Source organism: Miniopterus natalensis, chromosome 10 (assembly GCF_054644295.1).
Source record: "Miniopterus natalensis isolate mMinNat1 chromosome 10, mMinNat1.hap1, whole genome shotgun sequence".
Lineage (NCBI taxonomy): Eukaryota > Metazoa > Chordata > Mammalia > Chiroptera > Miniopteridae > Miniopterus > Miniopterus natalensis.
In genome coordinates this window covers 70,761,752-70,822,699 of record NC_142090.1, presented here as the reverse complement: position 1 = coordinate 70,822,699, position 60,948 = coordinate 70,761,752, and the positions used below count along the sequence as shown (strand labels likewise).

The 60,948-nt window shown below is 38.1% G+C and overlaps 1 long non-coding RNA gene across 1 annotated transcript; it reads right to left on the bottom strand.

Annotated features, from left to right (window-relative positions):
- Positions 1-8,559: 8,559 nt before the first annotated feature.
- Positions 8,560-53,109, bottom strand: LOC107540334 (uncharacterized). Its single transcript, XR_001603498.2, has 5 exons — positions 53,047-53,109; positions 35,794-35,920; positions 22,857-22,909; positions 11,772-11,816; positions 8,560-10,576 (listed from the first exon to the last, which is right to left on the bottom strand). It is a non-coding gene; the product is annotated as an uncharacterized LOC107540334 (long non-coding RNA).
- Between the last annotated feature and the right edge of the window lie 7,839 nt (positions 53,110-60,948).

The following is a 60,948-nucleotide window of genomic DNA, read 5'->3' as shown; positions in this document are numbered from 1 at the left end:
CACTAAGGCATTGAGTTTCATCTTATACTCCCAGTTCCCTCCCTCTGAAAACTCTCTCTAACCAGTGCCGGATAGTTGATGGCTTCACTGGTTTTCCTCTGAACAATTTCCATTAGGTTTCCCTGTAAAACGTGGTGGGATCTGTGTCAATGTTCCAACTGCAGGTGGCACTGACTGACTTAATTTTTCAGGTCTGTTCTTGGTTACTCTTTCTTAACCTGGGAGTGAACAGAACACTGCACATCATGAATCATGTTGAAGGAAAAGCCTGAAGAATAGTTCCTTCAGGCGGGAAACCATTTCCTCTTTTTACCTATTGTGCTCCTAGGAGTTCAGCCAGGACCGCATCCGTTTAGTTTGTTTGATAGATCTTAGTGTCCAGCGCGACGTAAACGTGGAGACATTTGATAAGTGCTGTATCGTGATAGCTGAGGCTGTCATTGTCATTATTAGGCTTCATAAAGGCCTTTTCAAAAAGTGATTTGATGGTGCAACTTCATGGCAAGGTATATTTTGTTTCTAGGTTTCTTTTAATAGAAAGCTTGAAGGAACTGCATTTGTTTAAACCTCCAGGGAATCATAGGAAGGAATCGTAGGGCCCATGTAGTCCATGTACTTTATGTTACACAGGAAGAATCTGAAGAATGGAGAGGTTTGACTTGTTCAATATAAAGAGTGTAGTTGGTTCCAGATCTAGGGGGGAAAAAACTGGTTTTCTGATCCCAAACACAGAGAAATTTCTACCATACCAAAGCAAGAAGTTACTTTTGCTATTACAAAATGGTAATTCATAATTCTTATTCAAAATTGTGTCCTGAAGTCATGCTTTAGAACTCAAAATGGGATACCAAGAACACCGAGAACAGCTTGATATATCCCTTCCCAGTTTGGAGATGCTGATAGAGCGGGTGGGCTCATCCTATTTTAGTAAGCATTTATTGAATAATAATAAAATCCAGAGTTAATAGAATACAACCTAATTAAGTCTAGCTGGGTAGCCAATTTCGACCTCAGCTGACTAAGGAAACTGGAAGAATTTAAGTGAATAGAACTTCAGAGTCTGTGTTACTATTGGCTTTGGAGAATTAAAAAAAAAAAAATTAGAGACTTACCTCCCTGGTGAGATGGCCAGTGTTGAAAGCAAACCTCCTTTAGAGTGACTCAGGTATCAATTTCTGTTGGGGTTCAGGGAAACGACTGGGGATTTTACAATACATAATATCGTATGTATTCTGACACTGATGATTTTCATTGGCTGAGGCAAATTGATGTAGTCTAAGATGAAAATCCTATCCATCCCAAAGTAGGCCTGATGCAAAATGCAGCTACCACAACAAACCTCAAAAGACGTTTGTTCATTTGGTTAATTTTGTGGCCAAATGTTTTATTTCATAATTCTGGAAGTCAACCAATTCCCTGTTCCCTCGCTACATTTCAACACTGAATAAATACAGTGCCGGACTTGGCCCACCGCGAACGACCTGCTATCACTCACGCAGGCCAAGCCGCAAGGTCTGAATTGACTTTGCCCTCCTTCTGGATTGCGGTGGGGAAAATAAATGCACACAGTGACTTATGTCTGTTTCTTCAGGTGACTTTCACCTTGGCTGACTTGATTTGTGCTGAGGGGACCACAGAGAGACCTTCATCTGCTTTCCAGCAACCAAAGGTCAAGCTATTTTCATGCTTCTCTGTCTCATTTTCCTTCCTTCTGGGGTTGATCCTGTTCTTTCAGTCCTTATATTATTGTCACACCTTTTTTTTTTTACATATATTTTTATTGATTTCAGAGAGAGGAAGGGAGAGGGGGAGAGAGAAACATCAATGATGAGAGAGTCATTGATCTGCTTCCTCCTGTACGCCCCCCACTGGGGATGGAGCCCGCAACCCGGGCATGTGTCCGGATGGGGAATCGAACCGCGAATTCAACGGCGATCTCCTGGATCCCAGGTCGCTGCTCAACTACTTTGACACGCCAGCCGGGCATCACACCTTTTTAAAAAAACTATTTTCACTTTGTGATTGATGGCAGGCCCTTTTTAAGTATAGTATAAACCTATTTGGTTCTTTTACAAAAGAAGAATTCTCATGCAGAGTCTTCTCTTTGCCCCTGGCCCCAGCCACGCTGAAGGACTTGCTACTCTCCGCAGGTCTGAGGCGTCTCCATCGCCTTAGGCTTCTGCGTAGGCGGCTTCATTTGCCTAAAATATTCATTCTTTCCTTCTGTGCCTGGCTGATCTCCAGTACCCTTCGAGAGTTAGCTTCGCTATCGGTGCCTCCAGAAAACCTCCCCTGGCCCATTCAGTCTGCGTGAGGTGCCCCTCCACTGTAACCTGGGCTCATCAATCTACTCCATACACCATGGTGTCGCCCCATGTAGCCACCACCACCTCATAAGCCAACGTAGAGCAAGCACTGGCTGCTCTTTCTTTCTATCGCCCATGCCAAGCATAGGGCCTGACACACAGTAGGTACAAAACACACGATGACTGAAAACATGGATGGGCATTTGGAAGAAGAAATCGGCTTGCTGGAGTGTTAATTACAAACATACATTTTATAGCAAATAGTTATACGATATAGATGGAAGAAAGTGCGATTTGAAATCACAAAACATGAGGCATGACCTAGATATGAATCCTGGCTCTGCCTCATTTCAGTTCGTACCTCTGTAAAACAGATCCCTAATGGTGAAAACAATTCTTAGAGACAGGTTACTTTTTTTTTTTTTTTTCATTGTAAGAGACAGTGAAGTGGCTTGGTGGTTTCCAGTTAACTAAACAACTATATATATTGAGCCTTTAATTTGCACTTGTCACAGTACGCAATATATAGCACTCTCAAAAATAATTCAGAGCTGAGCTGACATATAAATGTTCAAATAAATAAATGTTCCAACTTGGACAAAACCAGTCTGGCCAAGACCACAAGTTCATATGCTAATGTGTGTAAGGAAAGTACCAACTCAGGATGCTTAGGGGGAGGAGTGTTGCAAGAAAGGGATTTTACAGCTTCAGGGCTGAGGACAACAAAGAATAATAAAATTTGATAAGTGAGTGGGTCCTTAAAGCCACCCATCTTCTTTGATTTAGAACAAGTTTGGTTGAGGTTTGGTGAATCAAAGAATTCACAGTCCTGCCTGGAATTCAGAATTCTCAGTCTGGTACTTTTTCCACCGTAACATCTGACCTCGTATATGAAAGGTTGAAGCTAAGGCCAGAAGTGACAGGCGCATGCAAGGCCAAGCGTAGAGTAGTGACAGGCACATGCAAGGCCAAGTGTAGAGTAGTCACAGGCGCATGCAAGGCCAAGCGTAGAAAGAAAATGTAGCGGAGTCGAGGCCCCAGGAGCACATGTAGACTCAACGCTCCAGCTAGACGCACTAGACAAAATTCATAGCTATTTCAAATGCTACATGAAGTAAATATCTGCTTTTATTTTTCCCTCCCAGCATCATTGATAAGAAAACTCCATTTTTCCTCAATGGATTGTTTCTTCCAGACTCAGCCCTTGTAACTTAAATGGAGCCTCTCCATCTAGGAGCACCTTGTTGCCATTCTGCATATTTCTAGATTTAGTGCCTCAGCCTCTTAGATATTTGTAGAGTAAACATTACAAAGTGGATACAAGAATATTCTATCTAACCTTTTGTAATTCTGAGATCTGACTTGGTGATCTCTTCTATAGTAGTGTATTCATGCTGTATTTCATTTACGTGCTTATTGAAGCATTTTTCCACCTCTCACATTGTGAACCTTTGCCTTTACCTGACAAGATCATCTCTAAAATATTTAAACTTTATTTCCAACTCCCCATAAATGCAGTTTTCATCACTAGGCTTCTGCTAGAACCTGTTTCACCCAACTTCATAAGGTCCACACTCCATATTGTCAATGGTAACACTATGATTTTCCTCTTTTTCAGGTGTGTTTTTGAACCCTGCCTCTGTTTCCAGAAGAGAGCCGGCTCTGCCGATACACACCTTGGGTTTGGATGCCGGCTGTACCACATGACCTTGGGAAAGCTACTTCCCGCCTGACAATTTATAGCTACCTCATATGACTGTTGTAGGAATAGACTGATATAGACATCGTATGTAATGCATTTATTAGAGTTCATGGTACTTAGTAAGCACTATAAACATTAGACATTATTATTATCATTGTTATTCTTGTTCCAAAGCAGTCACCCTGGGTACTCTTTTCCATATATTTATTCCACTTTTGTTTAAGTTGTTAAAATTATAAAGCTACTTTCAATATTTTGAGGAATAAAAACAGGTAATTTTTACTCTAAGATACAAACTGACTATTGCCTTTACCGGCCACTTAGTGAGAAAATAATATTTCTCTCTATTAACTCTAAGCAAGTTAGATGGATGATAGACAGATGATAGATAGATAGATAGATGATAGACAGATGATAGCTATATGATAGATAGATATAGATAGATGATAGATGTTGGTGTGTCTATCTCTACTCTCTACTACTACATTTCACCCTCTGTCTTAACAAAGGACTGAGAGCTTGTACATCTTATTATTTCCAGCTCTTATAGCATATGACCTGGCACATAGAAAGAAGATAGGGAGGGACGAAGCTAGGGATGAGACACTAAAGAATTACCTCATAGTATTTCCAATTTTTTTGCACTCTGAAGTCAAGAAAGCACTTTAAAGTGGTGCATATGTGTGTGTGCACGTATTTCTCCTTTTTATCAAAATGTTAAGAAACTGTCCAACTTTCTTTTTCATTAAACTGTAACGTGTCCAATATTTAAATGAATGTGCCTATTGATGCTTTTTAAAAGAGTATATCAAAAGAGATATTGCTTTGTTATATACTTTGTGCAAATACATTTCATTCATTCAACATAAACTTACTGATCACCTACTGTGGGGTAAGCAATATGCTAGATGCTGGGAATAGTATGATCTCTGCTCTCCTGTAGATTATAGACTGATGCAGCAGAATGACTATAGGTAGATAAACAGTGACATGACAGCAAGTGTGTGATTCAGCGCAGTTGTAATCAGCATAGATCCTGAGGATAAGGTAACTAACATGACTGGAAACGGAATGGTTGTCCTAACGCTATCTCTCGGTTCTCTTTGCTAGAACAGAATGCGCTCATTTATAAACTTTAAAAAATTAATATTAATTTTGTTCTCTCACATCTTAGCTTTTGAAGACCACTCAGGCGTGCTCTCCCTGCCTTCCCTTTACAGGTGCCCATGTTTACTTTTTTAACTCAACTCCTTAACTTCTGCCTCTATCACTTCTTGACTCCCAAAGTGGACAGTAAGGGCATCGCCATAGGAGAAGGCAAGAGTGGGGTCATGACAAAATTATTGGGGTACAAGCTCATATATCTTCTAGTGCTATGACGGAAACTCAACTCAAACTTGTTTAGGCAAGAAAGGTGATATATCACCCCTCACTACCAAACTGTAATGATGAGGAATACGCCGTCCATTGGGTACTACTCCGGCCAGGGGATTTAACTACTCACAGGATTCTCTCACCGTCTCACATGCCTCCTATTTCCACGTCCATTCCATTCCTCCATACAGACTTCCTTCACACTGTTGAAACAGTGGCTACGGGTAGCTTAAAGGCTATTATGATACTAGTAGACAATAGAGGTCCTTCTATTGGTTTCCACTTGAAAAACTCTTTAGAAAAATTTCGATTAACCAGAGGTGATCTGGAACAATGAAATGTGACCAGAAGTGTAGGCTCTATAAGAAAATGCTGGCTTTTGTCCAACCATGCTGTGGCGGGAGGAAGGGAGAAAATATTTGAGAAGAGGAATGAGCAGTGGGGCAAAGAGGCAGTCATACATGCATGCTGGTTTCCAACAAATGCTAATTGAGTTCCTACTGTGTGTCAAGCACTGAACTTGTTGTCACAGTGTGGTGGGGGAGAAAAATATTATTCAAATAATCTATAAATGAGCCCTCTCAATGGAGGACAGGAGCAGGTATCCTATTCCAAGTGAATTCCACTCTCCGGAAACTTCCTGAACCTGACCACAGCCAGCTCCATCAGCCTGGGATCAGTCAGGAAAACAAAGCCACTGTAACTATTCCAAAAATAAAAGGTTTCATTGAAGTTTTACAGCAACCCCAGTGGTGATATGGGACAGAGGGAGTTGGAGGGGGAGAAAGCTTTATTTTCTACATTTTATAAATGCAAAAACTAAAGCTAAGAGAGGTTCCACAGCTGAAGTAACAGTGGAACTGTGGTTCAAATCCAAATCTCTCACCAGAGAACCCGGTTTCTGACCTGCATGCAACATTGCCCTTCTATGCCATTCCTTTTTTGATACACACAGTTGTGAAATTTTCAGTAAATAAGACCCCTGGACAGCAGTCAGGCAGCATGGGTGAAACTCAATGTACCCGCAAGGGCCTGTCATCTCCTTCTACATGGTTGCTAAGGTGTAGCTGAGGAAATGTAATATAAATAAGTAGAAAGAGCCTGGTGGCATGGGGATTAGGTGAAGCAACTGTTCATTTCTGGAAGTCTGTGTGAAAAATAATGCCAAAATCAAAATCCAAAAGCGTTGGGTGGAGTGAGCCCAGTCTCTGGATAGTTGGCTGTACAAACTCAAAAGCTCCAAGCCTCCTGGCCAAGTGCAGTGTGATTGGCAGCTCGCAGAGATGGCTGCGATGGAAATAGCAGGCATGCGGATCAGGGCTGAGGTGAGCGAACAGAAATGCCTGGGTCCCTGGAGGAAGAGTGTGAGGAGAGAGAAATGACATTTTGGCATTCAGGGAAGTTTCTGGATTCAGTATATCATGTTGAATAAAAGATAATGTGCACTTGGCAATAGAAATGAAACTTAATGACTCATTTGTTGAGATAAATCTGACTCCTCTTGAAAGAGATTTTTGTCTCAGGTTGCAGACTTGAGTAATTATGTTTGTCTAGAAGCAACTTATTTAATTATAAATCAGAGCGGGGATGGATCTGAATACTAGCAAAAGGGAAAAGGGAAGGAATAATAATTAAAAGGTTTCAGAATAGCATAATATACTTAGGCACAGGTAGTAAATTGCTAACGTGTGAACGTAACAGTTTATAAACGTGTGATATATGGCCTTGCTGGTTAGTTTCTATTTTATCTAAGTTGGTGTTCTCACCAGTAAATTATCTACCAGCCGATTCCAAAATGGAAAAAAAAGCACACAAACACAGGCTATCACTCCCATGAAAACAGGCTTTAACCTGGAACCTCCAACATGTGGTAGCAGAGACTGCAAACGTGTAGGAGAGTCGGATGGGAGCAGAGGCACCTGATTATCAAGTTCTAGTCCCTTCTGTTTAATCTGCTATCAGAAATGTCTACGGACCCATGTGAAAGTAACTTTGAAATGAGGAAGTTAGGATGGGAAAGGCCTTGCATAGTACAAACTTGGGTTCAGATAGACATATAAGGACATGTTACAGGAAAGCAAAAGAGAGTGAAATTGAGTAAGAGAGAGAGAGAGAGAGAGAGAGGAAGAGAGGGAGAGAGAGGCAGAGAATAAAAGCTTATTGTATTTACTCATATTTTTGCTTATTATGCTCTTTCTTCCTGAAAGTCTAAGGTTCTTTTTTATATTGTTTCCTTTCTGAATAGAGAAATTCCTTTAGCCGCTCTTTGAGGGTAGGTCTCCTGGGACAAATCCTCTTAGTTTATCTTTCTCTCAATTTCCCCTTCGTTCCTGAAAGACACATTCACTAGCTATAGGACTGGATTGACAATTCTTTTTGTTTGTTTGTTTGTTTGCTTATCTTTATTGTTAAAAGTATTTCAGAATTTCTCCTTTCAGCCTCCATGGGTTCTGATAAGAAATCTTCTGGTCTTCTGTTTCTCTCCTATATATGAGGTGTTGTATTTCTCTAACAGCTTTCAAGACTTCTTCTTTAATTTTCAGGACTTTAATTTTGAGGTGCTTTGGCATGGATTTCTTCGGGACTCATTCAGTGTCCTAAATCTGTAGGTTTATATCTCTTATCAAAGTTGGGGTGTTTTCAGCCATTATTTCTTTGAGTATTTTTTCATCCCTCTTTCACGCCTCCTTCTAGGACTCCAATGACACGAATATTAGATGTCTTGGTATAATCTCCTAGGTCCTTGAGATTGTTTTCATTTATGTTTCATTTATTTGACCTCCGCTGCTCAGACAGTGATTTCAGTGGTAGCTATTCTTTCCTTTGTCCCTTCCATTCTGCCCTTGAGTCCATCCACTGGCCTTTTCATTTTGGTTCTTGTACTTTTCAGTTCTGAAATTTCCATTTGATTCTTTATATATCTGTTTCTTTGATGAGGCTTTCTAATTTTTTCATTTGTTTCAAATATGTTTTTAGTTGCTCACTGAAGTATGTTTTTGATGGCTCTTTTAAGATATTTGTCAGACAGTTCTAGCATCTAGGTCATCTTGGTGTTACTATCTTTTGCTTGCCTCTTTTCATTCAGAATGAGATCTTCCTGGTTCTTGGTATGATGGGTGATTTTCTATTGCAACCAGGACACTTTTTTCTTTTTACCATTTTCTGAGGGTTTTATAACTTTTTCTGACACTGCTCTGTCAGTAGAAGGCAGAGCACCACATCATTATTGTTAGCTGGTGGCTAAAGTCCACATTCCCCATTCATCCTTCATTTACACAAGAAGGGAAACTCCTCATTACTGCTGGGTGGATTAGCCATTGTGAAAATCCTGAATTTCCACTAGGGCTCCTCTGATACCACCTAGTGGAAAGGGGATGGAATGCCTTATTACTTATGGGGGGAGTGGAAGTCCAGGCTTTCTACTTGGTCTCCACTGACACTGAGACTTAAAATGAGAGCACTGGCCAGCAGGGACAAAAGTCCTAGCTTTCTACTCGACTTTCTCTGACATCATCACAGTGGGGGTGTTGAGGTATCTCATTCCAAACCCATGAAGGTGAATTCTCAGCTCCCCACTTAGCTTTTAAGGGTGAGGGTTAGGGTGACACTACAGAATTATATGTGGTATTTGGCTTGAGTAGAGTTATTTTCTTTTTATTTAATTTTCAATTATAGTAGAGATACAAGATTATATTCGCTTCAAGGGTAGAGTGAGTATCATCTAAATGTTTTCTGTCTTGGGGTACTATAGAATTTTAACATTTAAAAAAACTTTAAGAATCATATGTTCCAATTCTTTCATTTTACATATAAGGCCCAGAGAAAATTAAATACATTGTCTATTATCATAATTTCTAGTTAGTATCAGACATTGGATTAAAACTTAAGCCTTGAATTTGCACTTTATGGTTCTTTCTTCTTTACTAGGCACATTGTACACCCACAATTAATTCAGGAGATAAAAGAGAACCATCCTAAGTATTTAAAAGTATTTTGCTTTTTTAGACAACTATGAGCTTGTAAATTTAATTGTCCAAGCATAAATGTTTCACTTTATCAATGTAAATATGATATTATTGCAAAAGCTTATGGAGTTACAATTTCAAAAACAATTGGTGTATTCACATGACCTAATCATTAGAATTTTTTCTTTTCTTTTCTTTTCTTTTACAGATTTCACCAACATTTTCCCTAACATTTGCTCCTAAAACACTTTACTGTTTGAAGTTCAACAGGAAATATGTCACTATAAGAAATCCTACCTTTTCAAAGCTGTGCCTTAAAATTAGCTCATTTTTCATAGTTTTTGCCAATTTTAGCTGATTTACAATTTTCATTTTAACATGAAAATCTTCATTTTAATATTTTAACATAATAGTTAAGTACATAATAGCATAATAATTTAATGTGCTATTAATATAATAATTTATTGAGTGTCACTGGGCCAAGTACTAAAAATTATTAAAACCTAATCGAGTCTTTTAAATGTTTATAGCTTGTGGCATGACATAGATTTGCAAATGTGCAAAATTACAATCAAGACTGTGTTGTGAGAACACTATATATCATTCTAATACAGAAGATGAAGGGTAACAAAATACTAACTTCCTTTGAACTTCTACATTCAAGCACAAGGCATGTAAAAATACTCCACAGTTAGAAAAGCTCAGGAATCTTGTTTCTAAATTTAAAATTTACCATGGAAGAGAAGAGGGGATGATTTCCTTAAATTTGCACATAAGAAAGAAATGCAGTCACACAGCGCTGAAAAAAAGTTACTTAATGTTAATCTACTTTGATAAAGATTTATATTCCTCTATGAAACCAGATGGTAAAGATTATATATTTTGATATAAAATGGGTAAATATGCCATGATGGAAAGAAAGGATTATGGAGAGAACTTTGATCTACGGAGGTGCTAGAAACAATTAAAGATATGAAAGAAGTAAGTATCACCAGTCCCAGATGGAGTTCCTGTGAATTCAACTAAGTGTTCCAAGACTGTTTGACAATTCCTCTAGCAGATGTTTTTAATCTTGGATTGAAAGCCCATGCGTTACCTGGACGCATGGAAAAGGCTACTTTGGAAGTGATGGCAGGAAAAGCATCAGACCTGGACTCTGGTTCTTCATTTTTATTGATCTTTCTGACTTCAGTGTCTATCAACCAGCAACCGCTCTTTGGTGATTATCTCTGTAGGAGGCATAAGAAAGGACATGGGTCACTTGAGATCATCTGAAGGATATGCAAGAAGGAAATCAAACACGGTTATATATTTTCTAAAAGTATCCAACAATGAAGTTTTACACTAGAACAAGCAAAGTTAAAAAAAATGTAGATTAGATTATTTTAATAGGGGTAGACTTGGAGGTAGTATGTCATGCATCTAAATGGCAGAACAGAGGACATCTCATCCTGACATGTCCAAATATTCTGGAATTTAAGTTGGGAGACGAATGGAAAATTACTATCAGGAAAAAAAAATCTTGGCATGACCCTAAATGGTGAGACATCTATTATTGCAGCCTGGAATTTAGACGTAATCTAAGAGTCAAAGAAAAAAATGATTTTTAGGTTCAATGATATCTGATTATTAGACATCAAACAGCAAATAATTAGTCATTTAATTCCTTACTATTGAGTCATTTGAAAAGAAGTGTATTTCCAAAGATATGGGACATGTTCAGTAGACATTTCATTCACACTACTGAAGTTTTTTGTTAGCATCTTCCAAATCTCACTTGGAAAACATCAAATCTGTTCTTAGCTGAATGTGCAAAATCCAAAAAGAGGATTTCCACGGGCACAACCTACAGACTGACAAGGCAAACGTGAAACTTCAAAATTGTTAAAATCGCATTCCTTTGCTTTCGATAGGTAATAATAGAGTTACTAAATAAATTACAATAAAAATTAATTTGCCAAGAATCTCTTTCTCCCCCTCCTTCCTTCCCCCACCACCCTGTCTCTCTCCTGCTTTCCTATTCTCCTTCTCACTCACTTTTTTATTCCAGACACTTCCATTTAGAGGCCTAGAGAAATAAATATTTCAGAGAGGAATTCCATGCTTTCTTTGGAGGGAAAATTCCCCAAGAGTTCAATAACGCTCTATAGAAACAGTTAGTGGTGGGAGGCCTTTCCTACTAAATTTAAAACAATATTATCAGGCATGCCAATTAAAATCCTTGTGGGATTGGGTGTGGTGGTAGAAGCAGCTTCAGGTCACTGCCGAACACAGAGAAAGTGTTCAAAGCAAACCTCTAAAAGAAATTGGGTCTTTTTTCCTCCCATTTTAATAGAAAGGATGGTTCATTCTTATATCTACTCTTTTGTTGATATAACCTTAAAATTTTGGCAACATGTCTCAGAAAACTGACCACATCCCTACCTTTTATTCCATGAAAGATGGGGAAATGCTGATCTGGGTAAGTTTCTGAGGAGACAGAGAGAAGGTTCGTGAACCTTAGCATTATTATAGTTCTTAAAGCAGGATTGTTCCAAGAACAAGTTTGGATAGAGGGAGAGCACAATGATTTTCCACGTTAGAACTCTATTTTCTAAGTTTTTGTATGACTGACCACCCAGAATAATAAATTATTGTTATAGTATAAATGGGTGGCATTCAAATATTTATGGATCAGTATAATTTAATAACAGGTCTAGTAAAATAATTTGCTATATAAAGAAAAAGAGAAAATCTATTGTATTTCTATAATTTAAGCCATACTTATTTTTACATTTCTACAACCAGTACGTATATTTTTATAATTGATGTGTACCTTTGAGGTGAGACTTTTAAAAAGGTAAATCAATGATGCCTTTTCATGTAACCCTAGTTTTTAAAAAGTACATTATTTGCTATAAAACGACATTGTTTAATTTTCTATGGATTTTTATTACTCTGTCTTTAATACCTGTAACAAAAAAGACTACATGAAAATAAAATGGTAGCTATTACATGATTAAATTTGGAAGACTCTCATATAACACACACAGAAACATAATTATGTCATCTTCTTCAGACATCAAAGGGCTACTACCCAAAGCCTTAGATTATAAAAGTACACCCTGGGCCAGTGTGTTAGTCTATTTGGGGTGCTATAACAGAATGCCATAAACTGAGTGGCTTATAAACAAGAGAAATTTATTTCTCACACGTCCAGAGGTGGGAAAGTCCAAGATCAAGGCACCTGCAGATTCGGTGTCTGGCGAGGGGGGGCTTCCTGGTTCCCAGATGGCTGCCTTCTCACTTAACCTCACATGGTGAAAAGAGGCAAGAAAGCTCTCGGGGGGGGGTCTTTTTTTATAAAGGCACTAATCCCATTCACAAGGGCTCAGCCCTCATGATCTAATCACCTCCCAAAGGCCCCACCTCCAAATGCCATCACATTAGGTGTTAGGATCTAACATGAATTTTGGAGGGACACAAACATCCAGTCTATAGAAGCCAGTGAGAAGCTGAATTAGTATTTTGGATCACACCTAGGCCAAGTCTAAGGAGGAGCTTATCTTCAAATTATGTTGTGCTGTCTCATCCCAATGTTTCCTTCAACCTTGATATCAAGGTACTTGCAGAGAATATTTAAGGTAGGATGAGATAGTTACTCATATAGCCCACTGGACAGATTTTTCCACAGAGACAAAATTGGAATCAGGAAGGAGAGGTGGGAAGGGAGAGGTAACGGGATTCATACCTTACTTTTTATGGGCGGGAGGTCATCACTAAGCATGGGAATTTTCAGAGTTCGTAATTGCCTCTCTGAGGGACTCAGATACTCTAATCAACAGGTGAGTCAGTGGTAAATAGCTGCTTGAGGATATCTTCATGTCTGGAATTTTCCCTCTGCCCTTGGTAATTCCACCACTGTCATATTGGGGTACCCAAGTGTATACTTAACAGATTGATTATATCTCGACCCAAGGTTTTACAGGTAAAGTCCCTAATTTGGACTTAGTCTAACAAATACATACTTAACATAATTATTGATTTACAGTCTTATATTGGATTTTGATATACATGGGAGAAAATGGACAAATAAAGCATATTCATTTTTAAAGCGTGTGAGACTAGATACTGGACTCTTAGACTGAAGTTCTGTGGAGTAAGGGGTTGTCCAGGGCCAGGAAGAAGACATTTAAACTCCCCAGCAGCTTTGGAAAATTATTCATGAAGTTGCTCTTTACCCTAAAAATCTAGTCAATATTTATTGCTATTAAAAAGGAATTACAGTTCCTAAAAGAACCAAACTCCTTTAACTTCCTGAATCTTTTTGTTTGTTTTTTGAGACCTATCACACTGTGCTTATAAGTTGGGTAAGCCTCAACAATTGGACTGAAGACTCCTTACTATGCAGGTGAATTTGGATACGGCTTTAAGACACCAGTACGCGTGCCAAGGAAGTACAGAATAAACTGCCCTTAAAGACTTTTAGAGTAGAAAACAAAGCCTATTATCCAAACTATTGAAATTAGAAAAGGAGAAGCATCATGAACACAAATGCATGAAAATAACTGAATTGTGCCCTCAGCCATCTTAAATTTATGTAGAAACCCCAAAGTGAAGAGGTTCACTGCCAATGCCAGCACCCTCCCCCTTTGGAATCAACTGTACATAGAAAATCCGCCAGCTGGGGGGCGGGGGGGGGGGGGGAGTGGCGGGAGAGAACAATTTGGGCGGACAGAAGAAACGCTTTCGCTTGCTTGTTCCTTTTTAAAGTTCTGTATCGGTTTCTTTAATGAAATCACGCACATGTAAGTAGAGTCCTGCACCTGCTAACGGCAGCCTGCGTTCTGCAAACCTGAGCGGACCTCGCGGTTGCGCGGCTGTTAGGAGCGCGCTCCCACAGGCGCGGGGGCAGAGCCCGCTGCTTCGGGCCGCAGGCCTGTGCTGAACACTGGGGGCAACTGTAACATAATACAAGTATTTCTGTATCTAAATAGATCTAAACATAGAAAAGGTACAGTAAAAATATGGTGTAAAAGATAAAAAAATGATCCCCCTGTTCAGGGCGCTTAGAGGAACGGAGCCTGCAGGCCTGGAAGTTGCTCTGGGTGAGTCCTGAGTGTGCGGTGAGTGTGTGCGGCCCCGGGCGTTACGGGCACTGCTGGACTTTATAAACACTGCGCATGCAGGCTACACTAAATTTACAAAACAACAGGGACAAATCAAGCACAAGAGAGAATTATGCATTCAGGACACATGGTTAATAGACGTGTGAGGCTGCTACCAGCATAACATGGCATGCTGTTTCCCTGGGAAAAAAAAAATTTCATAAGTAGAAAAGAATACACTCTAAAATGATGATCAGAAGCATAATATAAATACATAAACTGGCAACAGTGATCATAATTGAGTATTATGTACTGAACATAATTGCACGTATTATAATTTAATACAACTGGCCGTGCAGTAGGTTTGTTTATACCATGTGGGTCATGGTTTTGCTACATTATGACAGCTACGACTCACTAGGTGACAGGAACTTCTCCACTCTTATAATCGAATGGGACCGCCATCGTATTTGTGGTTTGTTGTTGACCGAAACGTCCTTGCTCGGCACATGACTGTACAATACACCCACCTACATGCACACACAGATAGAAACCTCAAATTAAAGGCTCTTTATGAGTCTATTTTCCATTGACTCATCCTAATCTTTACCCATCTGAGGTGACCTTTTCATCTCTACCTCCTCTCCCCAGACTGCAAGCCTTGATTCAGATACAGTTCAGGTCTCTGAGCTTTTCAGTGGAGATGCAACTCCTGTCGGCCAAGTCCTGAAGCACTTGACAATGGAATACTCCTGCCTAAATGTCACTCCCCTCAGTTCAACTGCAGGTATTTAGTTAGGTCATAACCGCTCTCAAACATGTACCAAAGGTAGTTGTTTGACTTTCAAAGATACAATGTTGAAAATATAACAGTTCTTTAGAACCTGGCCCAGTCTTGAGTGAGAAAAGTATACCTGGTTCTTAATACTTTTTCTAGCACCTGACAGAAGAGACACATAATCCAGCCTTTTCTAAATTACCTCTTCAGGATTTCACAGAGACAATGGAAACTTTTCAACATTGTACCTCATGAAGTTGTAACCCGGCTGATAAATCTGTTTATTTCCCTCCAAGTATGCCATGCTTTTCATAACAGGGACATTTTCTAAGTGTGCAAATGAATGGCAACACTCCCATTTGAATCTCAGTCTTCATGCTCTCTCTGCAAAAAAAAATTTGTGAATTTTCAACTTCTGTTTTTCCATCGCTGCAAGCTAACCATGAGACCTAGCTTGAAGGCAGTTTGGGCCATTTTTTTCCTAATGCACTTACTTTGATAGCTAAAAACGACCTCAGAGAATGATGAATACCTCGTGGGGGTCGATGACATAAATCTGCTCCAGTGTGCCCGATGCAAGTCAGAAGGAATGTTACAGCTATATTGCTGTGGAAACCTGGTAACACTGAGCAGACCACACTAGATATAAAATCTTCAAAAAGCATAACTACTTAACCTGGACTTGAATTTATGTTTAATGAACTTGTTACCAACAAAATGCAGTGAACTCTTTTCTCTAGAGCTTGCATAATGTGTTACAATACTACCAAGAAGAAAACCCCTCTCCAAAAGTTTCAAATATGCTAACAAAAAGGAATGAATGACTTTCTGATGCTTTTTATTTCTTGGGTCCCTTAAGCATGTTTTAAATTCTACTTGAGGGAAGGGTTGTGCCATGAGGGAGGGGGGTGATGGGGAAGGCTGGTATCAAATATATGTCATTTAACTGTGTGTCTACACAGGACACTGAAATAAAATAATGTTTTGGTCAAAACGTTTGTGGGGGCAGTCTTTAAGGTGGTTGAAAGAATGATTTTATGGGAGCCTTGTATACATAAATCAACTAATAAAAAGTCAATTCAATGCTCCAACCTGACAGACTAAATAAATTACGAATTAGGAACATTTATGGTTATGGTGACACAGGTTGCTTATCTTAGTGGTTAAGAATGTGACCTCCAGAGCTAAGTCATGGGGGTCAAAACCCTGAGTGACCATGGGCAAGTTAATCTCCCTGTGCCTCAGTTTCCTTAACTGTAAAATGAAGATAATAATAGTACCTACTTCATAGGGTTATAATGAAGACTAAATGACTTAATATTTGTAAATAAAAGGCATGGAAGAGCAGCTAGCAAATGCTCAATAATGCTTAACTGTTATTTTTAGATTTATATAAGTTGTTTTATCAACATCAAATATTAACTGTAAATATACTCATGTAGTGGGTGTTGAATTTACATAGCTGATCTCATTCTTGACTGTTCAAAGGACAGCCTCAGTATTGTGCCCGGGTATGTGCAAACTCATGGTTCAATTTTCAGCCAGTGAAGCTGCGAGAGTCCTAGCAGCATGGAGATTAGGATCTTTGAGATGAAAGAGATTGGAAGCGATTTTAGCTGTAATCCAATCTGATTTTCTAGAGTAGGAAACCAAGGTCCACAGAAATTAAGTCTCTTTACCAAGGAACCATAATTAGCAGAGCTAAGCCTTGATTTTGGGTACAAGTAGAAAACTCAAACAGGCAATTGACAATTTTTTGATAGTGTGTTTCAGTCATTGTATTATAAAAAGATAACTGTACATTAGTATGGAAATCATTGTGTAATTAAGTCTTTTGATTCCTATCAGAGACTCATCATTAAGTATGACTGATGTTATTTAGTAATTGCAATGACATAAGTAACATTTGCATATTTAAAATAGGAAAAATGGTATCACAATATGATAAAATCATATGTCCAATAGATGGACATTTATTTCCAATTTTCTTTTTGTTACTAAAAACAATGATATAATAAATATCCTTAAACATGAAAAAAATAATACATAGGAAAAATGTTTGGCATTTGCACACTATAAATACAGCTAGTATAGAGTATAATATCTAGCACTAAAAGGTACGGCCAGCATATAAAAATACAACTCTGTTCAAGAAGAAAAGCAAACATTTTGATTTTCCATCACACTGATGATACGGTTTTCCATGTAATGCTCATAACAATCTCACAAGTAGCTGTCACTGAATTTATTTTGTGACTAAGTAAACTGAGGATCGAGGTTATTTAGTTAGTTTTGTCTAGGGTCACACAATTAATGACTGGCCCAGATGAATTCAAAGACAGATTTCTGGCACCAAACCCCACACTATGTCTAATCTACTGGATGAGCTTATTTCACATGCCTTCTGAAAATATAAAGGCTTCTTGGAGATGATTCCTTTGCATAGTACAAATCGTTTTTAAATGGTAAGTGAAGTTCAACTGGATGATTTCCTCCATGACTGAAATTTCTTTATACAAGCAAAGGCTTCAAAGGAGCTTGCTGCTTTAAGTGTAGTCTGAGGCTCCACAGTATGGGCATTGCCCAGGAGCTTAGAAACACAGATTCTCAGCTCCCCGCCCAGGTCTACTGAATTGGAATCTGCACTTTAACAAGCTCCCAGATGTTTTATATGCACATTGAGCTTTGAAAAGCACCAGTCTAAATGACTATTCACTTTAAAATGCTGCTCAAATACCGTTAGTGGTGTTAATCATGGTGGCTGCATCGTAAGGTTTATAACTGTCAAATCACTATGTTGTACTCCTGATATTAGGATAATATTGTGTGTGAACTCTAACTTTAAAAAGAAAGCATTAGAGTATTAAAGTTGTCTAATCAACTCAGTTTAGAATTTTGTAAAGTAACTGCTAAGAAAAATCATTTTGCTTACAAAAAAATAATAATGGTGGCTGTACAAACTAAATAGCATTTATTTTTTAAATCAAAGTTTAAATTATTATGTATTGCAATTTCTTTCCTCTTCAGTTTACCTCAAGCTTTGCACAGTGACTTAAAAGTGCCACTTCAGGACTTTTGAAAGCAAAGGAATTATCAGCTCACTGGGAATTTTACAAGGATCTGAAACCTCTTCCAGGGAACTAGGAGGAGAGAAATAGCAGAGCATCGAACCACCCTTGCTCACCGTAATTGCTAACATTTACAAAAATCTCTAAAATTGCAAGGAAATTTTATACATGCCCAATGAGAGACAATGATATAACTGAATAATCCAGAAATTGGGGTATATGACAGACTGTAAAAGCAATGTTCTTCAATTAGGAAAATTTCCTTAAAAATTGCTACTTCTAACAAGTACCTTACATGTCATGTATTTTGGTTTTCACAACAGTTCCGTGAGCTAAACTTTGTTATTCCCATATTACCATAGAAAAAATGAAGACTAGGGTGGCTGAGAAATAAATAATATCCTGAGTAGCTATTATAATGGTGAAACAGATTAGACTTGGCTGTCTGCAAGCTCATGCTCTTTTTATATTAGTGACTTTAGTGCAGAAGAGGTTTTGTTTGTAGGGCAGGAGAGTTTTATAAACGATTAATTAAAATATATTTTTTACATTCAAAAACATGTGAAGCCTGCCACATGAATCCAGTGGACAGTAGTGCTTTTAGCTATTCTTGTGATCACTCAGTTTACAATCTGATTATGCATTTTAGTATTACATATCCTAATGATGAAATATATTGTACAAGGTAGTGTTGAATTACAAGAATATGAATATACCAGGTTCTATCATAGATACCCTTCCAAACTATTTTCTGTGATAAACTTGACTTTTTTTTCTATTTGGGGTGTTATTTGTCTCTTCTAATTACTGACTTTTATTTATGCTTTCTTCCCTTTTATTTATTTATATTTTTATTTTTAAAATATGTCCTTATTGAGAGAGGAAGGGAGAGGGAGGGAGAGAGAAACATCAATGATGGGAGAGTCATTGATCAGGTGCTAGGGATAGAGCCTGCAACCCGGGCATGTGCCCTGACCGGGAATCAAACCTCCGTCTCTTTGATCCTAGGTCGATGCTCAACTGCTGAGCCACGCCTGGCCAGGCCCTCTCTTTTATTTTTTACATGAATTCATCAAGGTGTTTATCTGGTTTAAAAGAAAATGGAGCTAGAGCGACAGTTCCTCAAATCACCCAGGTCACTTCCTGTGTTTCTCTATAACACACATTGGCTATGTTGTTGGAATCAAACTTACACCGTTAACTAAGGCGCGGCCACGTTCTGTTCAAACTGGGCATGGCCTACCAATCAGCGGGGAATCCTGGCGGACTTCTGGGCGGAGATTATTTTTCTCTCTTCCACAGCTGTAAAGGGTGCAGGATGGTGTTGTGTGGAATAAATGGGAAAATGCACGAGAGATGGCAAACCTGTCCTGCACTTTCCATGACAAAGTAGGACAAAGACTTACTATGTATGTTGCATTTAATCTGCGTCATAAAAATAAAATAATAGTGGTTGGAAACTACAATATATATGTCTACACTTAACTTGACTGAGAGTTCTATGAATAAATATTTTAGAAATGCTTTGGTAAGATACAATTTCGGGAACAAGAGGGAAATTATGAAAACATACATTTTTAAAAATAACATTTCTTTTCCTCTGTCATTGGCAACTTTCTCATCATATGTAAAAATGAAAAAGAATATTGCCCAAGCTTTGAGAGAGAAGTTTCTAAATAAAAGTATGGCTGTGTTCTGCTAGAGTATAGTAATTTTAAATACATTATGAGAAAATTTAAGAGATTATACAAATATGTGACTTAATCATCAAAATTGATTCTAAGTGTGATTTGAGAGAAAGTAAAAAAGGCTGAATGAATAATATAAATCATGGGGAGATAAGTGGAATAACCAGAATACGGAAGGAAGAGAGGAAGATTGGGGGTCATCATGAGGAGCCCTCTTTGAATGCCACTGAAGCTGATATTTGAGGGATGAGAAGGAGTCTGTCATGAGGAACATGGGTGAGGGGATTAGAAGAAAAGATGAGAAAGTAGGGAGAGAGAAGGCAAGGGGCCTGGTGCTGAGTCTTGAGGATCTGTGACCCTTGAAGTCTGGTTGGAGAAATAACTTGCAAAGTAGGAAAGTCATGAGAACATAGAGTGGTATGGGGAAAGTCTGGTGACCTGCTGAAAGAGAAAATTAAAGAGTGTCCAATCCTGCTGAGAGATTATTTAAGGTAAGGACAGATTGTGTCTGTTAGAATTTGAACTTGGATGGTGGGAGACATGAATGTAGAAGAATCGAGAAGAAGCTGATGGGCATGTGCCAAGTGAGAAGGAGACACAAGAGGAGTAGGCAATAGTTTTGTAATGTTTGGTGGGAGGGTGGTGGTGGAAGAAATGAAGCATTTCTGGAAGAAGATATAGAAACAAAATATGGGTAATGAGTCTACTTTTCAACTTCATTCTTTTATTATTTTGGGCCCCCTTGAGATTTCATAAAAATATTAGGATGGATTTTTCTATTTATGCCAAAAATGTTATTGGGATTTTGATTCAGATTGCACTGAATCTATAGATCTCTTTGGGTAATACTGTCATCTTAACAATATTAAGTCTCAGCACCAGTTACTGAAAAAAGTGAGTTTTGGGGATATTTTTAAAGCTCACCTGAGGATATGTTTATTGATTTTAGAGAGACAGAAAGGGAGAGAGCTAGAGAAAGAGAGAAACATTGCCTTTCATACATGGCCAGGCTTGGGATTGAACCCCCAACCTCGATATGTGCCTTGACTGAGAATCGAACTCGCAACCTTTTGGTGTACAGGACAGTGCTCCAGCTGACTGATCCACCTGGCCAGGGCGTGAGTTTATTTTTAATTTTACTTCAAAGTGGCCAAAGACATACAACAAAATGAGATGTGTTTACTCTTGAAAAACTGCTACTAGATTGGGAAAAACTAATGGCAATTCTTGCCTCGGGATGTTACCAATCCCATCCTACTCCACCACTCCAGCTCAGGCAGCAAAGTTTGAAACTTTATAAATGGTGGATGATGGTTGACTCAGTTTATCGTTAATGGCAAAACGCAGCAGCTTTACTAGAAAAGCTGGTGGACTCATTCAAGAGGAGGGGACAGTAGGTTAATATACAATAGTCTACTCTTCTCTCCTATATGTTAGCAATGAATGATTGGAATTTGAAATGAAAACACAATTCCACTTATATTAGCACAAAAAATGAAATACATATGTATACATCTAATACATTCTATATAGGATCTATCTGAGAAAATCTAGAACACTTGATGAAAGAAACTGTAGATCTAAATAAATGAAGAAATACTCCATAGTTATAGATAGAAAGACACATTATGAAGATGCTAATTCTTCTCTACTGGATCTACAGATTCAAGGCAATCCCAGTGAAAATCAAAGCAAGTTATTCTATGGATATCAACAAACTTATTCTGAAGTTTACATGGAAAGGCAGCAGACCCAGGATAGCTAACGTAATATTGCAGAAGAACAAAGTCAGAGGACTGGCACTCCCACTTCAAGACTTACTATAAAACTACAGTAATCAAGGCAGTGTGATGTGTTTTCCTATATTTTCAAAATAGGTTTTAATCAAGCTTTATGTACAAATTGTTATACAATTATTTTAATAAAGTGAAATAGTAAGTGACAAGTACAAAACACAAAGCTGGCTCCTTCCCTTTAGCAAAGTATTAAAGATTTGTTCTTAGCCCCAAATTAGTAACTTGGTAACTGGACAGTCTATGAAAGAGGCTCAGGCACACTGTGAACTGGCATATTAGAAAGCAAGCAGTCTCCAGTATAAATGAGGCCTGAGTTATCACTGCCCAAATCACTTCTGTGGAAGAATTTATGAAATGAACATTGAGGGACCAGTATGTTCTCATAAACCTGAGCACCCATGAAAACACGGTATAGATTATGCTAAAAATAGTCCAGTAGTAGTGTAGCTCAGTCTCTCCCACTCCCAATTAAATATCAACAAGAAAATACACATTTACACAATTTTACCAGATGGAAGTTAGTACTAACTTGAAGAAGATTGTGTTAAGTTAAAAATGTCCTTGCAACACCAAGAGCAAACATACACACACACACACACACACACACACACACACCCTCAAAGCAACACAGCTAAATGTCAAAAGAGTTGAAATAGAGAACTAAAAAAATGTGTTTACCACAAAGGTAGCAGAGGATGATTAGACAAACAACAAGAAAAGTGAAACAAAGAAAGTAACATAAAATGACCTAAATCCAACCTTACCAATAATTCCATTAAATATAAATGAAACAAATTTTTCAAACAGAAGGCAAAGTCTCAGACTGTTTTAAAAAGCAACACCTATGTGTTTTCTACAAGAGATTCATTTGAAATTCAAAGTGACAAGTTGATAAAAAAGGGATGGAAAAGGAGGTGTCATGCAAATAATAACCATAGTTTAGCTGGAGTGGCTATATTATTGTTAGACAAAAGAGGTTTTAAGATTTCAGAAACATTAAGGAATAGCACTAGAAACAAAGAAGGACATTTTATACATACATGCAGACACACACACAGTTGAAAGATATAACAATTAAACATACATGTTTACCTAAAAATCTTTCCACATGGAAAGTCAAGGCCCAGGAACTTCAATGTAGAATTCTATAAAATTTTTAAGAAAGGAAAAATTTCATTGTATGCAAAGTGCCAAGGTAATTTGATAGAAATCATTTTTAAAGTAAATAATGATGGCACAAGTGGATATCATACACACAGATTAACTTGAGATGGATCATATATCTAAGATAAAAGCTAAAGTTACACAATTGCTAGAAGTATACAGGAGAAAATCTTTTTGAATTTGATTAGACAAATATTTCTTAGAGCCAAAAAGAACTCAAGGCAATAAAGAAAAAAAGTTGATAAATTGGACTGCATAAAAATTACAACCTTTTGCTCTTCAAAACATACTTTTAAGAAAATTAAAAGGCAAGTCCCATACTGAGAGAAAATATTTAAAACATATATCAGATGAAGAAATTCTACCCAGAATAAAACACATATCTGATGAAGAAATTCTACCCAGAATATATAAAGAAATCATATAACTCAATTATAAGAAACTAAAGAACTAATAGAATTTTGGGAAAAATATTTTAATAGATATTTTTCCAAAGGAAGTATGTAAGAAGCAAATAAGTACATGATAAGATTCTAAGCATCATTAATTATATGCAAAACACAAACTAATTTCAAATGAGATACTGTTATACACCTACTAGAATGGTTTAATTTTTAAAAAACCTGACAATTTCAAGTACATGTAAGGCTATGGAGCAATTAGAACTCTCAGGAAGTGCCAATGGGAATTTAAAATATGACAACAACTTTGGAAAACAGACTGGGAGTTTCTTACAAACATACATTTACCACATGACCCAGCAATTCCACTCCTAGGTATTTACCCAAGAAAAATGAAAACCTAACTTCACACAAAGACTGGCATGTGAATGTTCATAGGAACATTATTCATAATAACGCCACAAGCCAAATATCCTTCTATTGGTGAATGAATAAAAAAATATATGTCCAAACAATAAGATACTATTCAGCAATAAAAAAGAAACAAGTCATGGCAAATCTAAAACCATAATTTGACGTGAAAGAATCCAGATAGAGCAGGACATAACGTGTGATTCCACTTACGTAATATTTCTAGGAAAGGCAAAACTATAATAACAGAAAACAGAGGTCTGAGCAGGCAGCCTCTCATGATTAGCATGACTACACAGTATATAAATTTAATAAAAAACAAAGATGTATACATTTGAAGACTAATATAAGTGACTTATGCAAATTATATCTCAACACAGTTGATAAAAATTCATATGCATTATTATTGAAAATATCACAGAAATGATTCACTTTCTCAGTGTATCATATCAGGAAACACCTAGATCACAATTTTTTCGCTGTTTTACCTGTTACTGAAAGTTTCATCTCAAATCGTATCATTTCCATTTGTAATTGGTAAGTGTCTTCTAGGGAGAAACTTTAAGACTCTTCAAATATCATGTTTTATTAAACTGTAATTTACCCATTATTTTAGCAACCATTGATAATTCCTGCCTACAAAAATTATTGCTATGCCAATTGTGATTTTATATAGGATGTCCCCCCCAAATGTGTACACACACTTTGAATAATTATAAAGGTAGTGTTTATTAAAATATATTTCATTTTCAAAATTGAGCTATCAGCTGTTAAAGTATATGTACATTTTTTTGAGATACCCTGTATTTCCATCATTGTTTCCACATTTATTGGTTGGAATTCTACTGTATGGAAGAGCTGTCCCTCTCATTTCTTAAGTAATTTATTTATTTATATCAGTATGAACTCATGGATATTTATTTTGTTCCATGAACTTTATTTAATTTGTTTCTTGAATTGCCCCAAGTCTGGCAATGGTAGATTCTTCCAAATTGGTTTCTGTGTCCTTTCAATATGCTCACCCCCAGTCTATTTTTAGATTACTCGTATTTTCTGGCACCAGATTTTCCAGGCTCATCTCACATTTTCCATGCCTCAATCCTGGAATTAGCCATTTTTCCAAGGACCCAATACCTGTTAACACAATAATTAGAAACCAAGATGTGAGTGCTAGCAACGTTCATTGACTGGGTGTTGTCGTTTCTAGGCTTGCCCAGTAGTCAAAGCTGGGAAATATATGTATAATTCTGTATTAGTCAGGATTCTCCAGAGAAACAAACATATATACATGTATCTATGTATTTGTGTGTGTGTTTATACAGAGATGCTCAGAGAGTAGGGATAGAGAGATAGGAGGAAGGGGGGAGGGGAGAGAGGGAGGGGGGAGGGGGGGAGAGAGGGAGGGAGAGAGAGAGAGAGGATTTATTTTAAAGAATTGGCCTTCATAGTTGAAGGGCTGGCAAGTCTGAAATCTGCAGAGCAGGCCAGCAGACCCAGGAAAGAGTAAATGTTGCAGCTCAAGTCTAAGGACAGTCTGTTAGCAGAATTCCTTCTTCCTCGTGGGACCTCAGTTATTTTGTCTTAAGGCCTTCAACTGATTAGATGAGGCCCACCCACAGTATGGATGGTAATCTGCATTACTCAAAGTATATTGACTTAAATGTTAATCACATCTAAAAAATACCTCCACAGCAGCCCTTAGACTGGTGTTTGACCAAACAACTGAGCACCACAGTCTAGTGAAGCTGACACATAAAATTAACAAGGCACAGTGCCTAGTGAAGTTGACACACAAAATTGACCATCACAGTATATCATACACATACCCCCACATCTCTCTCTCTCTCAAACACTTACTCAATAAAATCATAAGTTCCTTGAACCCTCCAATTTTTTTTCTTTCCACATTCACCTTGTTGAATTTTTAAGCTGATCTCTTTGTCTTTCTCTGCGACTAACAAGCTACTCTCCAATTCTGGCTCACTTTCAGTTTATATGTGTTCTGTTCCCACTGTATGCCTGGTAATGAATAAAATTGGACTCCTTGTTCCTAATAAATAACACATGCTATCAGTCCTCTAGTAAACTCTAAGGGATCTCTTATTCGTTACCTATTCCCTATCTACTTTCTATAGTAGTTGTTATAAATATTTTCATAAACCAAACCCCCAATATTATTACTTCCTTCATCAGCCTTGAAATATAGGACTTGCCACCATCTCTTGCTAAAATCAGTTAATACCTGCAAATTAATGTCAGAATTCCTCTGGACCCTGGCATTTCAGTTCTTATATGACCAGTCTCCAGTTTCTAATTCTAGCCACATATTTCACAGTAACATGGATCTGATTCTTCAAAAAAGCTGATTAGCACCTTTCCCTCAAATAACGCTCTTGTCCTACGCTTCAAAATGAGCACAGTGACTTGTACTCAAATATTTGATGGTCAATTTCTAAATAAGTGAATGCATTCTTTCATCTATTCTTCTTTCTCAAACTTTTAAAATCCAACCTACCTTTTAAGCATCCACTCAAGTGTTACATTATGTTTTTATGTCTGACTTGATCAGATTGCTCCTGTCTCAGGAAAAATTCTCCCTTTTTTTTGCCTGTCTATTCATAGTATTTAGGGTTTTTTTTGTGTCACTTGTCTGGTATGTATCTTCTGCCTTTTGGAAAACTGCTTATGCAGCACTCCAATAGGAAGTAAGCTTCTTGCTCTGTTTACACGGGAATTGGGTACTCCATTAGCGTAGTGTTTCACACAGTGCTATTGAGAGACAGCAGGTAGATGGGTGAATAAATGGGAAGAGAGATGAAAGAATGGATAAATGAAAAGTAAACGTTATCAGTAGATTTTTGGTAGTATTCCACTGATGCTCTAGCCAGTCAACTCTTTCATTCTATAAAATACCATAAAACATTTTCTAAATATAAAGTGTTCTCTTTAGGCTCAAACTGTTATATTAGATGAGAGGAAATCAGAATTTAAAACACACACATAACAAAAAATAAACTTATTTGTAAGTAACAGAAGAAAAGGCATAGATTTTATTGAAAAAGAGCAAAAAAGTAAGTGATTTAGTTAACTCACTGTTCCTTAAAAAAATATTTAAAAGGAAAAGTGTGGTGGAGAGGGGTGAACAGTAGATTTTACGATGAAGATGTTAGCTCAGCCCTCCAAATGAAAACGTAAATGCGACTCTTATGACAAAACACAGTCTAGCACAACACAATGCTACCTGTAGAAAGGAAGTTGACCTTTAAAGGAAATCTAATAAAATAAGAAGTTAAAAGCCTTCACAAGCACCAGATACTTTCTTTTAACCATGACAAGTATGTTCCCAAGAGATGATTCACCAACATGAAACAAATGACTAGTACCTAATGTTCTGGGAAAAACCCACAGTATCACACTGAGGAGAAGTGAGTAAAGGGGATTTACTGCTTATGGCCTGGTCCCCAACATTTCCCCTCCTGGAGACCACCCCAAGATAGTAGTGTATCACAATTTTAAAGAAAACTTATTTTTTTTCTTTTAAGTTGAATTTAAAATGCATACAAAACTCTTATATTTCTTTAGAATTGTGTAGGATTCTTCTATTTATGTACTCCCAAGTGAGGTAGCAGAATATCACTTTTATTTTTGTACTTTCATTTAGGTAATAAATAACTTGACAACACTGAACTAAGTCTTTCACTTCTTCTTCTGTTTAAAATTTTTAGTTTTTGCCTGATTCTGAAATTACAGCCCCTGTATATTCTTAGTTAGTGGCTGCTTCCCCATTGTTTGGGAACCCCAGAAGGCATATTCGCATTTATTTCACAGAGTAACTTGACTCTTTTAGCCAGGATGATTTCTTAGGGTCATGATTTGGTCAGATGATATTTCATTGAATTAGCCAAATTAGACATACTGTACTCAACTTAATGTCCTTCAGGTTTGAACAGGGGGGTGGTAAGAGTAATACATCTTTGATTATGATTTTAAGAGCCACCAAGTCACTTGCTTTTCCCAAAGAATCTGTTAGCAACCAAATAGAAGCTTCTGTTTTTATTACAAACACCGTTTGCATAGATGGGCAATGGAGATTAAAAAGGGACCACGGATTGTTGAATTCTTGACTAAAGTTTAATTTTGACATTTAAATCCAAGCTATGGCTGACTCGAGGACTGAGTCAGGGAATATACAGGGTGAGCTTGGACGATCTTGCAGTGCCAAAGACTCTGCAATGTTGGGGAAGCCTGGAAACAAAACAACACTGGGTGGGGAGACAGGAGGAGGCCAGAGAGACACAGGAGCCAACTAAAAGCTCCCAAAGGCCAAAGTTGACACAGTTTGAGCAACAAATAAATAACATTGTATTAGTTATAAAATAAATATCCATGAATGTCTAGTGATAGGAATAAGTGACTGAGTAAATAAATGATGCAAAAAATAGACAAATCTCCCATTCTGAAAAATTCCAAACAATTTATGTAGCTCCTCACACCCAAAAAGGTGGACAGTACTCCTCACTCCTTAGGTGTAGGTTGCATATTATGACTTCCTTTCAAAGAGTACAGTATAGGAAGGGGGGGGAGTAACTTTATGATGAAGAAGTGTGACGCAGACTTCATCTAGCTGGTGAATGTCAGGTTTACCTCTGCGGTCCTCCTCCCCCAAATCCATGACCCCAGTCTAATCATAAGAGAGACATCAGACAAACCCAAATTGAGGGACATTCTACAAAATACCTTACTAGTGCCCCTCAAAACTGAAAGTCCATGAAAAATAAGGAAAGTTTGAAAAACTGTGGGAGCTAAGAGGAGACTTAGCAGACATGAAAACTAAACATAATATGGTAACTTGGATGCAGTCCTGGAAGAAAAAAAGAACATTACCTAAAATCTAAGAAACTCTGAAAAAAGTATGGACTTTGGTTAATGATAATGTATTAACACTAGTTCATTAGCTGTGACAAATGTATCAGACTAATATAAGATGTTAACAATAGGGAAAACTGGGTGTATGAAAACTTTCTTTGCAACTTTTCTATAAATCTAAGAACATACTGGAATAAAAAATGTTTCTTAAAAAAACCCTAAATGTCACGTTTAATTTTGAATACATCCTGAGTAGGATGTATATATGCTGCAGCAAAGTCATCAAATATAATCCACTTTGAAAAGGATTCCACAAACTTTTCAGATGCCTTAGCTTTAACCACGTAGTAAACAAAGAATAATGGCATAACTATCTCCAGAAGATTGTTCACACTACAAAACATTTCCTCAAGAAATCTGCAGTCTGATAGTTCACAGTTCAGTAGCAGCTTCAGATTTTATGCTAATACAGGTGGCTATTAATTTTGTAATAAAAGCAAATCTCCTGAAAATCTTAATCTTTTCATCGTCTTTAGACCAGCATCATGCCTCCAAAGTGAATGGTCCATTTAGTTGTGTGCCCACTCCCTTGTGTCTTTCACACACTTGAATACAAATCCAGTCACCAATTCTATTAGCATGACAGGATCAGAATCAGCATTTCAACATTTATTTGTACGATCAAAGCCTCAAATTGGAAGAACTGCAGGTTCCATATGAAACTAATATCCCCTTGAAGGAGCTGCTGGAAAGATCCGATCCAATTATAACAGAAGTCAAATTCCCAAGCTTTTCACAGTAGCTAGGTTGTCCTTCAAGGAGAGGAGCCAAATACAACCCTCTTGCCTTGGCAACACCATCACTTGGACTGTCTGTCTTTAGCTTTGAGACAGCATGGACTATTGAACTGCTTGAAGATGTTAGGGCTGCACTTGCGAAACAGTTTTAGTAGCACTTAGGAGTATTGGGACTATGAAAAAGATTCTGTATCTAAAACTGGAAAGCAATTTACTTTAACCCTGAACAATTCGTATTCCAGCTGCTTTCTGTAATGTTGAGTAAGTCATGCAAACATAAAAAAAGGCTGTATATTTAGCGTTATTCTTTGAATGCAATGGGGCAGTGAAAAATGATTACTCACCACAAACCAATTGGTCATTTGCAATGATTCTCAATGATGGGGGGAAATGAGAGAATGCCTTTTTGGGGAGCAGGCTGTGTGTCACTTGAGGAAATATATATTTGATAGATCCATTGTGATTATAAAAGAAGAATTTCAAATTCTGTAAAGTTTTCTTTCATAAAATAGAGTGAAAAAGAATTGTATGTTAAAGCCATTGAGAAATACTGCTGAAAGATTCAGATATTGAGCTTAGACACAGGAACATTGCTTTTCAGTTTGGGTTCTCCTACTGCCTTTTTGGGAATCTTTAATTGCTAGAAATAGCCTCTTCCCTTTGGGTCCTCCTCTCTGACCAAGGATAATTGTGACTTTTCTGATTTAGGATGTAAATTATGTGCCTCACTTTCTCTACTTTAAAATACATGTAATATATTTATCCATGAAATATTTTCTTAGTTGAATTTCAAAGAAACAGGAAGAAGAAATTATAAAGTATTGAGCTTACATTTATAGCCATAGAATTCAAGTGTCACCTGGACCCTATGAGTCATAGCAATGGGTTGACTAGGGTATGTAGGGAGTCATTTTGCCCCTGAAAAATATTCATCTTTTCCTGATTAGAAACCATAGAGGCAAACTAAAGGAACCTGGCACACTGAGTAATATAGGATGTGTATGGGGGGGGGTGGGTGTATGTAGGGGGTGTGGGTGTGACTTTTGTACCAAGTAAGGGCACACTGGTCAGAAGAGTGAGATTTTTGACATTATAATGTCCTAGAATATAAAGTTAGGCTATCACATTCCTGCATGTTTAATTTTGACAAAGACATATTTTCCTCCCTCCCTCCCTCCACTCACTTTCCATTTTCCACCAATGATTGTAGGGAAGAAAGGGATCTCGTTCCCTGGCCTTACATTACTGCAGACTCTACAGCAGCCCTTTCCGCTGGCCTGCTTACCTAAAGTAAAGAATGGAAGGACCGATTACGTGGAGGTGGTCAACAGAAGCACTGAGAAAATATGGGCACGGGAAAAGGGGGTTCCCTTCTGACAAATGTGGTCTAACTGGCTCCCAGTGTAACGGAAAGAGCCTGGGACATGAATCAAAACCTGAAGGCTTGTTCCAAAATGCCACCAGCGTTCTGGAATTTATGATTTTTAAGAACGCCTTCAGCTGGAAAATTCTATTATCCTGTTATCCAATCTCTTTCTATTCTCTGACTTTTAATTTTTTTTTTATTGAGGATCAGAAATACAGTTACTTTAAGCAAGCATCTTTGATTTACATTAGTTTTAGGTCACTAAGTTAACTTAATATTTCTAGTATTTATAAGTGATTATAAAAAAGTTTTCCCCCCATGTATACAATATTCACTCACTCAGTTTTTAATTAATTCAAAAAGCATGACTTACCTACTGTATATAAGGCACTACAGAATACAAAGATAAATAAAGTCTAGACTCTACCTTTTGCCTTGGCTGGGTGATTCGGGTGGAACCTTGCCCCTTACACCAGAAAGTTGTGTGTTTGATACCTGGTCAGGGCACATATCTAAGTTGCGGGTTCAGTCCCCAGTAGGGGTATGTACTGGAGGCAACTGATCGATATTTCTCATATCAGTGTTTCTCTCTCTCTCTCTCTCCCTCTCTAAACATATCCTCAGTTGAGAATTTAAAAACAAAACCCAGACTCCATCCTTAAGTAGCTCAGATTCTGGTGGCACAGTCAGAAAACAAAACAGAAAAAATCTAGCAAACAAAAACCACTGTGATAAGCAGTGGTGTGCCGGTTCAGTTAAATATCGTCTCTGGAAGGCGGTGGGCAGAGGCGATCACAGGCCTGTGGGATATTCTCATTTTCTATGGTGTAGATGTGCCCACCATGCCAGTTTCCAGACACACTGTGGTGCCACTGAGCGTGGAGCTCTCGGCGGCTCCAGCACGCGCCTGATGCAGAGGGGAGCCTAGGAGAGCACGGCAGGCCCGGGGCCCAAGCAGCCGGCAGACAGACGTCGGGCTCCACTGGTAGGCCAGGGAAGGACTGGAGAAGAGGGAACTGTGGAGCTGTGGCTTAAAGAAAAGTAGGCGTCCGTCCATTGGGCAAAGTGGAGAAAAGTGTTCTAGGCAGAGGAAACAGCATGTGCAAAGCCAGGAGGAGTGATTTCTAGTACAGAGGCTGGGAAAAGTTTTCTTAAAAGGCCAGGGAGTATATAACAGGCTTTGAAGGCCACGAGAAAAAAAATTGAGGCTATTTTGCAGCAACTCATGTAACTATAAAATGCAGCCATCAAAGAATGTAACAAACAGCTCGTGGGTTGTAAAAAACAAAACAGGCAACTGACGCAATTTGGCCCAAGGGCTGTTGTTTGTTGACCTCTATTCTAGAAAAAGGGAGAAACTAGAGGCAAATTACGCTAAAGCCTCCCTTTTACAGAGTGGGTGTGTTTTTCTCATTCCCTTAAAATGTGAAACAGAGCCAAGAAGTCCCCCTAGCAGTTTTCCTGAAACAGCATTTTATATCTGGCTTGACCCCGCACTCCCTGATCCAGCAGAAAAGGAGTTGGGAGAATAGCATTCATTTTATGTAGCAAAATGCACATCGCTGCGCACTCGATGCTGCGGACGACCTCACCCAGTCGGGGGGAATGGGATTCAGAGGCCATTCTGTGGCGCATGGATGTACTCAAGCCATCACCCTACATAAAGTGGGAAATACTGGAAAACTGAGATTCTTTAACATGACCAGTTTAGCTTGAAAACAGCCAAGTGCTTGGTACAGTGTTAGAGCAAAGACATCCACTGACTTGAATATTTTCTGGACAAAATCTTGGCAGGTAATCTTTTCCTGGTTTTAGCATTTAAAAAAGATATAAAAGCCTTCATGGCCTACATTCTCAGAGGACCTGACAGTCCCTCCTCAAAAGTAAAGAGCGTCATGTCGTGCCAGAAAGTAAGGGAGTACTCAGAGAAGATGGGCACCTGTCAAAAGGGCACAGGAGCGAAGATGAAAAAGTTCCCAATGGTCAAAAATGGAAAAAATTTGAGTAAAAAATAAGTAAATGAAATATTATTAGATTATAACCACAGTATAAAATCAAAACCCACAAGCTCATAAAAGTTGAATAAATAAACAAATGAAAGAGAAAAGATAGCTCTTTCTTACAGAAAAAATAACAAATATAAATATAGAAGGAATGAAACAAATAGAAACTCACCTTTAGAACATAGTAATAATTACTGCAAGCAAAATCTACCAATGGATGCTAAAAATAGTGGATAGAAGCTTGGGGAGAATTAGAGTATTTGCACAGTCTTGAAGTATCTACCCCAAGATATCTATTAATTATAAAGACAAAACCTGGCAGAGACCACCTTAACCAAGTGATCAAGGTCAACATCATCAGTAGTTAGACAAGTGAACATTATGTACACCCTCAGGTGTCACAATGAGATCACATCACTTCTGTGTTATTCTTGCCAAAAGTACAATCTCAATCTAACATGAGAAAAAACATCAAACATAACCAGATTGAAGAACACTCTACCTGACCAGTGTTCTTCAAATATGTCAAGGTCAAAAGGGACAAGGAAATGTTGATGAACTGACACAGACTGAAACATACTTAGGAAACATGATGATTTAATGCAATGTGGTACCTTCCTGGATTGGACTCTGTAATAAAAAAAGAGCATTAGTGCCCTGGCCGGTGTGGCCCAATGGTTGGAGCATCTTCCCATGAGCACACTGAGGGGTCCCGGGTTCCATTCCGAGCCGAGGGCACGTACCTGGTTTTGGGTTCGATCCCCAGCCCCAGGAGGCAACCAATGGACGGGTCTCTCTCGTCTTTCTCACACTGATGTTTGATGTTTGTCTTTCTCTTTCTCTCTCCCGCTTTCCTCCCTTCCACTCTCTAAAAAGGAAGAAGACCATTAGTAAAAACATACAAACAACAAAAACGAAAACAAAATTGGTCTGTACTATAAAATCTAGTTTATTTAACACACTTTAGAGGTATTAACATTAGGGGAATCTGGGTGAAGGCTTTTTGAAAAATTTCTAAAGTCTAAAATTATTTCAAAGTAAAATGATAAAAGAGAGAGATACGCTGCATTAACATTTTTTATTTATGATCTATTTCCCTTTGCTGGGTCTTGTTTGGGTTTTTCTCATTAATTTTCTCTCTTAGGGGTCATAGCTTTAATTACAGAGGACGGGATATTAGAATTGAAATTGTTACTCATTAAATCCATTCTCCAACCCCTTTAAAGCAGATATTTAAGCAATTAATGAAAACAGTGTACTTCCAGGCCAGGCCTAATTTTATAAGATCCCAAGAATTAACCATTGGAGTACATATGATTATCGCCATTTTATATTCACTGATATTGAGTCACTAAAATATAAAATAGAAGGCTCCTGAGGACAGGAATTTTTCTCTTTGTTTACTGCTATGTCTTCAGCCTCTAACATATTACATGGCATATCTTATGATGTCAACAAATATTATGAAATAAATAAATGAATGAATGAGCCTTAAAGAGATTAAGCAACTTATTCACAGAAGTGGAAAATGGAAAGTTAAGTTTTTATCCTAGGAATATCTGATTTTGAAGACAAACTCTTACCCACTGTACTAGACAACATGGGTCTTAAGATCTTAAGAGACAGAATAGTTGCAACGCATTTTTGTGGTCACTGTTCATTTGTACCAGTCAATCCGTAAAGACATGAGAACCAGGAAATCCAAGGAGACTGTTAGTCTGACTGCTGCAAAACTTGTTTTTGACCCATTTGCTCAAGCAAATTAAAAAGTGGAAATATCTAGAAAGAAGCTAGCAATTTCTCAGCAAACCAGGACTGCACATCAGGATGACACAGAAATATATTCTGAGAAATGGCACACGGAGCGGTACCACAGGGGTATGGCTTCCTCTTTAAACAGTAGTAGGACATTGCTGATGGTTTTGGCGAAATTTGATTCACCTTCCATAGAGTAGTTTCATGGAATTTTCTCCAAGTATTTGGCTGCGTTTATTGAATTTGTCTCAAAGGTTAAACTCGAATAATATTTTCATTTCTTTACCACAGAACGTGACAATTAATTTAAATCACATCTCATATTTTAGCATTGTAGCACATTTGGGACTAGATATTTTATTTCTGTGTTCCTTTGGAAAAGATTCTACTGCAAATTGAGGGCCTGGGTAATGCAGTGGAAAGAGCTCTGCAGTGAAAATCAGAATAGAAAGCTCAATCGCTGGCTCCACTACTCGCTAGTTGTGTGACCTCCAGCAAGTGGTTCAAAACATATCGGAAACTCAGTTTCTGTACCTCTAAAATGGAAACAAGAACTTCTCAGCCTTTTTACAGAAGGTTGTTTTAAAATTAAAACGACAAAATATATGTAGACATGTCTTATAAGTTCTACACCACTATACTCAAGTTTAAAAAAAGTGAGAATCCAGAAAATAGCATATTTGTAAAAGGAAGTAATTGCAAATCCTTTACTAAAGTATCTTTTGATTTTAATTAGTAAATATTTTCCTTGATATAGGTTTTCTAGTTTTTCCATTAAACTATTCAAACCTGTTCTTTTGCAATAAACTTTTATCATTAGTGCTTATGATATGTAAATTTTCCAAAATTTTATGTAATTTCATAGTCTATAAACTGTTCCTAAATGATTGTTACTTAGAAGTAGTGGGACAATGTCTTTAATTACAAATTTTTGCCTTTTTTTTTGTTTTAAAGACACAGCCTTTTAAAATTATAGTATGAAAGGCTATCTCTTTAAAAAATAAAGAGCATCTAATTAAAGATTAATTTTCAGGTAATCATTAGGCTATTTTCACTATCACTCGAAGTCACTGAAGACTAAAGATGCAAGTTGATTACCAATATCCATTGATGGCCACAAAAGAAAAAGAGAGAGGAGAAAAAAAACATAAGCAAAATTCATATTATTCAAATCATTCATACATTCGTCTAAATTGATTAATTAATTCAAACTTTTAAAAACTATTCTGCTGGTAAATATCATGGAGATAAGTGTAAGTCAGATACCTTAGATTCAAGCGTCATCAGGGACCAGGCAGCGTGAATGAGTGAAGCAGGGTGTCAGGAAGACCACAGTGAAGGCTGGGAATCCTCGCTGCCACTGAGGAATACACTCAAACTGAGCCTCCAACATCTGAGGTTGTTGAGAGAAAGAAGTTGACAATTAGATTTTCAGTGAAATCTTAAATCTTAAAAAGTTATAACTGAATTGAAGCTTTATAAAACTGTATGGGCTGAAAAAATAGTCCACAATGTCACCAATTTGGGACCTCTGTTGATGTTTTCCCCCATCATTTGATCCAGTCATTACTTTTGGTTTTGAATATGTTATTTAGATAATCATTTTAGACTGTAGCCATTTAGCATCGTTAGATCAGAGAGTCATTTTAAGAGCCTCTGATATTGCAGGGCCAGGAGTGGCTCAGCCTTGCACATAGTCCTGGGATCCAGGAGATCGTAGTTTGATTCCCCCTCGGGGCACATGCCCGGGTTGCGGGCTCCATCCCCGGGCTGAGGGCGTGCAGGAGGCAACAGATCAATGACGCCCCTTTATCATTCATGTTTCTCTCTTTCTCTCTCCCTCTCCAGCTTCCTCTCTCTGAAATAAATAAAGAAATATTAAAAAAAAAAAGTCTCTGATATAAAAAACAATAGTGGAATCCAGCATCACTGGCATTAAAAAAGATTTAAAGTAAAACTAAACCTACAGAAATGTAGCAACAATGCATAATCCTCTAGCTTACAGACCCTGCATGCCTCTACATTTCTCTACACTCAAGGGCTCTCAGAATTTAATTACATAACAGTAAACAATAAATTAAAGGTAAGCAAATAAACCTCATCTTGGTAAACCCATATGACATTTCTCTACCCACTACCAAAGTCCCTCAATTTCCATTGACTCAAATAATTAGTTTTGACCAAAAAGAAAAAACGAACAGCTGTGTCTTCTGGCTTAGTGACACACCTTTGACCAAGTGTCTGTCCATCCAATAGAAATCTAATAGCAATTTTTCGAGCCTAGTGACACTGTCACTCCCCACTCTTCATTTCCACCCCAGTTCCTGAAAGACCTACCAAGATGTCCAGGGTTGAAGGTCTGGCACCCATTTCAAACCTCTCCTTTTAAATATCCTCCCACCCCCGCCTTCCCACCATCTCAGGGACTTCACTATTACAATTTTCCCTCACCAGCTTCTCTCCTGCTGACCCTCCTCCTCCAAAAAAAAAAAAGCATTATCTGAGCCCTCTGAGAAATGAAAAGTGAAAAGTAGTTCCTCCTTTCAAAACCAGTTAGAAACTCCTGTCTTAATATTTGTCTGGAGCTTTGCTTTGATTTTCCAAATGATCTGGGTTTGGCACAACACTGGTTGTTAAGTGATAAACAACAGCATGACATTCCAACAGGGAGACGGAAAACCCAGACGATTTAGGATTCCACGGAGACTCAGCACTGGACCCTCGCTGTCCAGACCAAATAACCCTCCCCAGTATGGAGAAAAGCTTTACTTCTTAAATAACTGGTATAATAGGATGCAATTGCTGTCACTTGAGTTGGCATTTTCTTCTTTCCCCTTTCCTTGGACATGGCATTGGAGATGACAAGTGGAGGTCTAAGGTCATACCTAGAGCCTAAGGCTCTTTGTATAAGACTTGAACTGAGTCTTATACAAATAATTTTTCAGCCTTGCGGGTAGATGACATTATTACCCTCATTTTACAAAGAAGGCAACAGAGACGCAGCATGGCTAACCTGGAAAAGATCCCACGATTTTAGATTTTGGATCTGGGAGTAAAATCCTGGTACTCAACTGCCCTTAGCCTCTGGAATATGCTGCTTCTCCACTGCTCAGGTTTATACTCCTTTCAAAATTCCTGATTCTGGGAATGTGTCCCTGCTTTCAAACAAACCATAGGCATTGGTCTGAGACTGCGCTCCTTGATTACTTTACATTCCGTGTATATTTCTCCAGTTCTGTTCCCAAGGTTGAGAATCTGAGATTTTGATTTTCAATACAGCAATGAGTTAAACTGTTAATCCTCTCACAGGTGTGTGTTTGAGAGATAAGCTCCTATTAAAAGACCCTTTGTTTTTAAATAATATCAGAAGGGAAATTCAGACTGAAATTAATAGAACTCTTCATAAAGTGAAAAAAGAAAAGGACACTGAGGGGAAAAAAGGTCCACCTGTTAACAACATTCTCTGAGTCATTTTACTGAGTTCTCTAAGCGTACTGTCCAGCCCCAGGCTGGGGCATCTTCTGGGCATGGTGGGCCACCTTCTCCTAATTCTTAAGAGCTCTTTATCTCTGCTAAGGTGGCCCTGGTGACCCCGGAGACCAACACCTTCACTGAGGGTGGGTTTCATGTCCCCGGGTCATCAGAGTAAGTCTTCTAGGGCACCACCGACACCATCAAAGCCTGTTTTCTGGCTCTATTCTTGGTAACATCCAGTATATGAAACCTGAAAAATATTTGGGCCCACTGGGGCTTCCTGACCTGTCATACAACTAAGGATAACATTAAATCTCAGGAAAAGGCTGAATCTCTGCTCTTCCAAGTTTAGATGTCATCACCTTACATCCCTGTGATATTGCCCGGCTTTGGCTCTGTCAATGGGAAGGAGGTCCCTGAGAAACACATGCTTGAGACATGTCAAGGTACCTTCACATTTCCTTTGTCCCTTGCAGGCCATTTTACTCATCCTTGGGGTGATATGGAGATAAGAACATAAATTTCTTGAAAGTGAGGTTCATCTCGGGGGAAATATTTGTTCTGTTAAAAGCTAGTATCAAGGGATTTATGTACAGGGGCATAAATGAGAGTAGATGTCAATATTTACAGATGCTGATGAGATAGCAGCATTAACAGCAGGTGGTTCATGAGGACAACCAGAGTCCAAAGAGCAAAACCTTGCCTGTCCTCACCCAAAGGCCCTTCATCAGGTCCTCAGCCCTAAATAAGAGCACCATGTCTTGTCAGGTACATATCTTCCATGTTCCACTACACAGTCTTTAAGTATGCAGCTTCAACAAGCCCAACCCATAACACCGTGTCCTGAGTAGGACACAGAATTCTGGACCCACTCTGCCCACAGGCTCCCCTCTGCACATCAGCAGTAAAAAACTACTGCCTTGAGCTCCCTGTTCTAGTGGAGGGTGCAGCTTTCCCTGGCTCTTAACTTTATTTGTGTCCAACCAAATATGCTGGGGCAAATGACCCTGCGGATTTTGCGCCTGGCCTAGTTCAAAATGGACATGGCTCCTGTGTCAAGATGAGATCAAAGGTACAGGATCAGGCCCAGGGTCTGTGGTGACCCCTCCCAAATCTGAATATGCCTTGCTCTCTCTGTTCCTTTGCAAAGACAGTGAACTTCCCTGTTTCCAAGCACCAGCTCCAGGCCTATTCCTATTCCCCCTCAGGGGCTGCTATGCCCACCTAACTCTCCCGCCTACCCCGGAGGTACCCATCAAGGCAACCCAGGTACCTGGATGGGTCCTCTGGACCCTGAGCCCTCCATATACATCTCCATAGCTGTGTCCTGTGTCTCTCCCACCAGGTCCCTACCTCCAGCAGCCATGGCGAGCCTCCCAGGACTCCCTGCCCGATGTAGATTCCCCATAAAATTCGTCTTAAATCCGTAAGAGAGATAACAGAATGATGCAGCTGTATGTATTCATGACTCCTCATCTCTGCTTTCTTTGGTGGCGTGCTGTTACATGCTGGGCTCACAGTAACAGAAAGTAAAGTGACTAAACCATGTAGCTGGACTTGACCTTTTTCTGCTTTGTGCCTTGGGTTGTCACTGGGACCTATAAATAAAGAGGGGAAGGGAGGTGTGGTAGGCACACGATGCAGACTTCTGGTGCAAATAATTGGTTATACAATAATTTGAGGAAAAACAGTGGTTTCTGTTGCTTTTGTTTAGTTGCAAATTCTAATCATACACTAAAACCTTGTCTAATAAAATCCCTTTAGAAATGTTTGGCTTTTGCATATTAATTGCTGTTATGACAATGATACTTGTAACTCATTTAAGAGATGTGAGAGCCACTTCTTCCTCTTAAGTCACATAAATACCCTGTACATGTCTTTACCTAATGGATTGATTTACAAACTCTTTATAAATCACTCCATGGTAAATTTAAAGCAAACCCTGTTGAAAGTATCACAAACTCACAGTCTATAAGATTTAACTCTATTCCTAAATCCTATTTCCCATCTCTAAATACTGTCCCATATGCAACTGAACAGTTTGATAGTCTCTTTGATATTAGCCTGTGACATTTTCAGGAATAAAGAAAAATCTTATTTTGTTTTTACTGCCTTAGGAGAGACGATCCAATTTTACTTTGTGCCTTCCTTACAATGCACAGAGAAATCTTAAAAGTTCTATCAAGAAAACATTTACTGCATATTTCCAATTCAAATGGAAATAGCTTTCACTTTTGATCTGGTAGAAAAACCTCGGCAAGTGATGAAGTACAATGCTTTCTTTGTGTTGGACTAGGCTGCACGACTGTTACAGAATATGTTTGAGCGTTTGAGCTAAGAGACCAGAAGAGGCTTTCCAGCCACATGTTTAAAAGAACAGGCAGCAAAAAATTGCTTAAGTCAATTATAACCCTCCTTTCAGAACCATCTTGTGGGACGGATACTACTATTATCCAGATACTTGTATCTCACAGTCAGCCAACTCTCCTCTTAACTGGCAGTGTTTTTGAAATCTACTTACTCTTGAGACTGACCATAAAATCAACACACTGACAAAGCAACAGTTTTAAATTCCAAACATGCACAAAACCCAGAACCGTAATTACCTCAACTCTAAGCCCAGTGGAAAAGTGAGGCATGTCGCCTCCTCTGTTTTGCTCTGTGCAGGGGACCCTGTCAGTACTTCACAGATGCCAAATAAATCCTCGGAATAACAGTCTTCAGATTTGAGGGCCAGTGTCCACCTGGGCAGAAATCAAGGCAGGGAGAATCTGTTCCCAAAGGGAATGCAGATCCTCCTCTATGCAATGTTCATTTTATGATGAGTTTTTCCCCTAAAGCCAGGGGCCACTCATAGAGAAAGATAAGAGCCACTATTCTATGAAAACAGGGTGCTTCAAAGAGTTGCTGGGTCAGGCAAGCTGCAGGCATGGGCTGAACTCTCAGTATAAACCGAGATAGAGCAGACTGAGGTCTCAACCAGTTAGGGAATTGAAAGCTTGTGGATTGAGAGCCCACGACCAAGGGGAATATTGAAGAGAAGCCGGTTCTTAATTGCCTCCAATGATCTCAGAAAGAAGACATGCTTTCACACTGAGTCAAACTGATAGATTGATTTTTGAAATAGGTCTTCACACTAGGTCATTAATTTGGAAGTTCTAAAAACAAGCTGGGAGTTGTTGAGAGTGAAAATACCCTCAAGTCCATGCAGCCGTAATCAGGCCCTTTGTACATGGGTGGCCTCCAAGAATCATAACGAGCCATGAGTTTGTAACTGAGTAATGTCAGTTAAGTGCCTATTTACACAAATGTATTTTATGACTTTTTAAAAAATTTCAACAAATATCAATTTCCTACCATGCACTAGGCACTATGCTAAAGGCACTGCGTATACTGTAGCAAATAAAACAAAGACAAGTGGCCCTTATCCTCACGGAACTTCCAGTATAGTGGGAAAGACAGACATCAAACTAGATGTTAGGGAATTAGTGTGATCATTTAATCAATGATTCCTCAAAGTTCTAAAAGGACAGTACGTTGAATATTTATCTTCAGAGCCCAATGTGCTTTCCTAGCTGTACGTGGGTCCATCAGGGCCGAAAGAAGGAGCACATGTGCACAGTGCTGGATTACCTCTGCCACAGGAATGCCCTGTCAGGCACACTGTGATTTTGGTCATGGACACATAGGCACAGTCTCCTTATCATCAAACTTTTAAAATGAAAACAGCCCCCAGTGGAAACTGCTGATAGAAAACGTCAAGGTGGAAAACACATGGCAAGTCCTCTGTGGTTCCGGCTGCCGAACTGCACACATTTGGCCTCCAGGGCAGGCTTTGATTGCAAGTAAGAAGCTTGATCTTGGTTTGAGGAACTTACCTCTGCCACAGGTATAAGTTTGAGTACCTCTGAGTCAGAGATTACTAATTTTGATGATACCCAATTTTCCTCAAAGTATATACATAAAAGGAAAAGATGCTACTATTCTATGGCCATGCATGAATCTGAATCAGAATTTCCCCCCAAGATATCCATTTTTAAAGGATGGTACAATGAAAAACAATTCTGTGTTCAAAAGTAGTGGCTCTTATTTTGAACATAATACTGAAACTTTAATCAGTTATATTTACAACCACAATTGCTGTAAATAGTATGCAGCTTTTTTGGTGTGTCAATATGCATGCATGTTTGTATGTTGTTGTATGTGGGTGCACAGATGTATGTATGTGTGTGTGCATCAATGGATTTAAGTTGGCATATAGTGAGAAAAACCAATTGTTTAATAGTCATGCATAATAAATTCTAGGGTACCTGCTCCTAACATTAACTGACTGGAATAAGAATGTGCTGCATAATAAACTAAGTGTTGCAATTTTACTACAATCCCTTGCACAGAGGTTTTTGATTCATTGCAGTTTTTGAATTACTGAGAGAAATGGCAGTTAATTACCTCTAACACCTATGCAGGAACAGCTGGGGGAAAGAAAGGGACTATGAAATTAGCACTTTGCGACTGAGTTAAATATATCTTTTTAGTTCAATAGAATTGACTATCATAAGTCAAACTCAGGTTATAAAGAATTAATTTCTTTTTTATGTCAACATGTCTTTGTTTGATCCATAAATTCCTTAATGCACCCTGACTTTTATTGATTTCGTTCCTGAAAAAGCCCACTGCCAAAAGCTGAATTGCAAGTAGGTCTTTCCAACATCATTTTATGAATAAACCAGAGCATGCAATAATCCTTTATTTCTATGATTTTAAAAATGGCCTTTCTTTGTAATTTACTAAGTTGATGGAACTCTGTACTTACTCCTAACCCCCTCCCATGAGGCAATATTCAGTTTTTAAGAGGGAAAGTCATAATATTTCATAATAATGGTATACCGATAAAACAATGGTTAGTTGAAAATATTTGCATTGGGTGTTAAACAACTTTAAAGTACTAAAACAAATAGTAGGTTTGAATTACTTAATACAGTTGCCTATATTCACAGAAAATTCTCCAATAGAACCAGCATCTTAATTGTGCAGCTATACATTCATACAGTTCTTCACTTATTCATGCAACACATCTTTAAGGAGTGTATGCAAAGTACAGACTCCATGATAGGTTCTGGGGATATAGAGCTGATAAGGTAGACATGATTGATATGCCTACACATATTTTACATTTCCTTGCAGAGAATATTTGAGTAACTGTTATCGGAATTGTCTAGTTAAGTATTTAAAATCAGAGGATAAGGCACGCACAGGGGTCCCTGAATGTGCCTATAGCCACTGAATGTCCAGAATTTGTTTCTACCATTGGCATGGGTAAAGAAAGAACAGATCCTATAAGAATTTTAAACTGAGTACATTTTATGGAACAATCACGGAAATAATGTAATTTTTGAAAACATTTCAATCAAGCTATTCTTGTGTGTGTGCATGAAAAATTTTAGTAAATTTGCTAAGTTATGCAACCATCATTTTAATTCTGTTTTAGAACATTTCCCTTGCCCCCAATAAGATCCTTGTGTCCACTGCAGCTCATTCCTGGCCCTACCCGCAGCCCCAGGCAACCACTAATCTACTTTCTGTCTCTGACTTTTCTAGACATTTCCTATAAATGCAATAGTACAATATGTGGTCTTTTTGTGTCTGGTCAAGCCATTCTTTTAAAACATAGCTATTTTAAGTCTTTGCTAAATTAGATTATTTAACAATTCACTCATGTACCTTATAACAACTCTAGGAACTCTCATTAGGCATAATTGGGAGACTCAAGACTTCAAGTTTACATGTTAAGAAACAAAACAGTGCAGTCAGATCTTTTAATCTTTTGTTTGGATAACCAATTCATGGAAGCTAGAGATAAACAGTTGTTGCTGTGTATATTTATATAGTGATTTAGTGTCTCGGCAATTTGCTTCATGGTGACCAATGAATTATATATTTTACAACCAAATTCATTGTTGACTGCCATCCCAGATTCTCCTTAGAGGATATATATGTGTGTATAATTTGAAAGGGAAAGACTGAAAACCTTAACTTATCTTTCATGAAATTTAGTACATGGTTTTACATATTAATAATATGCTGATAGATTCTTCTCATTCCAATCCAATATAGGTTTGTTGAGCACAATATTTTGTGCTAGAGATATAGATAAAAAAAGATGGTCAGAGGAAAACAAAGGTAAATAGGTAAAAAAAGACTCAATCACATAGTTTTTTAAACTAGTCCCTTTATAGTTTGCTATTTCTATGACATTAACCTCTAAACACATTAAAGGAAGCAAAGGGAAACAAAGCCTTTTTTCGCTTACAATTTTTCTTGCAAAAAAAGCAAAGCCCCACATGAAGATTTTATTGGTAAAAATGTTGATATCAGGGATTTTTCTAATCCTCTAGCAACTACAATTCCAAGGTGAAAAATGGCTTGATTAATAAAGGCATAAGAGGTTTTAAACTGGTCTAGCAAAGCATATTAAAGGGAACCTGAAGAGCAGCAGGTGAAATTATATAACTAGATGATTATTTTTTTAACCATGTAGAGCCCTGGGCAGGGAAACTCAGCATAAATAAAGAATTAAGGGCCATTAAAATAAGAATTCCAAATTCAAAAGACTATAAGAGAAAACAAAACAGACCCCACACACTTCACACTATAAAAAGAGTGGAGTTTTTTTCAAGATAATTGCTGCTTTTGAAGTAGTTAGGAGATACATTATAAGCTATGAGTTGAACAAACTTGTGATTCTAATAGTATCTGTAGCAACAAATATAACCATAAAAAAAGGGAATTATAAACATCATAGTATCATTTGATTGTGTCCAAATACCCAGAAAAGTCACTTATGGAAAAATTCTACAACAAGAATCAACAGAGGTAGCTTTTGCAATACGTCAGACTAAACTCCATTTTCTTCCTTAAAAACTAAAAAACAAAGAAACAAACAAACCAAAACCAAATTTAGGCCTAATCCAGTTCTTGCATATGACTTCTAATTCAGATGCAAATTCCCTAGGTCCTTCCACTAAGAAAAGTTGTCCTTATCACTAGTTGCCTCTGGCCACGGGTAGTCAATCTAAAGTACGCTGACTAACGTCCTTCCCCAGTTCATATGGATCTTGATATCTTGCCTCCAAACCCTCAGATTTAAGCAGTATTTATCTAAATTGGGAAACTAAAGAACTGTTCTAGTTTATCTGTTCTTCTGGTCTGGAGGCCAGATTCACTCCCCGTAAATATAAATATTTTCATAGAAACATATGTCCTTCAGTTTGGAAGGGGGGAGGGGCTCTCTTTGAATCAGACCCTTTCAATCGATCTCTTATATGGTAAAGAACAAAATCTTCACATTGGTCAGATCATCATCTTGCCCTTCAACATGTGATGAAAAACTGTATTCTAAGCCTCCCTACTTTCAAATAGTGAAGTTATAAGAAAAAATATTAGAGAGCCCATAAGAAGCATAAAACTGCAAATCAATCATGTACTTAATTTGTTCGTTTATGTACTCATGCATGAATGTGTGCAACAAATGTTCAACCAAATGTCGATTCCATAAAGAAAGTCACACTTAATCCATTACTCCCCGAAGAGGCTAGATTCTCCACGTTGTTTCTCCAAACTAGCTCTATAATGCAGAAGGCTTTCTCCTAAAACTGCAGGTATCTGGTAACCTTAAATGTAGAAATAACACTGCATCAAAACATATTGAGAAACAAGAAACTCATCTGGATAATCCAGCTGTTAAAGGTCCATCCCATCTTTCAAGTCAAACCCCAAAGGGTAAAGGCTAATTTGGAATGTTTGTGATACTACCCTGAAAAAAAAAATCCCAGCCTTCCACTTTCACAGCCTGCCTATTGACTGACTTACCCATCATTTTAAACATCAGGCTTTCCACAAGTTCAATCCATATACTACTAGACACTTTATAAAAACGTATTTTTACAAAATATTTTCTAGCCTCCATCCAGAAGATGTGGAAACAGACAATTGAGTGACTATAACATCCCTTGCAATTAGTATCAACTCACTCTCAGGACACATTGACCTGATCTTGGCCTCATTTACCTTTGATATTTTCTCTCTCCCTCATAATGTTTCAGAAATAACCACGTACTTATGGACTATTAGGAAACTGGGCAGAAGTCATTTCCCAAATAGTTATATTCATTGAGGCTTTAATAACCTACAAGCAATGGGTTAAACAATTATCATACTTGGTTTTTAAAATAAATATTATAAAGATAATATTACTATAACCATATTCCTGAAACATTTGGAAAGCAGAAGAGAAAAACTATCCATAAAACACGACCCCCAAAGAGGAGCTGCCATTAGTTTGAAGTATTAGTCCCCATTTTTTATAAGCATATTTATAAATATATGTAACTATAGGGTGCACAAATTTTTCATCCTGCTTTCTTCTCCCCTAACATTTGTTCATAAGCTTTTTTCCATGTTGGTATATGATATTTATTATCATCACTTTTTTTTAATTAAGTTTATTGGGGTGACATTGGTTAATAAGATTATATAGGTTTCAAGTGTACGATTCTACAATGTATCATCTGTATATTGCATTGTGTGCTCATGACCCAAAGTCAAGTCTTCTTCCGTCACCGTATGTTTGACCCCCTTTGCCCTCTTCAACCTCCCCCACTTCCTTCCCCTCTAGAAACCACCATACTGCTTATCTGAGTTTGCTTTGTGTAACCATCACTTTAATTGTTGAGTGATATGCATGTAGCTGATGTGTCATAATTTAACCATTTGATTATCATTGGACACTTTCATGTTACCAATTTTGGGCAATTATACATGATTCTTTTCCTCTCGATAGGTAACCATATAAGGGATTACTGGATGTTAGTCTTGTTTGTATAAATATATCTTGAAGTTGGATTACAAAAAAGTATGCCCCTTATTAATACCATGACAGTATATGAAAGTACCAATTTTATCAGCATTGCTTATTTTTAATTTATTTTTGTAATAAATAGATGTAAATTGATTGTTCAAGAATATAATTATTCCTACTTCCTTGATGAATGAGACAGGATGGAGTTCTTAAACTTTTCTTCATTATTATATTTCCCTTTTGTGTATATAATAATAAATCAGGAACTCTTATTATTTTATTGACACAATGCAATACGATTAACTTAAAAAAATTTTTAAACTAAGTTACTTGATAGTAGAAAGTTGTGTGATAGTTAAAACTCTTTTTGAATTAGACATTAAAATAGTCTTCTTTTGTTTTATACCAGGTTAAGATCTCTCCTTGAGGGACTCTTTAATTTGAGGTTCATAAAAGACTTTAAAAAAAGGTATTGGTTAAAATCCCAAGATAATGGCCCTGTATATATTATGGTCCTTGTAGACACAATACAAGTGAACTGGACGAGGGGCAAAAACCCCTCATTCAGCTAAGTCCACCACGATACTCATATTTCTGAAAGTTAGAATGTTTGACTAAATTTACATTCAAATGATTAACCAACATCTGCCTTTCTTTCTGTATCTTGGTTGTGTAAAAGTTCAGTTTGAAACAAAACAATGACTTATCTTAATATAAATGATAACCTAGTGATTTTGGAAAAATGCCATTATCATCACAGAATGAATTGAGTTCTCCAACAATATCTTATAGGAAGACTCATGATACAAAAGGAATTACAGAATTTCAATAGCACGCCATCATTTCTGATCAAATATTGAGGGGTGGCATGTGCCCTTTTTTATATTTTAATTTGTCCATTACCCTCTTTGAAAAAGTGCAGATGCTATAATAAGCTAAGTAACCAGGTGATTCGATTTTGTCCTAAGGAACTGGAGCCAACATATAATCCTGTGCATTCGGAGGGGCCTCTTTTCCAAACCTGAAATGCTAAACACGTCTAAAAAAGTATCCAGGCTAAATGAGCAGTTGGTAAAGCAATCAGCCTTCACATTGGAACAAGCAACAAACATGTGCAACGACCCCAGCATTTCTCCTTTGATTTACAGCAGTCTTGGAAAGGAACTTAACAAGGTGGCACAGAGCTTCAAGAGCAGTTGCAGTCAATTTATTGTCTGAGTTGTTAAAGATGTTAATTAGATTAGGAATTTGCTGAGGCCCTTTTATTCCTTGCAGAAAAAAGAGTGTTTCTCGTGTTTCTCTTTGAAACTCAGTTTTGTGGCATAAAAACACAGGAAAGAAGAAATCCTACACTCAAGGAAATTGTAGGGTCCCTTTGAATTCCATAAAATTGTAAAAATTCCAATAATAACAGTTACCAAAGAGCCAAGAAAGTACCAGACCTGTTTTTAAAAATAATATACTCCAACGACTTCTGCATTGTTTGATGTATATAAGACAAGGAGTGGGCGGATCGTGGATGGTGTATCTAGGAGACCTGGCCTCAAGAAATGGAAATCATACCAGGGAGCAAATCCAAGTGTGCATTGAGACGAAACAAAGAGTTTCTGGAAAAACAACAGGCAGGGCTTTTACTCCAGAGCAATAAACATCACTCTGTATGTCATTTTAATACCCAGGACAAATGTTTTAATAGTGAGCTCGCTGTTGCACAGGCAATGAAGAGGTTATTAGATATTTGGCTTTTGACACAATTGCTTTGCGATCATCCATTCCAGCAATATATTTTGTCTTAAATTTAATCAAACAAAAGAAAATATAAAACAGTCCAGTAAATTACTTCCTCACCTCAAAACAAAAAACACACAACCTGTGAATAGAAAAACTCTCTCAGAAATGTAACTGGGAATGTTAAAAAACAAGAGTGCTTTTCAATTAATGGAGTTTAGGTGACCAGTATAATATTTGGATAAGTATTTAATGGTAACATCGGTAAAGATTAAGTTATAAATATTGTTGTCAAGTTCCACGGTTCAGGGCAACTTTCCTAAAATTATTTTAGGTAAAGTGTAAAACAGAAATATGCATTTACTTACATGGGAAGCAAAATTATTCACAAAGCACCCAGAAGCAAATACACAAGGCAACGGCAAAGTTAAATGTTTTAAGCATGTAAAATCTAGGCAAGCTCATCCTTAGGAAAAAAAGTTGTCTTATGGTCCCAGGAAACTAACTAGGCTAGATGCGTATTCAAAAATGAGAGTGCTTCAAACACAATACCTTTATTCTAATTACAAGTATAACTGATAGTTTGGGGTAAAGGGATTTAGATTTTGCAAACCAGCTTTTTGGGCTGCCCAGATAATAGTTTTTGGTGATTTTAAAGGATTAGAGTGAGCTGCTTATAACTTATACTCTGTGATCTTTGGAGTTTCCGCCCTCCACATCCACCTCCCTGGAAGCTCATGGGAAGGGGGTAGGGTAAAGCTGAGACTCTGGTAGGTGTGAAAGGCATCCTAAGAAGTAGGAAGGGGCTAAAGTTGCTTCTTTAAAGGTTTTTGTTGTTGTTGTTTTATATTTTTATTGATTTTAGAGAGGGAGGAAGGGAGAGGGAGAGAGAGAAAAACAGCGATGTGAGAGAGAAACATTGATTGGTTGCCTTCTGTATGTGCCCACAACCCAGGTATGTGCCCTGACTGGGAATCGAACTGGCAGCCTTTTGGTGCACAGGACAGTGCTCAACCAACTGAGCCACTCTGGCAGGGCTAAAGCTGCTTTACATTGTGACTATAAATACTTAGAATTTATTTAAATAGCTCCAAAATGGTACATTTAGAGGAAACTACTTTTAAATAAAGGTAAATTAGTTTTTCCTCCAGTAATTCCATCCCGTGGATGGTGTTATGGACTGAATATTTGTGTCCCCCTTAAATGCATCTGGTGAAACCCTAACCTTCAGGAGGGCTGTATTTGGAGATGAAGCCTCTAAGTTAGAGGTTACAGTTAAATAAAAGTCATAAGGGTGGGGCCCTGATCCAATAGCATTACTATCTTTATAAGAAGAAATAGCAGGTCTCTCTCTCTCTCGCATATATATTTACTTCCATTATATATATTTGTACATTTAGCAATTTTATGGTAAAATATTTATAATCTATCTTATTTCAGTAGAAATAATGTAATCCACAATAAGATTCTTATGTATAGTTACTATAACTATAGTGGACATTTTTCAGACACAAACTAAAAGGCTCAAATTAAATAATAATCATAGCTTCAAATACATGCAATGTTATTTGGAAACAACTGCATTTTAGGAAGTAATTTCATTTTTATTTATTCAAGCTTAAATTTGAAAATTAGAAGCTAAAGGCATTTAGGATGCAGGTACAAAATTAATTCAGAGTCTACATTTAAAAAATATGTAATAAGTTAGGTAAATTTATAGACATTTCTGATCTCAGTATGAATGGTAAGTTTGTAAGAAACCTTGTCAGAAAGTGGATGAACTGGCCAGGAGTTCGGATCATGGTCGTTATTCTTTTTAGATTTTTCTATTATTATTATTGATTTCAGAGAGAGAGGAAGGGAGAGGGAGGGAGAGAGAGAGGGAAACATCAGTCAGCTGCCTCCTGCATACCCCCTACTGGGGAGTGAGCCAGCAACCTGGTCATGCTTCCTGACCAGGAATCAAACCGGCGACCTTTTGGTGCAGGAGGCAACACTCAACCAACTGAGCCACAGTGGCCAGGGCCTTTTTAGATTTTTTTGATGGAAGAGCAAAATGTTTCTCCTTGTATACTTGGGAACGTCTAATTATCATAAAAAAGCAAAAACTCTGAGTCATAAATTTATGTGTATTGCTTTTTCACGATTATGTAGCATTGTACATTGTTTGGGTTGTAATGGTTTGAGTACGTCTCATTTTCCCTAACTGGATTTTGTGTTCCCTGAAGGCAGAAACCACAAAGTTATGGTTCTTAGTTTTAGCCACAATTCTGTTTTTCTTAGCTCTTCTTTTTCTTGTCTTGGTTAATTTCCTTTCCATTCTTCTCTAGAACTATGGCGTTACTTCTCTAATTTCAGATCCTCTACTCATGCTTGCCTACCTCCACTCTCAGCAGATATCTTAGAAGATGAGCTAACAAAAGGCAAATCATAAAAATTCAAGTTACAAAATATACATGATTTTCAATAACAAAGCAAATATGTTGGAAACAACATTCCACTGTATGAGGAAAGAGAACTCTCCAAATCACAAAAAAAGATCTGATTTTGGAGCCCTAGAGAGGGAAAACTGTTCAAGCAAATACAAGTTCAATGGTGCTGTACACACACACATACACACATACACACACAACCTGTAAAAATGTTAAATTTCAAGATTAAGGAATTGTACTAGCATCTAGAAGGAAGAAAAGAGGTTACTTTCAAAAAGGCAAAATCAAACCAGTCTCATATTTCTGCTTTGTGACAATAAAAATTCCATAAGGCAATGAAAAAATATCTTTAAAGATTTGACAGTGGAGAGGATTATGACCCAATGATTTTATTGTATTATAAAGACATCCTCAGATTTACAAGGTTTTGGAAAATGCACTAGTATAGCACTTTTTCCTTCCAGAGTTTTCTATGCAGTCAAATGACTCCATCAAGGGCAGAAACCAAGAATTGGGGAGTTGCAGTAGAAACGGACTGACAGTGAAGATTAAAACAAGCTAAAGATCAGAAATAAAGTGAAAGGGAGAAAATAAACACTTTCTGAACACTAACTGGTGCCAGAAACTCCATTTTTTAAAAATGGCACGTAGAATGTATCTGGTTGCTTAAGCTCATACTATTAATATAAGCTTGAGCTAGTGTTTATATCCAGACCTGTCAGCTTCCAGAAGGCAAAAGGAAATGAACTTATTTGTGAAAGAGAGTTTGATCTGATGTCTAAATAACTGCCATCATGCCATCAAAATAGAATGCAAAGAGAAAATAGAAGTATTTGTAGTAGATTATTTAGTAGGCATATATATATGATTTGTGATTCTAGATTAAATAAATGAATAAAAGTAAGAGGAAGAGAGAAAAGTAAGCCAAAAAAAATTTATAAAGTTTTCTTACAAAATAATGTTAAAAGTATTACTTCACTTTTAATTTAATTATATAATTGGGGTTATATACATTTGCATATAATACTTGTGTTATCATTAATAGAATTAAAATGAAATAAATTTCTGACAAGTCAATGCAGAAGCAATAAAATAAGCATTCCATATAGCAGTATACATAGCAAAATATAGCAAAAGAAAAGTAAGAGATAAAACAAAGGGCAACCTGAATGGCTTGTTTGGGACTAACTTCATCGTAGACTTGTCGTCTTTATTTTAGTTGACATCTCCCCTCTCTTTGGTTGCTCCTTCCCAGCCTTCTTTGTCAATTTTTCTTTTTAAACCCAACTATTAAATGTGGGAGAACATCAAGACCTGGTCCAATGCCCTTTTACTTCCTTTTCATTGTCTTCTTTTAAAACAACATTCCTTTCCACTTATTACTTTTGTCAATGACCCCTGCTGTTCTATTTCCTGATGTGCAAATCTGTCCACTCAACATCTTTGAAGTAAAAGTTTCCCAGACCCCTCAAACTTAATAATATTATACAAACTGAACAACTACTACTGCCACCTTCCCAAATCAGGATTTCCTTCCAATTCTTCATCACCATTCACTCAGTTGCTTAAGTGACAACTTGGAAATAATCTTGGACTTCCACCTCTTCTCCAACCCACACCCTCCATCCCCTCGATTCCAATTAATTTTGTCCGTTACCCTTCCTCTAAATCAAAGTGTATCTATTCTATTCCAAGTGGCCAAAACTATCCTAGTTCAGGTCATGATCATCAGTCATCCAAGTTCATCTAAAACCTTCTTAGTTGGTCTCCCTACACACACCCTTATTTCTCCCCAAAACTTTCTCCATTAAAATTGCACTTAAAAAAATACAAATATAAGCATGTCATCCTTCTGTTTAAACTTCTTTCTACATACTTGCAATAGAATCATCCTATGTCTTGGCATAATTATTAACAGCGCCTCCTCTCATTCTCAAAAATACCTCAGTTTAGGCATAAATTACATGGTCCCTATCATAAGGGCTTTCCTGACCCGACCAGCTTCTCGGCCTTCCTCTCGAGACTCACCTTATCCCAGTCCCCATCTTGCCATCTACACTCGTGTCTTTTGTGCATGTGCACATTGTCTCCCCATCCATACTTTCGTCCCACTTTTTGCTTCCAGCCAGTTACCTTTGAACAATGAAAAACAAAAATAAAACATTGGGTCTCACTTTTTCCTGGATGCCTCATGCTTTAGGAAAAAAGCCACTTGCTTTAATGTTCCCATCCTGGTTAGACTGAGTCAGGAGCTCCTGCTATGCCTTTCACAATCCTTATTACCTCCCCATCAGAGCACTTGTAATACTTTATTGTGATTGCTTTTTAGCCTATATTCCTGAGTGGACTATAAAAGACATCAGGGCTGACTCATCTCGTTCGTCATTTTATCCCCAGTTCTCAGTCACCAACAGTTAATAAATATTCCTAAAAGTCATAAAGATGTAAGTACATCATTGAAAGTCATAAAGGAATTTAAAAATACCAGTCATAACAACTTAGATCATCTTTCAAAAAATTCTTTCTAGTATATAAATGATTGTTTTTTCTCACTAGTCTAGAGTTATTTCAAGTCCAAAGTTAAGTCTATATCCTTTGAAGAAGAATATTTCTTTAAGGAAAAGAGCAACGTATTACATGCTTTGAACAGGCGAAAAAAAATTTGCTTCTCTCCTATTGGTTACTTTCCTATTGCTAAATATCTTCTAAGAATAATCTGCTTTTGTAATAGATCTCTAAATATTGAAAGGCTTGAAAAGAAGCCTTCCTATTTTCCTTCTCAGAAGACACAGCTGCCTAGTGTTAGCTTGCTCCAAATTCTTCGCTTTGTCCCTTTTCCCTCAAGCTCTAGGTGTCTCTCAGTGACTTCCTCTCACCCCCCTCTCTTTTCACACTTACCAATCCCAAGTTCCGTTCCTGCGAACAATCACAGGCTGAGTCCTCTGCGGAGATGAGGGCGTTTGTCCATCGGCCAGGCTTCCGAGGCACCCGAGGACTCAACAAGCATGTGGATTGGGAGTAGCTATAAAACCCCTCTCTCCTCCGTGTCTCAATGCATCTCCCCTTTCATTCATGTTTCAGCGTGATATTTCACCCTCCTGGTTCTTCATCTGTGGCTGGGGTGTTAAGTGTTGATGAGATAATTCTTGGATCAAATCCAACGAGTGCTTTAAAAATTTAATGTATGTGGGTACCGAATAATGATCTCACACTGTGTATGACCCAGAGTACTCGAGTGTGTCATGTTACTGAATTACCCTTAGGTAACCATTACTGTGTCTGGGTGGTCATTGCTAAAGAAGGTGAAGGGTGTCTCTGAGTGTGTGTGGTGGAGGGAGAGGAGGGGCAAAAGGGAGGTGGTCTGCTGCCTTGCTCCCAACACATTTATAATTTTAATTGGCCTATCACTTACATAACTTTATATATCTGCGTGCAAACCTTTTTATTTTATGTGTGTATATTTCACTGCTGCTCAACTGCTAGAATTTCTATTAAAAGTCTAATGTAGGTTTACTACCTGTGTGGCTTTTAAAACGAAATGGATTGTAAACTTCCCAATATTTTTCAAGCTTATCCAAATTCCTGCAATGTTCATTTGAAATAATAATTCATTATTACTTCAACTTGAGTGCATGTATAAGATGAACTCTTTAGGGGAAAACAACGGTACTAAAGAGTTAATATGATTGAAAGGCTTCTATGACAATAATTGAAGATTTCTCCACTCACTAAGCGGTTCTATGGGTCCAAGAAATTAGGGGAGGTCTGAAGAAAGAATGAAAAATGAAATGTTTTTAAAGCTTAAAAGTGTAGGCAGAATTCTCAAAATGTAGAGCCCCAAATTTTATTGACACAATGCTCAAGTTTTATTAACTTCAGTCCAGTCCCTTGTCTTTGCATTTGAGTACACTTCTGACCAGAAAAGTGAACTTGCATGTCTACCCAAGGAAATATGTATGTTTACTACAGAAGTAGGACTCAAACCCAGGTCTCTTGACTCTTGCTTAATACATATTAATCATTCATTAGTTTAACCATCTTGTATTGAACGTCTACTCTGACAAAGAGGGGCTTAATAGTGGAGAACAGGACATAGTACCTGTCTGAAAGAGCTCAGCTTCTTATGAGGGAGAGAGACAACTAAACAGTGATGTTCCACTGGGGAATATGTAATAATAAGCTTATACAGAGAATTACAGGAGGAGAGAGGAGATACAATAAAACCAATCTGGGTGTCCAGGGAGGGTTTCATACTGGAAGAGACATACGTTTGAGCAAAGACTTAAGAGTGTAAACAGCATGTGGCCTGCCATGGCACACAAGCAATTTGGCATTTCCGTTGCCTACAGTGTGTGAGAGAGTATTAATAAGATAATGGAGAAAGGAAAAGATAGTGGGGGATCTTGCAGGATATGACAAATGGCTAGGGCTTTATTTTGTACTGATTGGGAGCCATTGGTGGATATTTTTGAGCAGAAGAGGAAGACAGTGAGAGCAGTTGGGTCCATTCTTTTCAATCCATTTTGGTTGGACAAGATTTTTGTTTATTCATTTTGTTTGTTCTTTGTTTTTTTAATTCTCACTTGAAAAAAAGATTTTATTGATTTTAGAGAGAGAGGAAGGGAGAGAAAGGGAAACATTGATGTGAGAGAGAGACATTCATCATTTGCCTCCCATACACATCTGACCACGGATTGAACCTACACCCTAGGTATGTGCCCTGACTGCGAATCGAACCTGCAACCTTTAGGTGTACAGATGATGCTCTAACCAACTGAGCCACCCGGCCAGGGCTGATTTTTAATTTCCAATTGGCTGCAGACCAATATGTGGTCATAGTAAACACCATTAGTGCTCAGCTAGTGTCACGTGTCACTCACCATGAGAATTCCAAAACCTTAAATGGTCCACAACCTATTCAATGAGACAAATCCAATCACTATATGGCGGGCATTCCCCCAAATATCAAAATGCTATAATAGCTTTGTGAGGGGTTATAGAACACATAAAGCTCATTTTCGAAGATTCCCTTGACCCCTGGGCTTTTTGCTTGAAGAGCTGACATTTGCCTATATGTTTATCCTTTATCGATTCATCACTAAAAACCTCTACCCCACTGCACCCTCCTCAAATGACGCTCTTTCTTTAGATAAGTTTATGTATTAAATAATGCAACAGCAAAGACTTAGAGATAAAAATTTACTCTATTTTCTAGCTTGCTTTTGCATACTATACTCTGATCAATTATGTGTTGGCCTTAAATGTTAACTCTCAAAAGCAATTCCAGGGAGAAACAAGACCGCAGCACAGGTAACAGCTGCATCTGCCGCCTCCCGCAACCACATCAAAATTACAACTAAAACACAGAACCACCACCACTCGGAGCCTCCTGAAATCCGGCTGCACAGAAGCCCCACAGCCAGGGAGCTGAACAAGCACCCAGAGTGGGAGGAGGGGCGGAGACACGGGCGGGTCGGGGCTGAATCTCGGAGACGCAGCCCTGGGCGGAGACCGTGAGCTGCTGTTTAAACCTGGGAGGGAATCTCGGAGGTGGGGGTTTCCCAGAGGAGTGAGGGGGACCAGCCCCACAGCAGGCCCCCAGCCCAGGGCTCCAGGGCCCAGAAGAGACATCCCCACAACTCCGCGCTGTGAAACCAGCGGAGACTGTCGCTGAGGGTCGCGGAGGCTGCGGGAGCCCCAGCAGCTCCTCTAAAGGGCCCGGCACGGACTCACTCGGACGCTCCCTCTGAGCCCAGCGCCGGGCAGCAGCCTGAAGGGACCTGGGACACTCGGGGAGGAACTAACCTGCCTGAGATCCGGGCGAGAGGCTGAGGGGCAGCTTCCTCCCAGGCAGAAGGGCTGGCGGAGGCCATGGCTCCTTTGGCGAGTCCTCCCCGCACGAAGCCAGCAGCTGACTCACACCTTTGGCCCCGCCCCGTGATTCCCGGAGGCCCCGCCCTCCCCACCTGCAGCTCATCCAGGCCATTTCCAGGGGCTTTTCTGTGCAAGCGGCCTCTCAAGCCTCATGCTTAGGACTTTCCTAAAATCTCTCAAACAAGCAGCAGCAGGCCCCATACGGCTTGATAAAGGGCCCCAGGCCTGGCACGAGCGGCAGCTGCATTGGCTCATAGCTTGGCCTCTCCTGGGCACCTCCAAGCCCAGCACAAGTAGCAGCCAACTACAATTTGCTGTGTAGCTCCTGCTGGGTGGCCCTGGGCAAGGCACTGGCACAGGCTGACTTTGCACCTCCCCAGAGGCCCCAGAGATAATGCACCTGGTGGTCAGGCCCAACCATGCTGGATTACAACCCTACCACATCCACAAGTGACACACTCAAGGGGCGCACTTGGTGAACACCAAAGCCCCATTGAAGTAAATCCTGCTCCATAGGGGCGTCTCCAGCACAGCAGCTCTCTGGCTGTAGTTGCAGCTCGTCCTCATAGCCAATTGGCCTGGGGGTCAGTTTCTCCCAGAAACACCAACAGCAACCAAGGCTCAACTATAACAGGTCAGAGCACACAGCCCACACAGGGGAGCACCTAGAAGGCCCAGCTCAGGTAACTGGGGAGGCTGAGCCACTGGGCCCTACAGGACACCTACTATACAAAGCCACTCTACAAATTCCAGGAGACAGAGCAGCTCTGCCTAATACATAGAAACAAACACCTGGGAGCAGTCAAAATGTGGAGGCAAAGAAACATGTCACAAAGGAAAAAACAGAAGAAATCTCTAGAAGAGGAACTAAATGAAATAGATCCAAGCAAGCTAACAGATACAGAGTTCAGAATTTTGGTTATAAGGATGTTCAAGGGATATTAGTAAGACTATTACAAAAACAAGTGAGACCATCGATGACCTAATAAAGTACCAATATGAAATGAAGGCTACACGAACTGAAATGAAGAATAATTTACAAGGAATCAACAGTAGAGTAGAGGATGCTGAGAATCAAATCAGCAATTTGGTACATGAGGAAACAAAAAACACCCAACCAGAAGAGCAAAAAGAAAAAAGAATCCAGAAATAAGAAGATAGTATAAGGAGCCTCTGGGACAACTTCAAGAGGCCCAACATTCTTATTTTTGGGGTGCCAGAAGGGGAAGAAAGAGACCAAGAAATTAAAAAAAACCTATTTGAAAAAATCATTACAGAAAACTTCCCCTACCTGGGGAAAAAAATAGACTTATGAGTCGAGGAAGCACAGAGGGTCCTAAACAAGAGGAACCCAAAAAGGCCCACAGCAAGACACATCATAATTAAAATGCCCAAGATTAAAAACAAAGAGAGAATCTTAAAAGCAGCAAGAGAAAAGCAGTTAGTTACCTACAAGGGAGCACCCTTAGGACTGTCAGCTGATTTCTCAACAGAAACCTTGCAGGCCAGAAGGGAGTGGCAAGAAATTTTCAAAGTGATGAAAAGCAAGAACCTACAACCAAGATTGCTCTACCCAGAAAAGCGATCATTTAGAACTGAAGGTCAGATAAAGAACTTCTCAGAACAAGAAAAGCTAAAGAAGTTCATCACTACCAAACCAGTACTACATGAAATGTTGAAGGGCCTTCTTTAAGAAGAAGTTAATGAACAAAAGAATCTGACAAACTAAATGGATCCAGAGACATTGACACATGCAACAGACAATCATATTTTAGAGGGAAGAGGGAAGGGAAGTGGAGGGTGGGAGGAGATTAACCAAAGAAGTTATATGCATATACGCATAACCCATGGACATGGACAATGATGGGGTGAAGGCCTGGGGAGGGGGTGGGAGTGAGGCAGAGGGAGTCAGTTGGGGGGGGGTGGGAAATGGGACACCTGTAGTGCTTTCAACAATAAAGATAAATTTTTAAAAATTCCAATTACTCCTAATACTAAGATTTGGAAGAATACCTCACTAGCAAAAAATATATATGTATATATGTATAATCTCCATATTTTAGTCAGTTCTTCATTACCCATACAAAATTGTTTTGCAGAGACGAATATGTAAAACCCCAAGCACTTGAAGAGGTATCTCATAGCCACATAGAGTCAAAAACTTTGGAATAATGAAGGAATCTTCTTACAAGTAAGTACATAACATGTAAGTTATCTTTCTTTTGCGAAAATAAAATAAAACCAAGAATTTCCACTTTACTAGTCTTATCATTGCTACTCATTTGAAAAAGAGTTCAGAGAGAAAAGGCTTTTGCAAGCATGCACTTGGGAGCCCCATAGTCCTTGTGAGGGCACTTTGAGAGCAATACACACAGTGAAAGCAATGAAATTACAAAGATTTTATTTGACATACTGTATATCTTATCTTGACCAATTATGTAAAACATAATTGAATGCTCTGCAATTGATAAAAGATGAAAATCATGATTCCATTCAAGAGTGAAGTGCAGGACACAATCATTGAATTGTGCAAAATGAGAATGTTAAAAAGAAAAAGAGGATCTAAGGAAGCAGGGTAGAAAATTTCATCTTGGCCAAAGCAAACTAAGGGATTCAACAAGGGAGAAAGATGATTGAATTTATTGTGTTCTTCATAAAATGATGTTTACATTTACTGTAATAAACTTTATGAGGTTCATTCCACAGTATAGACTTACAACTATAAAAACTATAACATCACTCAAAATATTCACAACTCCTACCCATAAAGAAACAGAGACAGGAACATTTGGCTAGTTCATTTCCTTTTAAGAATTTGAAATATCAGTTGTGAGTAAAATGATGAGATAGAGTTTGTATAGCTCACTGTGGGGCCATTTTCCCCCTAACATCTAGCCCTTAAGCTGGGCTGTGTAGACACAGGCAGAATAGTTATACAGAAAATATCACCAAAATGTTAATGCTATAGAGCTAAACATCATACTTCATTTCTAGACAAAGCTTTAGAAGTTTTCAAGCTTTGTTGATATAGAAAAATAAGTCACTGTATTTATTTTTTATAAAAATGCCCAGAAGTTACTGTAATAGAGTTTTAAAAATTGAAAATGCACAATGAAAGGTTATGCAGGAACTATGCTGCTGTCTTTGAAGACAAAGGAAGGGGCCATGAGTCAAGGGATGCAGGCTCCCTCTAGAATCTGAAAAAGACAAGAGGATGGGATCTCTCCTAATGCATCCTGAAAAAGTGAAGCCTTCTAATGAAAGATTGTAGATTTCTGACATCTAGAACTGTAAGATAATACATTTATGACTTTTAAGCCACTAATTTTGTGATGATTTGTTATAGCGGTAATAGAAAAGTAACACAAGTTGTAATTTTATTTGCAAATATTTTAATAGTTTGACATTTGTACTTTACTAACTTGTATGTTTTATGATGTATTTTTAAAATTTTTGTATAATCAATTATATCACTGTTATTCTTTTTACTAATGAATTTTTAGAAATAGTTTGGAAAGTTTTACCCACACCCAGAATATAGGGAACTTCACCTAGGATTTTAGTTTTTCTAGTACTTGTATGGTTCTAGTTCTTAAATTTAAATTTCTGATCTATGTGACACTGACCTTGATATATGGTCTGAAAAAACAAATCCAATTTTTTCTTTCTTTTCCCTGGCGATTTATGTTGCTACCTATAGAATATTCTAAATTTCATATGTAAAACTATAAAACACAGATGAAAGTCTGAAGACACAAACCAATGGAAAGAGATCTAGTGGTTCATGTATTAGGAGAATTAATATTGTTAAAATGTATATATTACCCAAAGTGATTCAATGCAATCCCTATCAAAATCCCAATGGCATTTTTCATAGACAGAAAAAAAAAATCCTAAAATTTGTATAGAATCACAAAAGACGTTGAATAGCCAAAGCAATCTTGAGAAAGTAGAGCAAAGATGGAATGACCACACGTCCTGATTTCAAACTATATTACAAAGTTATAGTAGTCAAAACAGTATGGCACTGTCATTATAAAAAAAAAGACTCACAGA